We start from the raw sequence: 70080 nt of genomic DNA on the forward strand, positions 1-70080 counted from the left end.
CATCCATTTCTTGGCCTCCCTGGGTGTCTGGGCTGTGCCAGATTGTGTGCCAGGCCCTGGGGGGGCCATATGAGTTCAACCCATGGTCCTTGTTTGGAAGGTGAGATGATTCGGGTGCAGCATGACAGATGCAGAACAGAGAGGCCTGTGCTGCACTGGTCACATCAAGGGGCATGACTGAGTCAAACCCATGGGTAGGGGTGGGGGTGTAAGCTGAGCTGCAGAGTCCAGCAAGAGCTGGTGATTCAGAAAGGGCAGGAAATGCTAGGGAGAGGGTGCTCCTGAGATACAGGTGTCTGAGGCTGCTGCAAGGCACAGATGGGCAGACAGAGTGAGGATGCGACTCTTGGAGATGCAACGGTGGGAAGGCATTGAAGGAAAGGAGTTGGAGCTAGGGTCCTGGAGGGCTGGCTCTGAGAAGACCTTCCAGGGGGCCTCTGGCTGCAACAGGTAAAGTGGGCTGGAGAAGCGAAGATGTACCTCCTGAACCATTTCCTCTCCATCTGGAAGGAAGAAGCAGGGTTCCCTAGAAGCACCAAGGAAGCACTCCCGTTTCTACAGAGAGGCTTGGAGCCCAGGAGCCCTGCAGGCTGAGTCCCTTTGGAAACTGCATGGAGCTAGAATTTGCCCACAGGGAGGTTCTGCCCAGAAGGAGACTGAAGCTTTGGGGAGTCTCCCTCCCCTACTGTCCCATGCGGGGCAGGGAAGGCCACCTCATGTGGTTGGAACCTTAGACTCCACATCACACAGCAACGTACATTATGTCATTTAATTTGCATGATATGCCCTGGAGATAGACACTTAATTCCCATTTTACAGCAGAAGAAACTGAACTCCAAGAGGCCAGCTGATTTTCCTAAGACTATGGCTTCTGGAGAAGCAGTGTGAGAATAAGAACCCAGACTGCTCCACTCGTGCTCACATCCTTCCCAGCCTGCCACGTGTCTGCTTGGCCCAGCTGGGCTGTGTGGCATTGTGCCCAGTTGAAAAACTGGGACTTAGGACCAGGCATCGACTCCCTGCCTAAAAATTCAACTTGCACCCTGCCCTCCCCAACATTTTCTGTTGCCTTCTCTTGAGGATTTTCATTCTCTTGCATACTGTTTTTTTTTTTTTTTTACTGAATTATCTGGTTTATTGTATCTCCCATCACTAGAATGTAAGGAATTTTTGCTGTGTTGTTCACTGCTCTGTCCCCAGCAACTAGAACAATGGAGGCCAAAGCAAGTGTTCAACAGACCTCTGTAGAAGGAATGAGTAAGATGCCTGGTCTGGCCTCACCCCTGATAAACCAGCTTCTCACAAGGGTTTTGACATCTGTTAAACTGCATGCACAGCTGTCTTCCTCTGGCTTGTTGGATTATTCCATAATTTCTTTGAAATCAGTTTGACAGGTATAAGTACACTGAAATAAAAAAAAATTATAAATAGAAATTTAGAATTGTAAGGGATTCTGCGTTTCTGGTCCATCCCCTCACTTTATAGCAGTGAGGTCCACCAAGAGCTGACGTGCAAAGCGATGCAGGGACAGGAGGTGGTGCGGTCAAGGCTAGGACCCTGTAGATGTCTAGACCAGTGTGTCTTCCCTGGCCCACCCATACTCCTCTGGCTTGGTTGCAAACAGAATGCTTACTAATAATGACCGCATCACTTGTAAGCAAGAGAAACATTTTGAAAACAATTTAATAAAGTTAATTTAATCAAGAAGCACAAGAAAACATCTCCCAACTTAACTTTTTAAGACAGAGTTCATTGTGGTAAAAACTGATGCAGATGCAGGTCGTTTTGCTGACATTCAGATCGACAGACTCCAAGATGACTCACGGAGGTGATGTCTTACAGTTTATTAATGTGGCATTTCCTCCTTGTCCCTAGGCTGGGTTCCCAAAGTCCCCATTGCGGTTGAAGACTGTCTCACCCCTTTTCTCTCCCCCCCTCCTGTATCTGCCGGAGAGCAGTCACTTTTAATCACAACTTTGCTCACACTCTCTCTGCCACCTTCCATCCCGGTTAAGAGTTGGCGGGTGAAGTTGCCACAAAACATCACATCAGCAGGTATGAATTTTACTTGACAATTCTGGAGTAAGAATTGCCACATTCCTTAAATTCTCTTTATATAATTTAATCTGTTCTTCACCCCAATCCTGTTCTGGTAGTGTAGGCTGGCTGTCTTTTTAAAATCCCTGCCCTGTCTCTCCAGTTTACAGAAGTTTCCCCAGCACCTCACACCTGAGAATACCCTCTCAGCATCAAACAGCCCCCCCGAGCTGTGCTGGCATCTTTGCCTCTGTGGACCTTCTCCCTGGATCTCAGCCCTGGTGGCTTTCTGGCAATGCCAGCATTAGGCAGGTAACACAGGAACCACTGAGCCGATAAACAAAGTCTTGGCTTCTTTTCTGGACAATGGAAAGGAAAATACCTATAGTGGCTGGAAAAAATAGCAAATTATATTTTAATATGTGATCTCCCAAGTAGCAGCCATTCAGATAGGGTTTTTAAAAGTCCCCCAAGTGTGCTAATAAGGCTAAAATAAGACATTCCACATTCACATCCATTTTAGTTTTCAATTTTGACCAAGATCTGGTTTTCTTTCTGCTTTTTCTGGAAGAGAAGTAAAACCTTAACAAGGTCAGGGTCCCAGATTTCTACTTCTGGCCAGTTCCTGAATCCTAGACCAGGGAGTCTAGTCAAATGGCTATAAAATTAGGTTCAAGAAAGTGAGTGAAGCCCACTGGGCTTGGGGGAGGGTGGCCCTGAAACCTAGAGTGATCTCTGGGTGAGGGCTCCTTAGGGCCAGGATGAACACAGGCCTCAGGCGAGGCCAGCAATCGGGGCTGTATGTGACATTATTACCATTTATCCAGATGTCCTTTAAAAACTGATGGTCAAAATGGCACGGGGCGAAGGAAGCACTTTAGTGGTGGCGGCAATGGGGAGGGGCAGGAGCCACCAGATGGAGACCTTTACCTCTACTGCGATCCCAGTCTTTGAATCGACTGGGTGCTGGCCTAGCCTTGTAACCTTGCAGTACCGCCCTGTTCCTCTGGCCAGAGGGAGAGACCCCTACAGAGGGGTGAAAGTCAGCAGGGGTTGTCCCAAGGGGAAGCCTGTAGTCTTTCTTTCCTTGGGAGGTGCTGGTGCCCCCTGGTGGCAGCAGGCCTCCCCTGCAGGTCACTTCTCTTAAGAGCCTATTTGTATAATTTTTTTTTTTTTCTAGTAGAAGTCATGTGCGCGGTCTAAAGATCATATAGTAAGATATGAAAGTAATAGAATGAAGCTTCTATTTAAAAAACAGATTATTCTCCAATGTGTTTTGATTTGTGCCACGTCCTAGAAAAGAATTTTGGAAGGCAATTTTGAATAGGGGTTGGGGAGTCAGTGCTTTCTGAAAGGAGGGTTGCCATTCTTTACGTTTAACCTTTTGTTCCCCAGCCATCTCATGTTTTCCTGGAACTGGAGACAGGAAGCCAGTGGCCTCTGATACCCTTATTCTAAGCTGCTTGGATTATGCAGCTATTTTCACTGCCAGCCACCCTGATCTGCAAGGTAGTAAGGAGATCCTTAGGCCAGGTGGCAGCTAATCCTAGAGAAACCAGGGGGTGGGAGATGGGTGCCCTCCAGCGGGGACCTTGGAGGCAGGTTTCCTTGCTCATGACTGTTTCCGGCTGCATCCTTTTACTTTCTGAACTGTATCCTCTCATTGCATTAAAGCTGTGTGGGTGGTCATGACCCTCTCTGAAACACAGACGTGTCTATCTGCTTCGTGTTGGGCTGCTTGGCAGAGGCAGGCACACAGGAAGCAGGGGGGTGAGATGGGAGAGAAGCTGGCATCCTCTCCTCTGGTGCTTCAGCGTGGTGCCTGGGAGCTGGGCCCAGCAGCAATCCTGATGATGCAGGTCCAGCACGTCTGTGACTGGGTATATCTTGGGAGAGGGGATACTCAGCCTCGTCTAAACCCTCTCACGGCACATCAGTGGGTGCCTTGAGGGGTTCTCAAGCAGCAGGAGATGTGAGAAGACTGCATGGCAAAACAGCGGCCCTGGCTGCAGGCCGGGATACAGAAATGGAGCAGAAGGCTGGTGGGGACTCAGGCACTGAGCCAGGACCTCAAGACAAGGGAGGGGGAGGGATGGTGCAGTTCATTGTACAAAAACAAAGTCTGTGAATGGTTGAAGCAGAAAAGTTTGTCTTGAGAGGGCTTCACCCGGTGTTGGGTGGGCAAGCTGGGGGCCCAGGATGAATAGTGAGCAGAAGCAAGGAGCTACTCAGCAAGACCTCAGCTGTGGCCAGGCACAGGAACTGCCTCTGGAGGGTGCTGCTGCTGCCCCTGATAAGTTGGGGCGTGGTGGTGCTGCCCTGCACACTCGCCATCTGGACATTGCTGCTACTCAGCTTCCCTGGGTCATTTGCTGCAGAAATTAAAACAAAACAAAACATCCGGTACAGGGGCCTCTGATTGGCCCAGGCAGGAACACGTGTCCCACAGAGAGCTGGAAAGTGCACTCCAGGGTATCTGGTTTCATGGTGGAGGAATGGTTATAGTGGACATTGGCCAAGCATGAGATTAACTCATGCATGTACACAGCCCCAAAGGTGCTAATATCTTGCCCATGGCGTGGAAGAGGAAACTGAGGCACAGAGATATGAATTAAGTTGCCCAGAGTCACACAGCTGGCCTTCCCGCCTGGACAGGCTCAAGCTGGAACCTGGGATCTCAACCACCTCTCTGCTTCTGAGTGAGCCTGTTTCCCACAAGTTCATATGGAGCAATTCTCTGAACACCCAAAGTGGTGCAAATGCTGGTGGCCTAAACGAAGGCAAACAGCACTGTGCTAGACGTATGGCTGCCAGTGAATAACCGCTGATGTCTATGGCTCTGAGGCAGAGTCGACTCTGCGGAGATGGTAATAATGGGTGTCCAGGTGGTGTGACACTTGGAAGGGAGATCTGTGTATGTCACCCACCCCAAGAACTGCTCCACCCCTTCCCCTACTTAAGACATTTAAGACCCACCAGGATCTTCTCCATCTGTGGACCCCACAACACATACAAGACACCTTAAACAAAATAAGCTATAGTAAATGTCAGTGGTGCATATCAAGGAAATCCAAATGATGTAAAAGGAAAACTCATAAAAGATAAACAACTGCTAATGATCACTATGATAGTGACTCAGTTATATAATTTATTTTATCTTATTATATTTTTGGAATAATGACTGCTGCATCCTGAAATAATGACATATGCTAATCATAAGAATTTAAGAAAAAGAAAGTATAAAGAAGAAAGTTAAAATATCAGCCTAAATACTACCATCTAGAAGATACTATTGTTTGCTTTAGATAATCATCAGATAGCTATATATATAATATATATGCATGTATATATGTGTGTGTGTGTGTGTGTGTGTGTGTGTGTGTATGTATGTGAGAGAGAGAGAAGAGGGAGGAGAGTCCTAGAGTGGAAGCATAGAAGGTGATCATACATTTGTCTGTATAGCAATAGGTCTAATGAAGAAAAAGGTTAGATCACAGGATATATGATACTACTAAATTCAATCATGCCCTGAATCTTTCTTGAATTTAGCAGGAGGAAAAGGAGCTGGAGTAAAATCTTGCCTTTCATGGGGGCTTTCCAGGGCTGGTTTGAGGTCTTCTAGCAGAGAAAACCCCTAGGGATGGGTGGTGGCCCAGATTCTCCAGACCTCTGAGGTCTGGGAAGGGGACTGATGAAGTCCAGGCTGTTCCTAGCCCCCTGGGGAAGTCACTGTGGCGACCACAGCCTGCACTCACCAGAGGGCAAGGCAGAACTTCACCCTCAGCGTGCAGTCCTGGAGCCTGGGCCTCCAGGGGCAGGGATGGGCAGTGGGGGCCCCCTGTCCTCCTGGCCTCGCCCCACCACGACTTTGGTCCCCGTGACTCTAGCAGAGCAGGGTTGCATGGTCCCAGGACATCAGCTAGAGGTGTCTCACTTCCCCAGGCCACCCCTGGGCTCCAGGTCTCCTCCCAGGGCTGGCCCAGATCCAGGGGAGTTCTTGGGCTCTGCCTGCCTCAAACTTCTCACCCTGTTAGGAGTCAGCTTGGTTGTCAGAGCGGGCACAGTGACAGGCTGCACTTGGACGAGCTGGGCAGGTTCCCAGACTGCCGCCCAGGGCCACTCTCTCCTCTGACAGCAACACTGCATGGTGGGAAGCTTCGTGGCATCAGAGCTCATTTTTGGGTCCGTGGCAGAAGCAGGAGAAGCGGTCATGGGAGAAACATGCAGGAAAGATAGACTTATCGTGTACAATTGGATTGGGAGGGTTTGGGGCAGAGAAGAGAGGATTACTAAGGGACCTGAACTCGTGTTCGCGTGTCTGAGAGCAGCTACCTGGAGGAACACGTAGCTTTTCAGCTTGATAGGTGTGTGTTCACTGTGTATCCACTGCCTGTGTCAGGCGCCATGCCAGCTGGCAGCAGTAGGAGACGAGCTGAGCAGGACATCCCTGTCCCTGAGAGAAACATCGCGTGATGGGGACAGACGTGGGCCCAGGCAGAGGGAGAGAGGCGCTCTAATGGGGAAGATGCAGGCCCAGGGAGGACAGAATGGGGACAGTGTGGAGAGGGAGTGGGCGCTCCGCACCCCTGGGCCTGCACTGTGCCACACGGGAGCCGCCCGCTGCAGGTGGCTGCTGTGAGCTGGACCAACGTGACATGTGCTGATGGAAAGGTACAAGCAGGGGCCACATACGCGATCTCAAAGACTTGGTGCAAAAGCATCCCAATTCATAGCAATTTTTGTGTTGAGTATACACTGAAATGATACTACTGTGAATATAGTGAGTTAAAGTACATCATTCAAATTAATCTTACCTGCTTCTTTGTACTTTTCTTAAATGTGTCTACCAGAAAATGTACATGTGCCTAGCATCTGTGGCTCAAATTATCATGCGATTAGACCGAGATGCTCTAGTTGACAGCGTGAGGACCAGGGGCTGGTGATTAAGAAGCATGGGTGGGGATAGATTTGGACTTCACTTCCCTGCAGGGGATTGACTTTGAAGGGGATGAGCTTCCTGTCCCTAGGTGTTCCAACAGAAAGGATGCTGGCAGTTGGGAAGAGACCAAATGTATGAGCTCCAAGGGCAGCTGCGATTCTAACCCTAACCAGACTGCAGCAGGCCCCTTTTCTGCCCACTGGGGGCCTCAGTCAGGACCTCAGGCCTGACCACCCCTTGGTTGCGGCCCAGAGATCCCGCCCTTCCCTGGCTCTGCCTGTGGTGGCCCTTGCGGCGGCCATGCAGGCGTGGGCTGCGCCTCGCCCTTAGCGGAGTGTGCTGGAGCATCTCCTGGGCTCTGGTAAGGGCCGCCTCTGCAGGAACAGCCACGTCAGGTACCACGCCCACCCCTTCCCATGAGCTGCCGTCTGCAGCCCCCACTGAGCGGGCGGTGGGGATGGTGAGGTACAGGTCAGTGTCATCCACGTGGTAGGTTTGCGGTGGCTGGCAGCCCCCACTGGTCACCTCTCCGATGACCAGTGCTCGGCCCAGCCTCTTCATGATGTAGGTGAATTCCTCTGCGGCGCCAGCAGTCAAAGTGCTGGTCAGAATGACCATACTCTTCTTGGAGCCATAGCGTTCACCTGCAAGATACAAGACCTTTCAAAATAGGGAGTCAAATCCCCACGCTGGGTACTGGTCTTCTCCAGACTGCCTCAACTCAGAGAGAGGAGGGTTGGTTCTGTATCCTCATGTCTGCGTGCGATTCACTCCACCTTTCTAAGCCCCAGTTTCTGCATCTATAAAATGAGGATAAGGATGTGTGCCTGATCCTGAGCATGCAAGTGCTTGAGAGTGTTTTTCACCAAGTGATGGGAAAAGGCTTGACTGATTTACCTGAGAGAAGGGCTAACCTGACCAGACTCTTTTCACTCTGGACGCCCAGAAGAGCCAAGTTTGTGATTTAATGGTGACAACCTCTAGGACAGTGATGTCCAATAGGAATGCAACATGAGCTTAAATGCAAGCCACCAATGTCATTTCAAGTTTTCTAGCAACCATGTTAAACAAGTGTAAGGGAATTGATAAAATGAAGTTTAATACTGTTTATTAATTATTTATTAATACTAACTCCATGGATCCAAAATATGCTCCTCTCAAAATTTTTAAACAATAAAATTATTGAGATATTTTACATCCTTTTTTTCATAAAATCTTCAAAATCTCGTGTGCACTTAACACTTTACACATTCCAATGCATGCGGGGCATGTGGCTCCCATATTGGACGTGGCAATTCCTGGGCTCCATGGTCTGCAGATCTGGTTTTAACTTCCAGTCTTGAACATCTATTTAAATTGAGAATTCATCTGGTCCTGATTTTTATTTACATTTTATAATATTATTGAATGTGTATCTTGGAAGATTGCCCCCAAATGCTTGTGTGATAAGAAAATGCGCAAATGAAAATTGCAGAGCGCTTTTCTGATTAGATGCACAACCTCCGTGGGTTTCCCAGCACCTTCCTGTCAGATGGGCATCCAGGTTCCTTGGTTTTGCAAGCTAAGCAAGGGAGACAGAGGCAGGCTATCCCCTGGGATGTGAATGGGAGACCCGTGGTTCTGTAAAGCAGAGGGGCTGTACTGCCTCCTCCAGCCTCTGCTCTGGGCCCAGCGCAGGTAACAGAAGGTTCATTAGAGTTATGAACTTTCTTCAGGCAGATGTGCTGGGCAGCTGCTGAGAGTTCAGATAAGGTGGAAAACCACTGGAAACCCATTGGGATTTGGTTATGGGCAGGGGATCCTTCTGGCTCTACATTTGTCTTTCAGACTGATGGTTGTCATGGCAAGAATGGCAGGCATTTTGGTTTTAGACAAACCAGTGTTCAAATTTTGGAACAATCATTAGCTGAGTGACCTTAGACAAGGTAGCTGACTTAGAACTCATTTTTCTCGTCTGGAAAATGGGCATAATGGTAAATGTTTTGCAGGGATTGAAGGTCTCATACACAGAGTGCATGGAATAGGACAGGGGTTTTATATTCTGGCTACGATTACTTTTACCTGAACCCAAACTGTCTTTCCTTGATTTCTCAGGAGGTTCTAGAATAATAGGAAGGAAAGCCTTCTGCACGCACCTTCAAGCTGAGAAAGGGTCCAGAGCTCACTGACAGAGTCGTTGGGCCGGTTGTAGATTTTGTCCAGCAGAATAGGTGGGCCTTCGTCGAAAAAGTAGGAGCACAGGGCAGAGATGGAGGAGGTGGGGCCACCGATGTTGAACCTGAAGGAAGGGAAAAGTTGCCCACTAAGGGGCAGAACCCACAGGGAAGCCCTCGATGCCCCCAGGGGGCCCAAATCCTCGCCCTGTGGACTGTTCTTAATTCCAGGCAGCCTAAGTATGGTGCCCTTTCCTTATCTTACAGAATTCTTTGGTTGGCATTTCCCAGAGTACAAGATTCTTGAGAACAAGGGACTTTGTGGTCAAATTCGTTAAAAAAAATAGTACATAACAGACCCATTCTTTCTGTTCATGTATTAATATGTTATGTGATACATATTGTATGTTATATTAAAGGCTCTGCAAGTCCTGCAGCTTGGAACTTGTGGATAAATTTCCTCAGCTTGCTGACCATGGACTGCTCCCCTGAACTCATGCTGCCTGTGAGTGGAGCACATTTTGAGAACACCATCTTCCCAGGTTCATGCTTACTAATTTCACAGTCCCCACTGGGCATCTTAGCTGAGATGTCCTAACGGCATTTGGTGTGGTGGAGTCTGTCCTTGAGTGGTGGAGTGTTCAGAGCTGTGGGACTGCACCGCGGAGCCTGTGGTCATTCCAGGCCATTTGTATATGTCCCACTGTGTGACTTCTCTGGCCCCCGTCTCCTTATCGTGAAACAAGGAGTCCAGCAAGGAATGCCAACAGCTGCGTTGGCAGTGTATTAGCAATCTCTTCTGGTTGATGGTCTAGGATGGCCTGGATGGGCTCAGGGCCCATGACTTCAGCATCTGAACCTCCAAACTGTGGCTTGGAAGGATCTTTAAGCAAAGCACACCTGTGGGATGGGTCTCCTCTGTAAAAAAAAAAAAATGTGGACTATACTGTTAAGCTGGTGAAGGACGGGAGGCTTGGCATGCTGCAGTCTATGGGGTGGCAAAGAGTCAGATACGACTGAGCGACTGAACAACAAGTACAGTTAAGCAGAAAGAGATTTGGCATGAGGGTCATTTGGATGTTCAATAGAGCGTTTGAAGAATAAAGTCATTAGAGACGCCACAAGTTCTGACATACCCAAACCCAAGCCCTGGGAGTTTCTCTTCCAGGGAGGAGAACCCACCTCTGTGATCCAGCGCCACCTAGTGACAATTAAGAATCACAACAGTATTGCAAGCCAGCAACCAGAGTTCTCTCTCAGTCAATCCAGCAGCTGGGGGTGGAGGCAGTGTCCATTTCCCCGGGGAGCAGGCTTCCCTCCTCCCAGTGCACGTGGAAGATGCCTGATGGTCCTTGGAGTGAGGAGAGGGCTGGCCACTACACACAGGCATTCTTCTGCCCATTACCCTCCTAACTCCCCTCCCCCAGCTCTGGGAAGGAAACTCACCTTGCATGAGGCATACCTTCACAGAAGCAGATGGGAGGTCTAGCTGAAAGCATCCCCTCAGCAATAATTTTGTGATGTAAAGAGTTCTTTTTGCAACAATAGTGGCTGAACTGTAATATTCTGACTGGGCCATTGGCTTTATGATTCTCATGACCAGGGTTGTCCTGCGCTGATTTTGTAAGATATGAGACCCAAGCATAGGAAGAGGCCTAGCTTTCCCAAACATGGCTGATCATCAGAGTCACTTGGATGATGCTTTTCAAATATACTAGTCACTGGGTCTCACCCCTGGGGCTTTGGATTCGCAGGGATTTGGATTCAGAAGGACCTGGACTCAGTGTTTTTAAGGTCACCCTTCCCCTCTCTCCTCACTTAATCCTATGACCAGGGACATTTGGGGACCACCAGACTGGCCCAGCGCTTCTCAGCCTAGAATGCACATTGAGGCCATGTGAGCTTAAAACCTACCAGTGGTGGAGCCCCATCCGGCCAATTACACCAGAACCCCGGGCTAGCAGGCCAGAGCCCCGACAGCCGGGTGCTCCCCTTAGTCCCGTCCTGTGTCTCAGAGTCCTTTCTTCCCTACCATGCGCATGGCTTTGACTGTCTACAGCAGCTGCTCAGGCCCACTGACCTCATGTCGACAATCAGAGCATCCGTGTGTACAATCTTCTTCCAGACGTGCTCCACCAGCAGCTCGGAGACCTGGGTGAGCAGCTCACAGTCCCCAAACATGTCAAACCTCAGGTAGCCAACATTGCCCTCCAGCACGTTAGTGTGGAAGGAGAACTTGATCAGGTCTTCAAAGACTTCAGGGGAAGGGATCTGAAAGAGTGGGAGGTCAGCTCCATGTCAGGAAAGGAAAGATTTGAAAGCTCACTTGTTTTTTAGGGGTTTGATTACTTTATTTCTTTATTTCATTACTGATCATGGTACTTAAATGGACAACCACCTCTGCTAAAGAAGAAAGTCCACATCCAGCTCTTCCACAGCTGTGGTTCCCTGTTCTGCCAAGCCCCGCCCGGCATCTACTCCCTGTCACTTCTGCAGATACAGTGAAAGCTCAGATTTGAAAGTGGGTGCCATGGAATTCCTTTACATCGTGAAAAATGTTGATGGCACGGGAAGGGAGCTAACATTTTGTAAGGAAGGAGTGGGTGCCAGGGCCTTTCCTGATGGTACCTGGAAAGTTAAATGGGTAGTGGGCCTGGGGCGTGAATCCCATGTGTGATCAGCAGCCTCCTTACAGGGAATGCTCACGGGTGCCAACTCCTCAACCTGGCATCTGAGTTGAGAGGCCCAGGCGCAGTCTCCACTCTGACTTCCCTGAGCTCCCCAGATACTTTTTGTCTCTGAGTTCATCACTCCCTCCCTATCTGAGGCAGGAAGGGAAGGCATGAGCTACAGGGCTCCTGAGTCTTTACCGGGGATGTGGACCTGGGCTGAGCGCAGTGTGGAAGTTGCTGTAGAGAAGACACTATTATCCTCATCTTTTAAATTAAAAAAAAAAAAAACCGAAGCACAGAGTGATTAAGGAACTTGCTCGGGCTCATATAGCCAGCCAGTGGTAGAGCCAGGACCCGAATCCATACAAGGTGACTCCAGCCCAGGAGCACCCCTGCTGACTTCAGGACCCCTGCCTTCCAGACCTTGAGCTGACCTCAGTCACAAGTTCTCTGGCTGCAGGCCACTGTCTCGTGTGCTCCTCCAGGCCTCAGTGCCCCGTTTGGTAAAATGAGATGACAATTTGGTCGTAGACGCTTTTGGTGCCTCAGCCCTCTGATTTCAGCCACAGCCGACAGGGCCCTGCCTCTGGGCACCCTTGTCTTTTTCTACTTCAAGATCTTCTCCAAGCTGCTCCAGAGCCTGAGCGAGTTCTTGTTTGGGGGTGACTTTCAGCTAACAGAGGATGGAACTACTGAGTTCTATCTGCAGAGGGACAGCTCCAGGAGGCACTCTTCACACTTGTCAGGGTGCTATTGGACTCTTCAGAAACAACAGCCTCAATAATGGACTCACCAATTGGGCTCCATCCAATTCACCCTGCTCCCTCACTCCAGCTTCAGCAAACATCTCCCACACCAACTGCCCGCACGCAAGCCCCTGTCTCAGGTCCTGCCTTCAAAGGAACCAGGACAAATGCTCCCTGCTTAAGTGTTGTGGCCATGCAGTGAAATAGTAGATGATAAAGGCCGTGGAGAGGTGTTGTAAAGCTGTTTTGATGGAGCTCTTTGTTGACAGGAGAGCTTGCTGAGGCTTGCGGCGAACTTTGGCCCCTAATCTGCAGAATTTTTCTCTCATCCACCCTGCAGCAAACCTCCTTAGCCTTGATTCACCCAGATCTGCAATGCTGACATCAAATATTTTGACCACACAGCTTCACTCAGAATTTCCCATTCTGTTGGCCCTTGTATCTAGGCGCACACTCACCCAGCATGACACCTTTGGGAGACAGTACTTGGCATTGGGGGAGGGCAGAAGGCAGTCAGTGCCCCACCAAGGCAGCCTCACCTCGGGAGTTGTCTAGGCTGGGCACCAGCACCCCTGGGCCTGTCCCCAGGCTCCTTGTTCTAGCTCCAAGGCAAATGTGAGGCCAGGGCCACTCCCCGATTCCCTGTCTCCATCCCCCCGGCTCATTCACAAAAACTGCAATTCCCCCGAGGCAGACAGGTGACGTAGATGGACACAAACCCCACATTTCTAGGAGAGGAACTCATGGGGACCTCATGTGACTTAGCAACCTCTTTCTCTAACACCAACAAAGAGAAATTCTGCAAACTCTTGCTTTCTACCCGGACAAGAATGAAGTTCCTTCTGTACTAGCATTTTTCAACCTGAGCTTCTGTGGGTACTGATGTTCTCCAGAGGTGGTCAGGGACCTCATGGGCATGAGGAGTGGAGGACAGGGTCAGAGAGAGGAAAAGATTTGACTGGTGAAACTTTAACATGAAAACAAGTCTGGAAGCCATTGCCTTGAACCCTGCACAGAGCCCTGGATGTGTGGACAGTCGATTGACTTCCTCATGGGACCATGTGGGACCAACTTTCCCTTGTGACTCACCTGCATGGGTACAATGCCAGGAATGCGGTCTTTGGCATCCTCAGGTATATGAGCTGTCTTCAGGTGTGGGTCCCCGGACAGCACCTGCAGGTCGGCTTGCAGCAGCTCAGCGAGGGCGGCTTCTGAGGTCACCCTGGCATAGCGGCTCTGCAGACCACTCAGTTCGGCTGCCATCTTGACTCCCAGCTCAGGGGAGGCGTAGTTATCCGCTACGAGCTTCCCAGCTGTCTGCAGCACAGTGGGCACCTTGGCACGCAGGGTCACTATGTCCCGGGCTGTGGAGAGGGCCACGCTCATGGGCACAGTGATGTCCGGCTCCACCCCAGCCAGATCCCAGGCCTCGCCGGTGCTGGCACTCATGGCCATCTGCGTGGGCATGGAGGCGTATAAGGCGCTGCTGCCCACCTGGTAGATTCCCACGGAGAGTGCCCCTCCGGCCGTGGGCTCCCCGATGATGGTGGCTCGCTGCAGATCCTGCATGGTGTGAGCGAAAGCCTCAGCTGCTGAACCGCTGGTGTGGCTCACCAGAACGTAGAGGTCCTTGTGGGAGCCATAGCGCTGGCCTGTAACGTGGGGCAGGGTCCATACCTCTGTGACCCTTGACGTGGCCCTGTCAAAGACAGAGTAGAGGTGCCGGCGGGGCTCTGCCTCGAAGAAGTAGGAGCAGAGTAGAGGCACGGCTGTGGAGTAGCTGCCGGGGTTGTAGCGCAGGTCGACCACCAGCGCGGCCGTGTCCACCAGCTTCTGCCACACCAGCTGCACCAGCTGTGGCCCGACGGCCTTCACCGTCTCCAGCTCAGCCATGGCGTCGAAACGCAGGTAGCCCAGCTGGCCGGGCAGCACCTCAGTCTTGAACAGGGCCTCGATGAGATAGGACAGCTCCTCCGGGGAGGGGACGACGGGAGGCGGTGGGGGCGCCTCCTCAGCCACCATTTCACCGGGGCTGTGGAACACCAGCAGACGGTGGTCCCCAGACATCTCCTGCAGGTCGGCCGTAAGCTGGGAAGCCAGCGACTCCAGGTCCACCGCGGTGCGGTAGGCCCCCTGGGCCAGCTTGGCTCGCAGCAGGGCACCCATCTGCCCCACGACCTCTGGCCGAGCGTAGTGGGCCTCCAGCAGGCGCCCCGTGCCTTCCACCAACTCCCCCAAGCTTCGGTGGAACTCCAGCACCTCCTGGGCTCTGTCTAGGGCTTCCTCGGCCAGCACGATGGCATCGGGGACCACACCGCCCCCCAGCCAGCACTCGCCATGGTTGTCGATGAAGGTGAGCACAGGCACCGTGAGCGCCAGGCCGCCCTCGGGCGTCTCCAGCAGGGATACTGTGTGTGTGTGCAGCAGGCTGCCCGCGGTGATCTCGCCCACCAGCGTGGCCCAGCCCAGTGACTGCATGAGGAAGGCCAGCTCCTCGGCCGCGGTGGCGGTGCGGTGGCTAGTGAGCAGGTACACGCCACGCTGGGTGCCGTAGGGCCGGCCCAGCAGCTCCGTCTGGCTGAAGTGCTCGCGTGTGACGTTGGTGCGCCGGTCGTAGGTGGAGAAGAGGCGCACGGGGCTGGCGTCAGGGCTCTGGAAGTAGGAGAGCAGCAGGGGCACCGCGGAGGACGGCCCCCCGGGGTTCTGCCGCAGGTCCATGATGAGGTGCTCGGTGTCCTGCAGGGGCTCCCACACCTGGTGCAGGATGTACGGGCCCAGCACCTCCAGGACAGAGGCATCAGCGAAACTGTCGAAGCGCAGGTAGCCCACGTTGCCCGGCAGCACAGAAACCTGGAACACGGAGTCCACCAGAGCCCGCCGAACAGCCTCGTCCTCGGGCACTTCCGGGACCGCCTCTGGAGGTTCTTCAGCTTCTTCCTCAGGCCCAGAAGAGGCTTCTTTGGGTCTGACCACCTGCACCTGGAGCCTGGGGTCCTCAGACACAGCCTGCAGGCCAGCATTGAGCTTAGTGACCAGATCGTCCTCGGAGACCACCGAGGACAGGTCCATGGCGGCCAGGTGGCTCAGCAGGGCGGGCACACGGTCCACCAGCGTGTAGTACTCGCGCAGCGCCTCCTGAAGGCGCTGAATGACTCCTGGCAGGGCCCTGCGCAGCATGAGAACGGCCAGGGCTTTCTCCAGGGCCTGCTCGGCCGGTGTCCCCACACAGGGCAGCACCCCACTGCCCTCCCACGTCTGGCTGCCCTCACCCAGGGGCCCCAGGGATCTGGACACAGGCACAGTGAGAAAGAAGTCGGACTGGCCTACCCTCAGCTTCTGGAGGTTCAGAGCCCCCCCAACAGTCCGCTCACCCACCACAATGGCCCTGCGCATCTGTTTGAGGATGTAAGCGATGTCCTCAGCCACGCCCCCCGTGCGGCTGCTGGTGAGGACCACCACATCCTTGTCCGCACTGTACTTCTCTCCCAGGGCTTCAGGCAGGGTCCAGATCTCAGTGGTTGTGTTGGAGGGGCGGTCGTAGACGGTGTCCACGTGCGAGACTGTGCTCCCCGGGTGCAGGTAGGAGATGACATAGGGGATGCCAGACACGTGTCCCCCAGTGCAGTGCCGGAGGTCCAGCACCAAGGCAGATGTGTTCACGAGCTTCCTCCAGACGTTGGCCACCAGGAAGCTCCTCAGCTTGCTCATCACCTCCTGGCCCGGGATGTCGTCCACCCGCAGGTAGCCCACATTGCCTTCCAGAATCTCATGGCGAAGGCCATCCTGCAGCCCTGCGATGATTTCCTCTAGTGTGAGGTTCGTGACTGCTGGAGCTCGCGGAGGGGCCTCGAGGGTGCTGGGCTCATAGGAGATGACCAGGCGAGGGTCATTCAAGGAGCTCTGCACCCCAGCTGTCAACACATGGGCCAGAGTCTGAGGGTCTGAGATAGACAGAATCTCCTGACTTTTGATGGCCTGCTCGATGGCTCCCTGCATCCCCATCAGGTTCTCTGGGAAGCAGTAGTTATCCAAGAGGACCTGGGCCATCTCCAGCACCAGGCTTGGCTGGAAGAGGTGTGCGGGACCAGTCAGGCCGCAGAGCAGCATGGGCAGGAGCAGGGCCCATTTTCTCACCATGGGGATCCGGAAGGAGGGCTGGCTCCTGCACAGAAGCTCTCTTGACACCGTGCGAAGGCAACAGCCACTCCCCTGCGCAGCTGCCTTTCTCGCTCGTCCTTCTCAGCTGGCGGACAGAAGGTCTGGGGCTAAACTCAGGAGTTGGGGTGTAGCTCCCAGCCCCGATAAGCCTTTAATCCTATTTAATTCAAGCTCATAAGCCCTGGGGACTGGGGAGAAGGGGCGGAAGTGGCTTGACCCAGAAGGTATGTTGGGGTCTCATCTGGCTGCACCACCTCTGGTAGAATGACATGAATAACTTCCATTTGAATTCCTGCCACGTGCCAGGCTCTGTGCTCCATACTTTATATGCAGATGGTTTTCATCCTGCAAAGGAAAGTTATTAACGTGCAAGTAAATAGCATTTCCCCTCTACACTGGATGACCTGCACCACTGGAATTAGGGAGAACTCACTGGAGATCTGGTTCTGCCACCCTCTGTGGCCTTAGGGAAGTGTCTTACTTATTGTATAGACTAAGTGAGAAAATATGGGTAAGGTGCTTAGCATCAGGCAAGAAGAAAGCACTAAATTACTGATAAGGTTTCCGTGTTAGATAGTCTATTTTGTAGCTGAATAAACAAGAGTTCAGTAGCTACCAGAAGCCCACCGTCCTAGGTGTGAGGGGGATGTGACAGCCAGAAGAAACCAGTGGGGCCATAGTCACTCAGATCATGCCGAGGTTGAGTCTAAGCTTCCATCTGCCTCACAGCTTGAAGTTACTCCCTTCCATAGGGAACTGAAATGGTGCCCATGGCAGCTTTCATGTGACGGGAATGAAATGTCCGGACTTCACCACGGGGCATGGGGAATGGGATTGGTGATTCCAGGGCAGGAGAAGTTAGCTCTGAGATATAACAAGTATCCATTCTCCTGACTAGAGAAGACTCCCCTCCTGGTTGAGTGCCCAGCCCACAACCCTCTGCTTGCAAGGAGAATTGAGTTGGAGGACTTGGGTCTCTGAGGTCCAGGCCCCACAGGTATCCAAATCATTAGTCCCCAGTAAACAGCTGGACTTCTGCTCCTTTGCATAGACGTGACATGGGTCCATCTTCTGACTGACTTATCACAGATTTCCCAGAATACGTACTACAGAGCCTAGACCCTGGAACCCCTGCTTTATGTCCCCATCCCTCTGGGCGTGGGCATTTCCTTCACGTAACAGTCTGGATGATTATGGCTCAGAGTGTGGGCCACATAGCCAAGGAGAGTTGCCAGGCTCCACTCTCTTCCCTTAGCCCCGTTACCACCAGGGTACCCTCCTGAGACCAGGCACGTATGTGCTTCAGCAGGCAGCCGGAGGAGGTGGTCTTGGGGCTGGGGGCCCTTCTCAGCACACTTGAAAGCCACAATCCGCTCTCTGGAAATCATTATCTGAGGATGTTTACCCAGTGGTTGATGAAGGCCAAAGAGGTCAATTAGCTAAACAAACATATTCTTAGCTCATGAGGATTTGTTTAATGCCCAAGTGACATATGGTCACATCACTCCACCATTTGCAGCCAATCAAGTGAGACTGATTTATTATAATAATAAGGCCTCCTTAGTCCCCACTGGGGAGGCTGAGCCCTCTGCTCCACCTCCACCTGGGGAATCACAACTCAGCCTCCTCCTCTGAGGACACTTTTCTATCATTGCTTGAGCCCAGGCAGAGCCTCTGGACTAGGAAAGGTGGGGATGGTGAGCAGAAATAAGAACCTCTTTGGAGAAAATGTTTCCCCTTAGTTCTTATTAAAATGAAGTCTTAGAATGGGATACCTGGAGCTGGTGCTGGGCTTTGATTCGTGCAGATGGCCCAGAGCCTCAGGGAGGATGTAGAAGCAGGGCAGGGTCTGTGGCAAGTCCCTGAAGTGCTGAGTCAGTGCCTGCGAGGGGACATGATGTGTCGTCCGTGGATGTGGCCTGAAGCCAGTGGGATAATTCTGTCCCCAGAACTCTCCAAGAGGAAGGGATGTCCCGGCCCCCAGATAAGGGGGATACAAGGAGGTGGCAGTGGGCTAAGGTGAGCATGTGGGAGCCAGGAGGATCTTCCCATCCAGCCCCTGCCAGCGTTTGGCCCCAGGGCTACAGAGAGTCCTGGAGGTGATCTCCGGGGCTGTGTTTGGAATTAGGATGGTTATAAGCCTCTGCCTCCCCCTCACTTGTACAGCACCCATGTGAGCAGAAGGGTCAGGAGTTATCCCCAAACCCTACTGCTTTCTAAAGTATAGACCCCGATTAGGTGACCTGACTGGTTTTTGCCCTAGTTTCCTCGAAAGGGAAATAAGATAAGAAAAGACTCACAGCATTGTTGAGCGCTGACAGTGTCAGCATGTGTAACAAAGGAGTCCAGGGGGCTGTTCTTTGTCTTGTTATTGATCAAGTAAGAATTATTTTGGCGATTCTAAATGTCTTTGCCTGATGTATGTGTTGCAAATTTTCCTCCTAGTCTGTGGCTTGCCTTTTCATGACCTTAACGGTGCCTTTTGAAGATTAAAAGATTTTTGATAGATCCCAATTTATCGATTTTTTCTTTTATGATTCCTACCCTTGGTGCCATATTTAAGAAATCCTTGCTTATTCCAAGGTCACCAGTTTTTCTTCAGTATTTTCTAGAAGTTTTAACCTTTATAATCCTTTTTGAATTAATATTTAGGTAGAGTATGTTAATTTTATTGTATGAGGAAGGGGTCAAGATTTATTTTTTTTCCATGTTGATATCCAGTTGATCCAACACTAGTTGTTGAAAAACCTTTCCTGTTCCACTGAATTCCCTTGGCATTAGGTCAAAAAGTGATTAACCACGTGTGTGCGGGTCTATTTCTGTCCTCTCTGCTCTGTGGCATTCAGTTGCTTGTCTTTTTCACCAGTGCCCACTGTCTTGGTTACTATATGTCTTGAAATCACGTGCTGTAAACCCTGTAACTTTGTTATTGTTCATCAAAATTATTTTGGTTATTCTAGTTCCACTGATTACCCATATAAATTTTAGATTCTGATTTTTTTTTTTAAAGAATCAGACAGTTGATCTGAATTGAATTGAAGCTATAAATCAGTAGGGGGAACAATTGACATCTTATCAAAACTGAGACTTCCCGTCTATGAAAATGGTATATATCCATTTAGGAGAACCGAGATTAGGAAAACTCTCTTATATTCCTAGTATTTCAAGAATTAAAAAAATAATGAACAGATGTTAAATATTGTCAGATGCATCTGTTAAGATGACCGTGTTTTTCCTTTTTTAGTTTGTTAACACTGAACAAACCAGTGGTTTGCTGAGGACACTGATTGGTTTTCTAGTATTTAACCAACCTTGTGTTTGTGAGATAAGCCTCCGTTGGTCATGATGTGTTATTGTGTTATATGCTGTTGAATTCAATTCTGGAGGATTTTTGCACGTTCATGAAGAATCTCCGTATGTAGCCCTTTTTATTTGGCTTTGGTTTCTAGGCAAAGCTGACCTTATTAAATGAGTTGAAAAACATGTCTATTTCCTAATTTTTCTACTTTATGGAACAGTTCATGTAGTATTGGTATTATTTTAAGTAATTAAGGCTCTAAGAAGTACTTCTCTAGATAAGGAAGGAGGGCTGGTTCTGTTTATTCCTTATCCCTACTTCCCAACAGAGCATTCTCACAGTTTTGTGCCATGACAGGAAAACTATAACTGAAGTCCCAGAATAAATAATCACTCCAGCTGTTAATCACTCGCATAAGAAGTGTTCACTGCCCCCAAACAACATTGTTTGCCTGATGGGAAGGCAGAAGAGAACTAAGTAACTATGGGCGCAGCTCCCATTGTCACCTCCAGGGGGTGCTGTGTGTCAGGCTATGAGCCTGGCGGCGCCAGGTGCGGTGGGGGAGGTGATTTGAACTGGAATTAGTTCGGAGGTGTGTGTAGGGGGGGTGGGAGGGGAAGCTTCTCAGAGTGACCAAGGTCCTAAGAGCAGTGGGAATATCACCCACATGCTTTCTCTGCAGGCAGGGAAGCTCTATGAAGCAAGGCTGTCTAGCCTCTTCCCTGCATAAATATTTTCTGCGCAGTGCAGGCAGAAATTCAAGTTTATAGACAGTGAGAGTAAGTTGTGGCCAGAACCCGCCTAGAAACTGTGCAGGGCCTAAAGAGGTTCTGGGAATGAATGCTTTTCTTTCTTTCTTGTTTTTCACAAATAAATAAGATTTATTTTAAATTAAATCCGGAGAGAGTTTGTGCCTAAGCAGTCATTGTTACCAGAGAGATAAAACCGTAAGAGTAGTAACCAAGGGTCAAGTGGATTTCTTGCTGCCCTCAGTCGGCGAGGCCTTGTGCAGTATTTGTTCATGATGATGCCTTGACTCATAGGTCTTACTCACATCCTGCTTCTAAGACAAATTCTCCTAAACCACTCTTTCTGCTGTTTTATGGGTGAGGATGCTGGGGCTTGGCGGGATAATAGGACTTGCCCAGAATTACAAAGCTGAGGAGCAGTGGATTGACTGAAGGCAGGGAGGATACTGTCATTCTCTGAAGATTCTGCACACACCTACCTGGGCTTTGGTCCCTGACTATGTGTCATAATCCTAGGCGTGGACTTGTGGTGGGAGGTGGGGGGTAGGAACATGATCAAGGCCTAGATTCCCTCTGGCTTTAGTAACTCCAACAACGCCACGTCTCCATAACTCCAGGGCAGTCTGCTGGATGCTTGGGTGAAGCTTGGACCCAGCAGGGGGATCACCATCCCCTATTCCATGGGAATCCACAGGATAAGATGGGATGACATAGATGAATGGGGACGATGAATGGAACATAGCCTTGGAAATCTAAGAGCAGATACACCTGGCAGGCCTGGGAACAGGTTGCAGGGCACACCTTGGAGGGCTTGGGGATCTGCTCAGGTTACTAGGCTCAGCTGTTCCCTGAGCATATCTGTTCCCAAAGAGGGCTGCCTCCTGCCCTCTCCTGTTCATTCCCCTCTCTCTCTCTCTCTCCTCCTATCACCCTCCCAAGCCACTTAGCAAAGACTTCCCTTTCAGCTCTCTCCGGGAAGGCTTGGGAGCTTGCACCTGTCATCTCACAGCCTTAGCAGCTTTCGCTCTCGACGGAGCTCTTTGGCCTGGTCTACCTGTAGTCTGTCCTTCCCAGGACATCTTGCCCGGGGGGGCCTCACCTTGTGTCTGGAGTCATCAGTACATTGCTGGTGAGCAGGGCCTGCCCTCCAGATGCTGACCTCACTTTCCCTCCATGACTTAACCATTCTTGCATTTTTCTCCTAGGCTCACCAGACATGTCATTACATGCATAAACCCCAATAATGAACAGGTTTCAGGATTTTCTCCATGAGACCCCTGGGTCCAGGCAAATCAAGGAAGAAGAGAGTTGTCTTTGCAGTTCCCAAATATATGGTTACCTTTCAGGTTTGTGTGCCCAGGACCAGAGGACCTCTGGTGTGTGTGCCTGGGAAGGGGACATGCTGGCAGAGGTGACTCTTGCTTCCAACCCAGGTACAGGTAGGAAGGCCAAAGATATTGGCAGAGCATGGGGAAAAATGAAGAGGGGGGATCAAAAAGATAATGAGGAAAGAAATGAATATTTCAGGGTGAAAGAGAATAATAGAAGGTAACAGAGTAGCTCTAATATTTTTCTAAGCATTATTCAGAAAGAGAAGCAAGACCTCAATAAACTTCTTCTAAGCACTGGGAAGCATTTGCACTTTGGGGGTTGTAAGCAAGGACATAAAGACTCAGTGACCATTGATGTGACTGTGAACCAGTGAGTGACCTGGTCAGGACGTGAGCCCAGGGTAGGCAATGCCACACCTGGTGTGCTTCCAGCCAACCTGCTGCTCCTAACTGTCCTCCGTTATTGGGCCCTGAGATGTCCCTGACTGTGGATATCATGTGACCTTTCATCCAAACAGGAGCCCTAGTTATATGTGGACTACATGGATTAACCAGGACCATCCCAGGCAAACCAGGGTGATGGTCACTGAGCCAGAGGAAGAGGCTAGTTAAGCAGCATCTGGCAGGAGCATTTCCAGGCAAAGGAAGGACAGTCTGGGCACCAACCTGGATGATCCCTAAGGCACTGGAGGTGGGGCCCTGCATGGCCCCCAGAATGCAAGCGTGATACTGGGGTCTTGAGAGGACCATGGAGCTGACACACTCACTGTCCGGCAGAGACTTCATTCACACACGCCCACCACTCTCTGTGCCCCTCCATTCCACCTCCCTTCAGGGAAAGAAGGGCCTGGAGGGAGGAATGGGCAGGGTGTGGGGCTAGGGGACCACCAGGCCCAGGTCTCACACATAAGAAAGGCCACATATTAGACATCTGACTTTATTTCCAAGTGAAATTTTGATGCAGGCACAGAAACACCCTACAGGGACTAAAAGATGTCTGTCATCCATCCTTATGATTGAGCAACACTGTCATACCACAAATTAGTATTTTCTGTAACTCCAGTAATTAAACAATAATGTTTTATTGTGTTTTGGTATTAAAGCTGTTCATTGGTTCCATGTAAACATTTAACACAAGCCATTAAAAAAATAATCTGGGAACTTCAACCAATCGGAACGACCTGGGTCTCTCCAGGCCTTCTTTGGGATCTGCTCTGGCTGGTGATCAGAAGGGCCGTGGAGTGGAATCTTCGCCACTTCCAGACTCTTCCTACTCGACCCCCTTCCATGTGTGACTCTGAGAGTCAGAGGTCCTCTCTTGCGGTCAGTGGGGATGAAGTCTGGTCCCAAGGCCCAAGCCCAGGACCGGGACTGGATGCACATTACTCAAAACAGTCGTGCATGCAGCCAGAGTCAAATGTGGCCAATAAAGACCTGAGTTCATCAATGGCGGGAGCCCTCACCCAGGAAGACTGGATGTTGTCACCTGAGTACTGGAGTAAAAACAAGGATATTGCAAATACCAAAGCAAGAATGCATTTATTTCAACAAATTCAAATCCAGGTCTCATCATCCATGGAGTCCTTGTGGGACGGGAGCCCATGGGTGTGTGATGGTGGTGAGCTGGTCATGCTAAGTAACTGCGACACAGGCCATGGGCTGCCCATCCCTCAGGGTAAACTCAGTGCACCCCCGCCAACCATCTTGCAGTCTGAGTCCACGGCAGCGAGTGGCCCTGTATGAACCACTGGTCACACAGTCTCTGTGCCAGTGGGTCAAAGTTCCTCTGGCCACAGCGTACACTGCAGCCTGAGGGCATTCGTCCTGTATTTGCTCCATCCTGCAGCTGGTTTAAGGGATAGTTCTGTGACTCAGGAGTATCTTAAAAAGCACTTGGACACTGAATCGACACAGGCACAGAGCAGTCAGAATGTACCCTAGATGCGACAAGTAGCCCAGTCATCCTGCTGGGCACTGGTCGGACTTAGTCCAGTTTGTCCCCCAGTCTCCATTTCCCAAAGTCTAATTGTCTTCAGTTACCAGATGACCTGCTAAACTGTAGCAGGGTACTTGGGGAGTCCTTGGCTTTGGTGACTGACGGACCTGTAGAGATCCCTGGATTGGAATCATGCCATTGACTGTTGCTATTTGGGCTACTTGAGCCCAAGTTTTGGCTCCCATATGTGTGAATTGGGAGTCATGACGCCCATCTCATGAGTTGTGGGAATAATGTGCAGTGGGTGTGGCACACGGCCCATTCCTTTCCCCTTTATTCACTGTGGTTATTGGAGTCAATCCTGTCCCTCTCACTTGCTTTAATTTCCATTAATCTGTGTGCATCTCCCGTTTAGACTTCTCGGCCTCTTTTTTGCTCAGTTTTCTGCTGACTCTGGATTATTCTTTCTCTTGTCCCCATTTCTTCATCTCCCCTCCCACCCCAGCAACCCTTCCAGGCTTCCCTCTTCTCCCCAAACCCTACTGCCCATTGGCATCCCCTCCCCTGTAGTTTACCCAGTGGCGTGTGCTTGGGGTGGGCCCTGAGAGGGAGAGCAGGTCTTTACCTCCGGGACCTGGTGGCTCCCCTTCCTTCTCCAGATTGGCATGCAGGTGGGCTTGGTCCCTGTCATGCCCAGCGGGACACAGGGCCTGTCACTAAGAGCCCATCCACCCTGCCTCCCCGCCCGCAGGCCAGCACTACCTACACCCACACTCTGCCACGCTCATCCCTTCATAGTGGTACTTGAGGGTGGGGACCCCCATGTCATCCTTGTAGAGGATGGAGATGGGGCTCAGTTTGGTGGGCACACAGCAGGCCTTGCCCACCTTCATGGGGAACTTGAGATGCACCAGGGTCTTCACAATGGCATGTTTCGTTGGGGTCACATCGTCGGCCAGGGGGAAGAAGCAGCCACCTTTACATTCAAAGGCATCATACTCCTTGGGCGCAATGATCCAGCTGTCCCAGCCGATGTCCTCGAAGTTCACCCGCAGGGAGGTCTTCTGACAGTGGTTGTTGGCCCCAGTACTCCTCTTCCGTCTGACCAAAGACGATTCCGTGGGCGTGTGGCTTCGCACATCCTCCTCCTCCTCGTCTTTGTTCTCACCTGCCTCCACCACGGTGTTCTTGGACAACTTCCTGAGCACACTCTCCTGCTCGTGGCCGATCATCTCTCTGAGCTCCAGCCTGGTCTCCTTAGTCCCATTGCTGCGGTCATTGGAGAAGACGACAAAGAAGGGCAGGTTTTTGGATCCCGGGGGGACACTGATATCCAGCTTGTCACAGCCCTTCCTGTGACTCTCCACCGTCACTTCCAGTTTATTTTTGCTCTTGGTAGAGTCTGCCCGGATCCACCGCTTCACGGCACTGGACACCTCAAAGGTCTCCCAGCCCTCGTCCCGGATGTCCTGAGACACCAGGAAGGTCTTGGTTCCCGCAGGAGTGTCCCAGACCTCAGCTCCATCCAGAACGTCATAAATGACCATGTTTCCTTTCAGCTCGTGAGGGGAGTCCATGTGACTCTGACAGGAGAGGTAGAGTCTGAGCTCGGCCCTGGTGATCTGCTCATGCCTGGGAATGGAGATATTGAAGAGCAAGATGTGCTTCTGGAAAGGGAAGTCTTCTGTGGTGGCTATAGAGACAGCATCTGAAATGCAAATATACAGCCGTCTGCCGGGAGGGTCTGTTTTCACAATACCAAACCTGAGACTCATGGTTTATATGAAAGGGCACTGGGCGTGACACTGTCTATCTCTAACAAGTCTCCCTTTGGTTTCACTCAAGACCTTAATGTAGTAGGGTATTTAAAAGATACATTTGACATCTTCCAAAGAAAAACAAAGGCAGGAGATGTCTTGCATTGAAGCTGACAGCTCCAGCTGTTTACTGAGCGTCTACTATGTGCCCACCTTTGCATACTATATTTTACTTTTCTCTTCACATTGACCCAAGGAACATGTAAGTATTATTACACTTTTACAGATGTGGAGACTTGGATTTAGCGTGTGCAGCTGCCAAAGTGCACATATCCTGTAAAGATCCTCATTTAAAAAAAAAAAAAGAACCAAGTAAACAAAACGGCAAAGCACGCTATCAGCCTCAGAGTGCAAATCCTGAGCGTCCAGTATTAAAGGAGAGACCCTGGGAGGGGATGGTGGAATTTTGTTACTACAGTGTTAAAAATATCACCTAAATCACATAGAAAATCATTCAGAATGGTAACTTATGAGCAAAATGAAGGTGGTTTTTCTTTTTTTTTTTCAGTGTGTGAGGAAAAAATAGATGAATCTCAATGGCTTGGTCATGTTAGACATATGGAGACAGGTATATGTTAGACAGATATTTAGCCACACAACTGTCTCTCTTCCCACTTCCCTGGCTGACTCTCACTAGCACATCTCTATTATACCATGGCTTGGTCACAGGAGGGAAGACAAGTTGTGTTTCCTGAGCATCTACTATATGCCAACATGAGGGGAGACTGTGTGCTTCATGGAACCTGGCAGCATCTGGCAGCCTAAAATTCCAATCCTTCCTCTCCCTCTTCTAGGCATATGAACTGGGAGAAGTCCTGAGTCTCTCTGGTCCTCGGTTTCCTCATCTGTAGAATGGGGCTCCATCCTACTACCTTCCCAGGGTTGGCGTGAAGCTTTGACAAGGAGGCACATGAAGCCTACCCAAGAGTGTCCCTGGTTCACAACAGGTGTTCAATCAGTACTTCTATGTCCTCCCCAGAAACTGTGCATCTCCACTTTACCTGTGCCTGCTCCCCTACCCCAAGCTCATGGCCTTTCACACAGCTCTCTGCGCGTCCTCACCCAGCCTGGATGAGCTGTTCAGGTTTCCGTACCATTTGTTAAGCCCACTGTGTCATATGTGGGTAGTCAATGGGATCCATAAACAGTGCATTAGCTACTGGCTGTGCTCTGCGGCATGCCTTGAAAATTGCCAAGGGACTCTAGATCCATCAGGTATCTAGAGAACAAGTGCTCTCTCTGCCTGAGCCACACTCAGGCTGTTTGTGATAATGATCACTGCCTCCACAGCAGTACTGGCCACAGGCAGAGCTGGGATCAGATCAGAGCACTTGCTTCTGGGACACAGAATATGCTGGGGGTAGGGGAGCAGGGAGGGGTCTCTGAGATGGCTCCCAACATTGGACTCCCAGACTACAGGATTTGGTGATTAGGGCCAGCCAAAGAAGCTCAGCCTTTCCCTAAAGCAGGGGTTACACACATGTCCCATGGGCGTAGTGTGATGCTGGCAGTATCTATATTACCTGCAGACTGCATGTAAAAAAAATTAAACCCATCTTTTAGAAATAATACAGGTCCACATTAAATCTAGATTTTTGTTTTCCTTTGGGGCCATCAGGGGCCTCCCTGGTGGCTCAGATGATAAAGAATCTGCCTGCGATGCAGGAGTCCTGGGTTCGATCCTTGGGTTGGGAAGATCCTCAGGAGAAGGGCATGGCAACCCACTCCAGTATTCTTGCCTGGAGAAAGCCCATGGACAGAGGAGTCTGGCAGGCTATAGTCCATGGGGTCACAAAGAGTCAGACATGAGTGAGCAAATAAGCACAGCACAGGGGCCACTGGAAATACAGCTTTGCCAGGCACACAGCATGACCACAGCATGTTTTAGCTAGGGCATATGGTCAGGAGTCTGCAGGCCTCAAGCTCAGGAGGGAAGAAGTCCTGTGTGCCTGGTTGGTTAGAGGCTGCAACTGCAGAAAAAGCCTGAGCTGAGCAAACAGGTGGGACTGGGTCAGAATCCAGCTGCTTAATTAATATGTGAACTGGGAAAGTTCCCTCAGGGTCTGCAAGCCTCCGCTCACTGCTCACAAGACCATGTCACCTACGTGGTGTGAATTAGAGGACATAAGCCCTAAGTTGACATTCGTTCTCTTCTAGTCCTACTAAATCAGGGAAATTATTTTATACTTAGAAAATAATTACGTTGTCTTCCAGTGTTTCTCAGAGGAATTTGTCTGAATTTTAAACACCTTTTGATGAGTGACAAAGGCAGTCTTTCAGTGTTTAAAAAGACGCCTGTTAGAGGCTAAATAAGTTGTCTGTGTCTAAGTAGGAAGGAGACAGGATGGGAAGGGAGGGGTAGGGAAGGGATGGAAGAAAGCGAACAGGCATTCCTTCAGCACCTACTGTGTTAATGTGGTGCTGGGCCCAGAGAGGGAGAATTTTCTAGAGCAGAGCTGTCTGGTAGAACTTTATGCAATGATGGAATTGTTCTACAGTCTCCATTTCCTATAGGGTAGCTAGGCGTGATTGCTGAGCACTTGCACCCAAGCTACTGAAACTAAATTATTAATTTTATTTCATTTAGATTAACCTAAATTGAAACAAAGAGTCCCACGTCTCCAGTGGCCACCATATTGGGCAGCGCAGCCGTGGACCGACCACTGAGCCCCCCGCCCCCGCCCGGGGCGCCCCGTGGAGCCGACTCTACCTTCCACGCTGAAGCTGCGCACAATGTTTGACGCAGGGGTGGACGTCTTGTCGGTGGTATATCTGTTGTATAGATCGATCATGTACTGCGGTGGCTCGGCTCGGGTTCTGTCCTGAGAAGGGACCCCACTCAGGTTGAGGTTGCGCAGAAAATCCACTTTCATGTTCTCCAGGAACATCCTCAGGTCGAAGGTGACCCCCTCCTGCTCACCGCCGGGCCCCCCTAGCAGGCGGTGGGCATCTGCCCCAGTGGACGGCCGCCCCCGGTTCTCCAGTGGCTTCCCTAGGGCGGAGCAGGCCAGCAGGCAGAGCACAGGCAGGGCCACCCAGAGCGCCCCACGGCCCATCTTGGTATGCTCTCGCCCGGGTCTAGAAACTGCGGCAGCCGCGGTGTGTTAGCGGGTGCTGGGAGGAGCCCGGAAGGAGCCGGCCTGCATTGTCCTGCCCACAGCTCCGTACAGCGCACCCGGGCCAGTTCACAGGCTCACCCTTCTGCTGTCCCCGAAGTGCCCTCCACTTGTTCTTATCTGGCCCTTGATGCTGTTCAGGCCTCTTATCTAAGGGGGCTCTCTGTTAATGAAGGCTCTATAAACATCTGACAAACGCACAGGGCTAATGGGAAGGACACGGACTGCTGCAAAGAATCCGAGTTTCTCCTTGGGGTTATCGCCCCCTAATTAGGATGGATCCTCTCTCATTTCCTTGCCAGCTCTCAAAAGAATCTTGAGGCAGGGTGACATATGCTCCATCTCCTGGGCCACAGAAACAAAGAATCCAGGAAAGAAATAAGACCCAGAAGTCCTCCAAATATGGGAACAACAGCACAAAACTCCCAGAAGCCCCTGGGCTGACCACTGGGGTGGGGATGGGGGGTTAGTAAGAAGCCTGGTTCCCGTGGAACTGGAATGTGCGTCTGTGGCTCAAGTACTTGGTGCCTCGGCTTCTCATCTGTCAAGTGAATTCCTGAGTCTTAGAGATCATGGGTAAAGGTGGCACATATAATTTAGTGAGGTGGTAGAGACTTTGGAGTCAGACCAGATGTGGGTTCAAATCCCAGCTCACTCAGCTGTTCTTACATGCGTGACCCGGAGCAAGTCATTTACCTTTCTGGGCCTCCACTTCAGAAGAGCGCAGTAAGGACTTAAGGTAATAAGTGCTAACCATCATGGCAGTCACTGCAAGGCGCAGTCGGTTGGGTGGTTGCATTCTGGCTACAGCTTCTCTACCCTGGGTCTGACTGAATGGGAGCTTGGGGGGAATCCCCAGAGGCCCTGCGCCTGCCTGGCCTGCTCTCTAGAAACATCACTTACACACCAAGGCCTCCTGGCCCTGGCACCCAAGTACAGCTCTGTCAGTGGTCTGGGGGTGATGGCGAGGTCTTGATTCATGTCATCCGGGCGGTTGCCTGGGCCACGCTTGTCAGTCAGGAGAACCATGTAATCTGGGAGACAACGGAGCAGGGAAGCACTGAGTCCAGGGCATGCCCAGGAGATGTTTCCCCTGCCGGAAGAAGCTGAGAGACTGTGGCCCAGCTGAGCCCTGCTGGGCTTCAAGGTCTGCGTTAAGAACGGCAGGCCCACACTTAGATCTGAACATTTCCATTGCATGTGGGTTTGACTGTAGCAAAGAATAAGCATAAAATATTCTGGGAGTCTACTGTGAGGAGGATTTAAATGTGAGGTTTTTCCAAGCTGGTGAGGCTTCTGGGGGTGGGGGGTGCAGTGAGCTAAGCAGATTCAGGAAGATGAACAAGGGGCCAGGGCAGGCAGGGTCAGAGGTCCTGGGTGTGCATCCAGCTTTTCCCCACCCCTAGTGAGGGTGGGCTGGAACCAGGAATCCCCAGTGGCCAGGCCTGGACAGAACTTGCTGTCCCTGTCCTCTGGGGACTCTGCCAAGGAGGATGGATGGGAAGGGTGCCGTTTCAGAAGGGCTGCTTGCAGAGCGGATGGGAAGCATACTGGGCTTTGAGCCAAGTCAACTCAAGAACTCCGAGGCAGGGGAAAGATGAATGGGTGCATGGCCCCCAGAAGTGGGGCTGCAACTTCCCAGCAGGGAGCGGGCTGGGAGGAGCTGGGGAACTAGGCAGGCACCCCCCCAGGGTGCTCTAGTCCCTGGAGGCAGCCCAGAAGCCTGTCATGTTCAAGAGGTGGAGCCAGGGGACTCAGGGGGCGGGGGTGGGCTGAATGTGCTCTTGAAGCGGGAGGAGCTGCTCTTCGATGTTTTCTTAAAAACATGACAGATTGCTATTCTGATGATAAGAGTATATAGTGCAGATAATTTTGGAAATGCAAAGCATTAGAAAGAATGTAAAAATAACCTGCAGTCTCACCATTTTGAGATATATGCAGCTCCACAATCCCCTATTTAAAACTCTTGTGGCCAGGAGGGTTTCGAAGTTCAGGAAGCTTCAGATTTGGGGAAGGATCTTTCTGTGTTGTTGGGTGTTGTCATTATAGACATGCCTGAACCAGCTAAGTCTGCTCCTGCCCCTAAAAAGGGCTCTAAAAAAGCTGTGACCAAGGCCCAGAAGAAGGATGGCAAGAAGCACAAGCGCAGCCGCAAGGAGAGCTACTCCATGTACGTGTACAAGGTGCTGAAGCAAGTCCATCCGGACACCGGCATCTCGTCCAAGGCCACGGGCATCATGAACTCCTTCATCAACGACATTTTCGAGCGCATCGCTGGTGAGGCATCGCACATGGTGCATTACAACAAGCGCTCGACTGTCACATCCAGGGAAATACAGACTGCCGTGCGCTTGCTGCTACCTGGGGAGCTGGCCAAGCACGCCGTGCCGAGGGCACTAAGGCTGTCACCAAGTATACCAGCTCCAAGTAAATATAATATGCCTAGCCGCTGTTAACGGAGAAGGCAATGGCACCCCACTCCAGTACTCTTGCCTGGAAAATCCCATGGACGGAGGGCCTGGTGGGCTGTAGTCCATGGGGTCGCTAAGAGTCGGACACGACTGAGTGACTTCCCTATACAGTATATGGAGTGTATACTGTCATATCCCCAGTGGGGACAACATATTGGTATTTCTGCAGTGAAACAAATAAAAACACAAATCTCCTTTCAGGTCAGGTTTTGTCTTGAAAGGAATTGAAATAAACTTCAGGTTTTCTAATAGTTTTGGATATGGTCATCTCGGATATCGGACTGTAGACCTGTTTACATAGGGGGTCATCGTATCCGGTCATGGAGGCTGCACTGTCTGGAGGTCCTGGCCACATAGACTGTGATGAGGATGGCGCCTGCAAACCTGTGCCTCTGTGTGCAATGATCTGCCCCACAAACTCAGGATATCAATATGTCCATATCTCCTTTATTTTTCTTAAGTAATTGTATGAGACCTCCTGATCCATATTATTGGAAGGTCTGCTTTTCTTTCTTAGAGCATCTCTTTCCTGAATTGTCCAAGAGCTCTATAGGTTTATTTATTCCAAAAGAGATGGAGGTGGGATGGTATCACTCCAAACTTTAAGGCTGGAAAGGGAAATAAGGTTGGGATAGAGGTCCTGGAAGGTCCCACACGCCGTTGCTTCTCACTGACACACAGCTTTGCTGTTTGGGTGGGTCCCACAGCTGCTGGGATGGCCTGGCAGATCCACGTTTCTGCTCAGGTCCCCACGATGTTTCCGATTGGGCACCAAGGTGACAGTTTTCTTAAACATCCTCCCAGGCTTACCCTTTCTCCAGAAGGCACTGGGGGGGCAGGTGGCTGGGTGGAGAGAAGAGACCAGCTGTGCTCACACTCTGATGCCATCCTACCCTCTCCCACAGATTTCTAGGTTCTTATGGGGAATTTCAGTTACCAGCCTGCTGCTGCTAAGTCGCTTCAGTCATGTCCGACTCTATGCAACCCCATAGACGGCAGCCCACCAGGCTCCCCTGTCCCTGGGATGCTCCATTGCCTTCTCCGAGTTACCAGCCTGGACTCCCATTTTCCTCAAGGTGACTTAGAGCCCTTACTACCTCTCTGAATGAACAGGCCTTGGTTCCTCTGGACAGATTCCCTTGACTCTGGGTCTTAGAAAACAAGGTTTGGGTCTTGTTCTGTCTTTCCCAGATGACAATCTGGGATTGTAAATCATATCCTCTCTTCCTGTGTCAAAAGGATTCCCTCTCTTCCTGCCACCTGCTTGCCTCAGGGAAGGGCTGCCTTAACTGCACCACAATGATCTTATTTCCTACTCCTCTCTCCTTTTTCTCTTCCCCCAAGCAGTTTACTCTGTGATCTAGCAATTCTATTTCTGTATATATAGCCAAAAGAATTGAAAGTAGGGTCTCAAAAAGATATTTGTAAACACATGTTCATAGCAGTATTACTCACAATAGCCAAAGGGCAGAAACAACCCTAGTGTCTATTGATCCATGAATGGATAAACAAAATGTAGTACATCCACCCAATGGAATATTATTCAGCCTTAAAAAGGAAGGGAATTCTGACACATGCCATGACATGGAGGAATCTTGAAGATTTGCTAAATAAAATAAGCCAGTCACAAAAAGATAAACATTGTATGATCCCACTTATATGAAGTACTTAAAAGTAGTGAAATGTATAGAGATTAGAGAGTAGAATGGTGGTTGCCAGGGGCTGGGGGTGGTTGACTGTGATACAGCTGCCTCCACGGGTCAGGAGCCCCTTCCATCACAAGAGGCTTGACCTCTCAAGTTCCGCACTCACTCACTTATTGCTCAGAGGAGTGAAACAGCCCCACTTTGAGGTTCTAAGGAGAGAGCATGAACCAGGCAGAGCAGCAGATCTGTCACTTCCCAGCTCTGTGCCTCAACTTCTTGAGATCCTGCTTACTCCTGGCACTTTGTCTCTGAACTGTGCCCAAGTGGTCAGCAGATTTGTCAGAACAGTGTTTCTTATAATGTGGTCCCTGGACCATTGCAGTAGCAGCACCTGGGAACTGGTTTAAAAATGTGAAGTCTTTCCCCAAATCAAAAACTCTGACTCAGCCCAGCAAGCTAGTCAAGCTCTCCAGGTGATTCTGATCGTTCAAATTTGCACATTGGCTTTGATAAAACAGGAAATTCATATGAGCCTTCCAAGAGGTCAAGTATGCGTATACTGCCTGGTATGGCATTTGGCATGTAGCAGATGCTAAACAACCAAATGAATGAACAGTTCATTCATTCCTCTGCTCGCCCACCCTCTACATATACAAACAAGACTGCCAGGAGAGATTGGACCAATCTAGGATTGGATTAGACTTGAGTAAGAAGGAAAAGTGGTACAAAGCTTGAAAGAGCACCATCATCTTAGGGAGTAGAAGACGGGAGGAGATTTGGAAATCTCAGAAGCACCAGTTTATCAGTGAATGAGATTTTATGTTTCCCGATTTTGGTAAAAGGAAATAGCCTTTGGCTCTAACTTCAATATTTTGGTGCACAGCTTGGAGTCAGAGCTGCCAAAGTGGTTCTGCCCTGCTCATTTTCCCACAGAAACCCACTCCAGCCTTCCTTGGCACATGCTGCCATCAAACACATTTTGCGCAAGGTGGGGCTTCAGCGGCTTTATGCCACTAGCTCAGTCCCGCTCTTCCATCCTGGGGGAGCCATCTCTGCTTCTCTCCACTTCTCTTCCCCTGGAGGCTCTTCCTCACACCCTCACCCCGGACTTCTTCAGCCTCTTTCATCATGGTCCCATCTCTACCTTGGCCACAGAAGGAGCCTGAGTTACAGGCTACAGCTCTGATGACATTTTAAGAGTGATTTAGACATACAGAGGCACCTATTGGGATGCCTCAAGCAAGACATCTGGTAGTATCCAGACTCAGTTCCCCTCTTTTTGAATAAAAGGGTTGCACCAGAAGTTTTCCAAAGGTTTCTTCCAGCCTTACTATTTTCAGCTCACAGCTGCACTGTCGTCCAGTTGCACGTGAACTAAGGCTCTACTCTTTCAGAGGAAGCATAACTTCAGGACTAGGGCTCAGTGGCTGGCCGGCCACCACCCTGCTCCCTCCACACAGACCCAGGTGTGGTTAAGCGAATTCAAGGACTGTGCGCATCTGGGCTGTGTGCTAGGACCTCTTGCTCCTGTGATCATGTGATGTTGATATATATATAGAGAGAGGGGGGAAAAGTTGTTTCATATTTACGTTTCTTTTTAAACCTTGCTTTATTGTAAGGGCACTGAGTACCATTGAGACAACCCTAGTAGGCTGGAGGGGGCGGGGAAGGGCATCACTGGCTGGGAAGCTGGGAAGCAGCACCAACCACATTGGCCTTGCACCTGTCAGCCTTGCATGCTGCTAAGTCACCTCAGTCGTGTTCGACTCTGTGCAACCCCATAGACGGCTCCCCCGTCCCTGGGATTCTCCAGGCAAGAACACTGGAATGGGTTGCCATTTCCTTCTCCAATGCATGAAAGTGAAAAGTGAAAGTGAAGTCGCTCAGTCGTGTCCGACTCTTAGTGGCCCCATGGACTGCAGCCTTCCAGGCTCCTCCATCCATGGGATTTTCCAGGCAAGAGTACTGGAGTGGGGTGCCATTGCCTTCTCCGGTCAGCCTTGCATATCAAAGCCTTTATTACCTGTGGTCTTGGTAGACATTGGTGGCCATATTACTTACCTGTTTTGAGCCGGTTTTTCTGGAGCACCAACTGGGGAGTCAGTTGCAACGTTGCTATGTGGCTAAAGGAGATACCCTATCCAAGCTGCATGGCACTCTGTAAACATGAGGGGTCCCTGCTGACACTAGTTCCTTTCATCCCACAGCAAAATCATCAGCACTGGGTACCATCCATCCCAGCTCAAGCACAACGCCCCTGTCCATGGCTGAGCCTTCTCCCTCCACCCCTGTAATCCAGAATTGAGGGCACAGGGAAGTTGCAGGCTTTCACAGTGACCTCAGAGATCTCCCAGAAACAGCAAATGCCAGAGAGAATAAGATAGAAGTATTACAGGACACCCCAACTTTCCTAAGAAATGGTATAAAACACCCTATCTTTCCTAAGAAATGGAAAGGGAGCAGTTGGATGAGAAAAAAAAATGAGGGAGAGAAAGGAAAAGGAAGACTCTAATATTGAGGGGAAAAAAGGCATTTGGAACTTTATCAAGGCCTAATGTTTTTACTTATTTTGCTAGTAATTTATATCCTGTCATATTTCAAAAAGGATTAGACATGGCAAACCAAGCCATAACCAATTTGCAGACCAATTTGAGACATCCCAGCCATCCAATGAATGAATCATTTAGTCCCAGTACAAGTCCTTCAGGAATAAGGCAGTGTGTGCCTTAAGGACCACCCCCCTTGCCTCACCTGATCTCTGCCAAGAGGTAGGGCCATGTGCCCAGGGCAGCTGTTCACACACATGTCCCACGGCCATTCGGAGCACCTCGGAGGGGATGCTCAGCAGATGCTGCTGGGCTCCAGCCAGGTGTGTCCAGTATTTTCACTAGTAAACATCTTTGCCGCGAGCAGCTTTGCAGCACAACTAATTGGCCGTAAGGCCATTTTGCCTTAAAAAAAAAATAACTGCTTGACAGTTATATTACACTAGAAAATGATAACATCGGTTTTTGCAAACTCTTGGTTGAATTAATCTAAGCCAGATTCCGTTAAAAATTTTCACCATTTTCCAAAAACTTCTACTCATCAGGAATCACATAAAAATCTCTTTTGTGAGGAGGGATAGGAGGAGCATCATTCTTCTTTCACCTCCAACTTCTAACGCTGCGTGATAAATTTGGTAAAGATGGCCTGAGAGAACAAGCTGCCATATCTAAATTAGCTAAAGAATCCATCATTAATGTTCTTGAAGACTGTTGTGAATTAGTAGCTGCCTCTTCTATATTTTTGAAAGCTTAGCAAACTTTTGTTTGCGGTGTGTGTGTGTGTGTTTGCAGGCTTTTTAAAATTTATTTTGTTGGAGTACAGTTGCTTTAAACATTGTGTTAGTTTCTGCTGTACAGCAAACTGAGTCAGCTGCATGTATACCTATGTCCACTCTTTTTTTAAGATTTCCCTCCATTTAGGTGAACACAGAGCACTGAATAGAGTTCTCTGTGCTGTGCAATAAGTTCTCATTAGTTGCCTATTTTATACATAGCAGTGTCCACACATTTAGTGTATATATGTCAATACTAATCTGCTAATTCAGCCCACTCCCTTCCCCACTTGTAACCATAGGTTTGAGCTATGTATCTATGACTCTATTTCTGTTTTGCAAATAAGTTCATCTGTACCATTTCCCTAGATTCCACAGAGTAAACTTTTGGTTTTGATGGGTGAGAGGTATGACTGCTCACAGAAGACTCTGTACAAACTGATCTACTATTTACTGTAATGGAACTGCCCCCAGCTATTTTATCTTCTATGGCAAAATGGCCTCATGGCCAACTGGTTGTGCGACAAAAATGTTGAAGAAACTGCTTGCAGCAAAGGTATTTATGAGGAAAATACTTAGACCCCAACCCAGGTACCCTCAGCTCCGCTTACTTACCTGTTCTGTATTCTCTTCGGTGCAGGTCGATTTGTCTCCAGTGGCTGTGGTTGCAGCCTTCTTAAGAGGCTCCCCGGGCTTCCTAAGCCACTGTGGCTGATTCTGCAGAGGGCCAGAGAACTGGGAATTTCCGCCTCTCCACCGGCAGGGTGGGGGTCTGAACGTCCAGCCTCCTGGCCTCAAAGCTGGACTAACATGGAGGTATAGCCTAAATGCAAGAGCTCCCACGGGATCCAGCAGTGTTCAGATGCTTGGCTGCTTGGCCTCCTGTCCTGCTCTACCCACGCCTCACTTGTTTCACAAGGAGTACATCCCTCGCCCAGGAACCCTGACCTCCGGAGCCTGGGCTCCTTTCTCCTTCCAAGTTCCCTCTTGGAGAACTGCTCATAGTTTTTCAACCTTCTCCAAGCAAGACTGGGGACCATGGCATCCTTTTAGTTTCCCGCCAAGGGACTGTTACACACCTGCCCCCAACCGGACCCAGTTTCATTCCATGGACTACAGTCCTTGGGGTCTCAAACAGTTGGACACGACTGAGCGACTTTCACTTTCACTTTTTCTTTCACTCAGAAATGCCAGTCAGTCAGCTTCAGGCTCTACAACTGTAAGGCAATGTCAACTCAGGGACAAGGGAGTCGCTTGGGGGAGGCTGTTTGGGATAGAGATGCTGACAAGGCGGCAGGGAGGAGCAGACATTTTAGTCCCTCAGGAGCAGTCCCTGAATCTCTGGAAAGATCCCCGACTCCTGTTGAGTCTCTTGCTTGAACTACTCCGAGAAGACCTCTGACCAGGCGTCCATAGATGTTCCTTTAAGTATCTCAAGCAGCTCCCCATCAACTGATATCCCCACTGAAGCTAGGATGTGAGACCCCTAAACATGCCTGGGTTGTGTTCTACCTGGACAAGCCCAGGGTGGGGACCTGAGGTGCAGTATAAGTGAGTAGGACCCTGGAAGGCATAGGAGTGGCCAGTGTCTGGAGCTTAGGCTAAAGATGAGAGAGTGTGGAGATGACTTACAGGGGCCTCAGCTCCTAAAGAAGGCTGTGACCCCCGATGTCATACTTACGCATGGGGATCCATCCATATTTTGGAACGGGTGACATTCAGTTTTTCAAGATACCATTGTCCCTTTAATTTATTAGCTTTCCATAAAAACACATACCATACACAATCTACAGTATAGAAAGTATAATTTACAAAAATATAAAATCTTGGTTATGTTTTAGTATCCCAACATATTGCTGTGTGGGTTATTTCAATAAGCATGTTTAAACAATGCGCACGCAACCAGCATGACTACCTCTGTGGGGGAACAGTGTCAACTCCCTTCTTTTTGTTTTAAAATAAAATATATATTAAGAAAAAGAAACCAAAATTGGTTATATGTGCATACTGTATGTATAAAAGCATCTGGAGTGGGTTTTGAGAGAAAACATCCATTTATACCATATTCTATATCCATTTTCCAGCATCACTCTGTGGCCCAAAGTGTTTTAAACCGATTATTTAAACAGAGGTTCTTTCCATATGAAGGGAGTGAGCACCTTCAAGTTCGTAGTCTTCTTTCCAGGTTATGAGATGATAGTCACAAAACCCAACATATGGATATGTCTGGTTTTCAGGCCTTCAGAGCAGAGGGGATGGGCTGTGAGCAGCCATCAGGTCAGGTTTAATTCCCAGATCCCTTTAAAGGATTCGAACTGGCATTGAGGAGGCTGAATCACCAGCAATGAAAGACCCCAACCCCAGAGCGATGCCCTGGGGTGACAGATGGCTGTCTGCGGGCTCTGCCCTATTTTTGCAGCTGCACCCTGAGTCAAGCGCTCACTCCAGAAGGTTCCCAGAATACTACCCTGCTGTGTGTGGGCAGGGCAGGCTCCTTCCACTCCAGAGCAGCTGGTCTTACCGGCAGGCACAGGTCTCCACAGACATGTTGGGGTACACCTTCAGAACCACATTCCGGTTCTCATCCAGGAAAAGGACCCCAAGAGAGCTCATCTTGTCGGGAACGCAGCACGGCTCTGGGATGCCCGGGACGATGCCCACGGCCCTGACGATGCTCTGGATGGTGGCGTGGTTGGATGGGCGGACCATCTACAAGGGGGAAGGGAGCGTGGTCACCTCCGAGCTCTGCCCACCCTGCAGTCCTCACCACCCACCATGCTGCCACATGTCCTTGACTGAGGACACAGAAAAGGCGAAGAAGAAAAAGTGAGAAAGAAGACAAGATGAGATCCCAGGGCTGGGTATACATTTCCTCTGAAGTCACTTACAGGCTGAGTCCTAGAGACCTTTGCAAAAGGCGTCCTCCCACCCGCTTCCCCCGAAACCTTGGGCTCCTAGAGGGAAGGTGCATCCGGGAAGGCACTGGCCACTTGAGGGCAGCTGCACGTCACACATCCCCAGGGAGCACCTGGAACTGGCCAGGGAAAAGGCTGGAGAAGGCGCCTCGGGCCACAGCCACCCAGCCTTTAGAGTCCAGCGAGCACTGACATGTGCTGTCCACGCAGGAGGGGAAGGCCAGCAGGCACAGGTGCACCACCGCGACGGGGCTGAAAACCCCGTTCCTGGGCAGGTCTGCCTGTGAGGCGGCGGGTGCCGCTTCACTGGCATCGCCCCATCTTGTCCTCATATCCGTCTTATGGGGTGGGCATGATTCTAATTCTATTGGTGAAACTGAGGCTTAAAATGACTAAATAACTTGACCGAGAGCCCTCGGTTAGAAAGTAGTTTGGCCTGGAAACCACACTCGCTGGGCCCACTCCAGCTCTCTCCCCCTCCCTCTCCAGGCAGCCTCTCATATCCAGGAGTGTCTGGGTCCCAGCTGCAGACACGGAGAATGCCATTTTTCAAACACCTCCCCTAAGAGGAACAGGACCACGTTACAGATGCTTCAGCTCATTGTCGGCCAGAGTTTTATATGTCGTGTGCCTCTGGTGGGGAGGTGGGAGGTGGGAAGCGAAGCCAGGACACCGGCATCTGGGGAGTTCAGACTGATGTCAGGGAAGGTGGGAAGACAGTGAGACAGACTGATAAGGTAAGTGCTGGGTCAGCCAGCGGGGTCGGGGAGGGGGGCGGGGGGCTGCCGCATACTCACTCTGCATCCGCTGGGGCTGCATCCTTCCAGCAGACGCCTGTCTCTCTATCAGGCACCTCCCTTCCTCTCTCCTGCACATGCACAGCTTTGAAGCCTCTTAATTCCCAAACAGGTTAATACGGCCCTAGGTCTGGGTCTGGGATTTCCCCAGCTGACTGATTTATTTACATTCACAGTGAATTTACGCACTGACTTCCTCTCTTGGAGGGGAAGGCATGACCTGGAACTCAGAGGAAGAGCTAAGTAGGAGGAAAGCGTGTGCTCTGTGCCGAGGTTGACATTTCTGGCAGCCATCCCACGACAGTGCAGGCTGTGGGGAGATGGATGGACAGAGCCATGGCCCAGCCCAGAGGGAAGGTGAGCATCTGAAAACCCAGGTCAGTGCAATGGAGCAAACAGTCCCACGTGTGTCCTGCAGACTTGCGAACAATGAGAGCTAGTTGCCACGTGAGCCTCTGCCCTGAGAGGGGAGGGGAGGGTGGGGACAGGGGAGTCACACTGGGAAGCCACTTAGGCCAGCACCGTTGGTTACAGACACCATGCCCTGAAATCCAAACCAGATTTCTAGAAGAGCCTTGGCAAAGAAGGGGTTTAAGAGACCGGACCTGTGTGCGGGCGTGGGGTGGGGGTGGGGGGGCGCGTGGGGGAACGGCCAGTGTCCACGCAATCTCTGTGATTTTGCTGTGTGGAAACACATGCCTAAAAGGATGGATCTCCTGCTCTGCAAAAGCAGAAAGGTTCTGATTTAAAATTCAAACGCTATGAAGGCAACACTTTCAAAAGGACAGCCAGACAGCATCCATCTGTGGGCTGTATCCACCCAACAGGCTGCCATTTGGGCATCTCTGTCTAGCTACTCCCTGGCTTGAATGGATGAGAGGTGTTATCATCTCTGTTTACAGACAGGGAACAGAGTCAGGAGACAGAAGGACTTGCCTGCAAGGGCACAGCTGGAGTGACAGTGAGCAGAGCACAGCAGGGTGACCCTGATGCCCCCTACCTTGGGCATCGGGAACTCACAGGCTCCCGAGCAGTAGTAGGCGTCGAAGGACTTGGGTGAGATGATCCATTCATTCCACCCTATGTCCGCGAAGTCCACCTTCAGATACCTCCGGGAACAGACCCGTGGCTCATCCCATTGCTTCTTCCGGGCTTTCTGCATCGTCTTCTCATCGAAGTCCAGCACCTGTGAGGAGGCCATGAACACATCCTGGCCCTTCTTCCTGCGGTCCTTGCGGCCCGGCCGTGGCTTCAGCGCACGGAGGGGGTTGGGCCACAGCTCGTGCTTGTGGTAGTGCTGGGCGTGGGGGGCCTGTGCCGGCCTCTCGTCCAGCCCAGGCAGCTCGTTATTCTGGAGGGGCCCGGTGGCCTGCGTGGCCCGGCGCACTCGGGGGTCTGCTGAGCTGTTGGGGGCTGCACCAGGCTCTGGGTCCCCAGCCTGGAAGGGATCATATCTTTGCAGCGTCACTGCCACGCTGTTGGGCTCTGAGATGGCCAGGTCATTGGCATAGATGAGAATGTAGGGTGCGTGAGGGCCGAGCCTGGGTACTCCCGTGTCCTTCTCCCCAGAATCCAGTTGAGCAGACAGGAGCAGCTCGCCATCCCGGCGGGCTGCCTTGACAATGAGGGAGATGTCCTTGGCCTGCCACAGGCCTCGCGGCGGGGGTGGCAGGGCCATGGCCCCACGGAGCAGCCCCTGAGTGGCCGTGTTCTGCGAGAGGCTGCGGAAGAGCAAGTGCTGGCGTGCGGGTGGGCCAGGGGGCAGCAGGCGGCAGGATGCATTCTTGGCCCGCTGTTTGCAGGGTACCTCACGTGCAGGGGGCCACTGTGGCTCTGAGTAGAAGTGGAATGTGGCTGTCAGGATCATTTCTGAATCTTGCATGGAAGTCAGGTTGAAGAAATACACGGCCTTCTGGTTGACCACTTCTGTGAGGGAAGGACAGATCACAGCCTGTTAGGCTGTCTCCTGGATAAGCCCCATGTTTACAAGGTCTTCCTCCTCAAGTTACAGAGGAGGAACGCCTGTCGATGGGAGCACTTCCAGGCCAGCCAGGCTTTCCGCATCCCCTGTAATTCTCACATTGAACTGATGAGGGCACCCTTTGCTATTTTCAGTGACCAGATGAGTACCAGGGATTAAGGTCAGAGAGGTTAGGGAGATTGTCCACATCCCATTACAAAGAAAGGAAGAAAAAAAAGCCGGCTGACAGGGTAAATGCTCCAGGTTGCTGCACGCTGAAGCTCCCATTCCCACCCCTGCACTCTGATGCGCCTCAATGAACAAGTGTTCCCACCACCTTCATTCACGAGACAAGCTGGAATGAGGTCTCTGGGATAGCCTGGGTTGGATCCAAGCCCTGCTGACAGTGGTGCCCCCTGACCCCGCCTCTGCTGCCTCTTGTATTTGCACAGCCTTCTATTTTATAGACATTAAATGCAGTCCTTTGTCCAAATGAGGTAAATTAAGTAGCATGCCTCACACTGTACCTGCATTCTGAGTGGCTTCTGAGAAAAACTGAACTTAAGAACACAGCTAACCGAGTGTCTGCTATTTATTCTGCCCAAGGCCTTTTAAACTTGTTTTACAAAGAAAGAACACTATCAGGGTTGTAGCAGGTCACTCAATAGAACCTCCAACATCAGGTTGCTCTCCAGAGGCCAGAACCATGATAAGGACCAGGATCCCTCAAACACATCTGGGGTTGACCTGCACAAGTTCACCAACAAGGCAGCCCCACCCTTCAAGCTGGGAAAGACCCTAGGAACCAGGCTTCCAGGCCCTAGTGGGACAACACCTTGCTCATCTGCCTCAGGGGGACCTAGAATCTCTGTCTCGCCTGAATGCTTGGAGGATTAAATAAAGAACATATAGAAGGTGCCAGGCACAGAGGAGGAATCCCCCAAATGTGCTTCCTCACCACTTTTACCCAAATGACCCAGGCTGGCAGAGCAAGTGCCTCCTACACCCGCACAGGCCCCTCTCACTCAGTGGTCCAGCTAACACAGCTGAGGAAGAACTTTTCTTTTATCCAATTCAACTCTGTCGTTCTGCTAACAGGTTCTTTGCTGGAGAACGCTTAAGAGGCTTGAGGGCAGACATTTCTGACTCTTTCCAAAGAGCTGGCTCTTCACAGCAGGATGTAAGCATCTCTGGCCTAGAAATCTGCAGTGCGTGATGAGAAGGAAAACAGCAGACTGGGGGCAACCAAGATGGGACTTTCTAGAGGAAAGCACCTTGGCTCCCCTTCCCGTGACAAAGTAGAGGGCGAGAGAGGGACTAAAGAAGTATAACTGGGACCACCAAGGTCAGGACAGCAACCTTGACTTGAGGTGGGTATGACCAGACGAAGGTGCTGGGAGGACTGTCCCCTGGGTGGCAAGATGTGATGTAGAGGAGGAGAGTGTGGCCTGCCCTGGAGGTTATTTCTGCATGGGGTACGGGAGGGGAATGGTGCATGCGGCCCCTCCCTTAGGATGGAGATCCAGGGAAAGCATGCTCAGGAACTCAGAGAGGGAGGAATCTTAGCAGTCAGGCAGCCTGATCAATTGCACTCAGGGCAGGCAGGAGTCTTCCCTCCATTTGGCTTGAATGCCTTTGGCCATAGGCAGCTTGGCCTTCACTAGGCAGCCTGCTACATGAAGACCCTCCCTGCTGGGAACCGTGTGGGTGGGTAACCCCCAAGCCTCCGGTGGCCTGAGGGGCCAAAGACTGGCCCAGCTCTGACTGTGCCTGCATCCCTACATTGCAGGGAACTGAGAGAAAGGCCACCCACCTGAAGTCTCCTAGCTTGGATTAGCCCCGGCTAGAGAGGAGAATCCCCGAAAAGAAGTCCCAGTTTCCTGTGAACCATGCTGGCGCCCGTGACTCCCGTCTCATGGTAGCTAGAAAAGAGCCTTCCTTCCTCCTTCCTATGATTCCCGTTTCCATTCCTGCACACTCCCCCGCCTCCCTCTCTTTTCCAGATAAATATTTGGGATACTTCTACTTTGGGCTAAGTGCTGGGCAATCAGGGTCCTGGCAGAGGCGGACAGAGGTGCTCAGAGGAGCTCACTGCCGGGATGAGACAGATGGCAATGACCGGGAGCGGCTGCGGTGCCCGTCACAGCTTCACAGGACACTGTCCACGGGAGGCCCCCCGTGGGCTGGGTGACAGCATCAGGTCACCGTCCTGCTCAGAGCCCTCCATAGCGCCCCCTCAAAAAAAACTCAACCTCTTACCAAGGCCCTATGATCTGGCCTGCCTACATCCCCAGCTCCATCTGCCCTCCGCACCCCTATCTCTGCCCCCATCGCCCTGGCATCCTCTCCTTCCACACGTGAAGCTCCCATCTCAGGGCTTTGTCCCAGCTATTCTTTCTGCCATTATCACTTCTCCTGCAGGAATCACAGTGCCTCTCTCCTTCAGGGCTCCGCTCAAGCAGCATCCCTAACAGAGGGCACCACTGGTCTCTCTGGCTGGAGGAGCTGCCCCATCACTCTGTTTGTCCTGGGCTTCATATGTCTTCACATCACTTTGGGACACGCTGATATATATTTCATTGTAACTTTTTCTCTTTCCCCCTAGAACACAACATTCCAGAGGGCAGGGCTTTGCAGCTGAGTACACTGCTGTATCTTGAGATCCTAGTGCAAAGCCTAAGGGATTGTCACTGCTCGGAAATGCATGCTGAATGGTAGCGTAGGAAGGGGTCTTTGCTAGACCAATCTGCTTCACTGAACAAAGACGGTTCCTGGCCTGCTGCCCTGGGGCTCAGCAAACATCCTAAAAGAAGTCCAGAAAGTCTCTTTCTTTGGAAAAACACAGCCAATTATGCAAATTCAGCTGGAGGCACTGCATGGGAGGACATTTGTCCAGTTACTTCCCTTTGAGCCTTAGTTTTCTCATCTTTAAAATGGGAATAATATTGTTTACCAGTCAGGAAACTGAAAGTTCCAAGCATATATGCAGGCTTGATTCCTTGTGTTCATAATCAGGGCAGCAGAGGTGGCAAGTGGACAAAAGCATGCAGCTTCAGGGAGGGCACATGACCACACAACTTGCCTCAAGTCCCCCACTTGGCAAGGGGCAGAGTCAGAGCATGCTTCCAGGCCTGTTTGAGCCCACACGCTCCCCATCCTCCCCAACCAGTTACCTTAGATAGAATCTGGATCTGCCTAACAGCTAATTAACAAAGGTCATGTGCTGTGAAATCTTAAAATATTTTGCAAACACAAGTCATTACTTGGATGAGGTTGCATTCTGACTCTCCAGGAAAGAAAGGACCTGATTTAGACAAGTTGATCTCTCTATGGATCTTTGGAAGTCTTAGAAGCGTAATCAGGTCCACTCTACTGGGCACTCAACCTCCTCCTGATTTCCTAGGGACGGGATTGGAGGGGAAAGAGGTAGGGAAAGGGCTCTAGCCCAGTGGTTGCTCCAGGCTCCCTGCTGGCCAGGACCCTCAGACTGCTCTGCTCAATAGAAACAGAATCCACTTGGTGATCTGTCCCCTCACCTACTGCCCCTGAAACAGCCATCAGGGAGACCAGCATGCAAACACCAGACTGAAGACGCAAGCACCAACATAATAAGCTGGAAGCAGGCAGCGGCGGCCAGTCAGTGGAGTGCAGAGAAGCAGAGAGGACTACTGCGTACTGAGCGGCTATTTTTAGGCAGGCTCCAGAGTCAGGGTGTAAACCCTGCTTCATCACTGACTAGCTGTGGGGCCTTAGGCGAGTCACACAGCCTCTCTGTGCCTCAGTCAACTAGGCAGAATGTGTGCATGCTTCCTGCACACTCTCCACAAGGTGGCTGGCACACAGCAGGTGCTTGGAACACAAGGTCATTTGGTTTCACACGCTTCTGTTACACTTAGGACCCCACACCCCTGACCACTGTCCTTCTGCCCGACAGGAGGCACTGCCACCTGTCCACTCTGTCCACCTGGAGCCTGAGGATCTTCACAGCCTCTTTTCCTTCCTGCATCCAACCAGTCCCAGCTGCTGCATCTTGTTTCTCCACAACCACCCTGAACTCTGCATCTTTCCACCACCGTCTTTGCCTACAACCTGATGACTGCCTGTGTGACCCCAGGACCAGTCACCCTCACACCCACACCCACCCTTCACAGGGAAATCCTCTGTCACAGATGAAGAGTCAACATCCTTCACAAGCTCTACATATCACTAAGAAAAAGATAAGAACCCCAAGTGGATGAAGTGGTTTCCACAGGAAAATTTGCAAATGGCCAAAAAAGCATAAGAAAACAATTCAGGATGCCCAGTAATGAAAAAGCACCCTAGTAACTTCAAATAAGAATGAAAATATGGCAGGTTTTACATACATGTTGAAAATATAATCCCATTAGGGTAAAAACTATATGTAATATTCCACAAAATATTATTAACCCTGGTTATATCTGGGTTGTGATTGGGGATAATTTCTTTTCCTTACTGGGATTTTCCATGATTTTTGCATAGTATGCATCACTCTCATGATCCCTCCCGTCTCCTCTTCTCTTCTCCACCCCCCACCCCGCACACACGCTCTACACGCCCTGCTTCCTATAGGCATCATCACACTCAAAGCTCTTGATGGCCGCGATGGACCGCTGGTCCACTTCCATCTGCCAACTCTCTCCTCCTGTTATTTCCTCATGGAGCCCAAACTCCTCAGAGGTCCTGGTGCGCGGGGGTATGCTTCACTCCCATACCTGGCTGACACCCTCTGCCCTTCAGAATCTGTCTGGCGCTCCCCCTGCTCTGTGGAGGCTTCCCCAGCCCCTCCCCATCAGCCCTTCCCCTGCCGGGTGAGTGCTGTCCCTTGGGGCTCCTGAAGCCCAGTCCCAACCCGCTCTTACTCCATTGCTCTACTTGTCCTGCTGCTCATATGATTCTGTTTACTTCCTCCTTCTCGACCAGCTTGTGAGCTTTTCTGGAAAGGGCCAATAGTCTTTGTTTCTTCGTGTCCTTTGGGCTTACAGCATCTGCCACTGAATGAGGTGCTCAGGAAGGACTTCGGCAACTGAATGTGACTTTTCACATTATTGATAGATGGGTATGTATCATTACTCGCATTTTAGAGATGACACCAACCTCAGAGAAGTTAAGTAACTTGCCCAGTATCCTATGGGAAGGTGGAAAGGCCTAGACTCAAATGCAGATTGTGTGGGGCTGGAGGTGTCTAACCTTTAACCTTTATGGTCAGGTTCAGAAGCTCTCTCCATTGACGTGGACTTGTAGGGAACAAGACATACTTCAGGGAGCAATGGAAGGGAGGGAAGGAGCCAGGTGGCTGGAGTATTAATAGTAGAGCTAATACATTACTGAACTTACACGTGCCAGGCAGTGTTAAGCACGGGACTTACTGCAATTCATTTGAAAAGCCCTATAAGGAAGAGAACATGATTAGCTCCATTTTAGAAGTGACAAAACTGAGTCATGGACAAGTTCAGTCCCTGGCCCAGGTCACAGATTCAGGATTTGGTCCAGCTCCCAGCCTGCACTTGGAATCTGAGCTGTGCTGCCTGTTGGCAGGCAGAGGCCATGATTCCACTGCAACATGGGCTGCAGGGACCACCCCATTGAGACAGCAGAGGCCACCGTCCTGGAGCAGGCTGGCACTGCCATGATCCAGAGCTGAAACCCTTACATCTGTGCCTCATTCATAAAATAAGGAGTCCTGCCCAGGCTCACACCTCCTCACAGCAGGGTCACTGAGCATGAAGCAGGCACCTCTGAGGGCTGTAGCTGGGTACGAACCAACTTAAGGCAATCAAGGGAGGGGACGAGAAACCAAGCTTCCTGAGTCAGACACAAAATTTAGTTCGTCCCACTGAATCTTCACCTTGCCTCTATGTGCAAAGAAATCAGTGCTCAGAGAGGTACAGTAATGCGTGCTGCGGCACACAGCCAGTAGCTGGCGGAGCTGGGACTTCTACCCATGGCTGCCAGATGGTTTAAACAAGAGTGCTGGGTTTATCAGAAAATCTGAGACTGGCCCAGAATAACTCTCATCTGCCTAACAGAGTAACTGTCTGTTCCACCCTCCGTCTCCCAAATCCTGGGCTCAGTTTTGATGGAAGTTTGCAGAGGGGCCAGCAGAGAAAACAGCCTGATCCTGACAAACGGACAGTGCCAGTCATTGCTGCTGTGAAGAGTTCTGCCTGCCCTGGCCTGGGTTTCTCTATCTGTAAAATCAGAGGGCTGGATCTGAAGTACTGCCACCACGTTCTTCTCAGAACAGAAGCAAGGCTAACTGTCGCTTCACTGTTACTTGTACCCCCAGTCTATGAGAAGAGAAAAACAGATTGTGCACCTTCACGCCTGGGCCTGTAGGAGCCAGGTGGGCTCAGCGGTCATATTCACCCCTTATTGCAGCAGTAACCTTGCCAGCCTTGCTTTCCTCAGCTGCAAGGCTTCGGGGACTGAATTAATGGATGCAAGGTCAAGTCTACACTGCTGTGAACACAAATGTTTTATATATGGGGAAATACAATGTACCAACACCTAACCCAGACAGTGCTGGGCTCAGGGCTTACACATATCATTTCATGTCATCATCTTTCCTGCAACTCCACAGGGAAGATACTGCCATGACCTGCCAGTTTTGGAGATGAGTACACTCAAGTCCACAGAGCTTCATTTCAGCCATTTGCCCAAGGTTACAGTCATGCTAGATGAATCTTGAGTGGCTTAATAATAATAATACTGCAGAAATGTGCCCTGAGATGTAACTAAAGGCACCAGGGAGGATGGAGTTAGATCTGGGTGGCTTGGAACCCAGGAACACTGACCTAGTGAGTCTGTCCAGTAGGGGATGGGAATGGGGTGGGGGAAGGGCCTCTCTGTGGCAGGAGTTCCCAGTATACATTTATGGGAGACCAAGCTTCTGGAATTTGGGTCTGTGGTCATGGCTGTGTTACCCCAAGTCACACAGCCAGTGATCAACAGGGAGATGGCAGATCTGACCCCAGGCTGTCTGGCTGCCCAGTGTTGGGCTTGTTCCCCTCTACCTCAAAAGGGGGCCTTACAGATCAATGATCTTTCTCCTGATGAATGGCCTCCTCCTTCACAAGGGCTGCAGGGAACCCCTACCCACATTTTCTGCAATGGCATTCTGAGACCATGAGTAATCTCCACGACAACGAGGGTCTTCCCTCAGCCCCTGCCACCAGGCTGCACCTCTCCCCTCTGCTCACTCAGGGCCTGCAGAGGTAGCCCAGGCTGGGCGGGCAGTCAGCGGAAGCTGGATTCTGAAGGGTTCTTGGAAGTAGGGCGGGTAGGGGTCTGCAAATGATCTCTGTCCAGTTTCATCCAGGGTGTGGGGAGAGGGGAAAGGATCAACCCAAGAGGGGCAAGGGCAGGAAAGAAAAGGGGAACCCCCACTGCCCAAGCTTCTAGAACTTTCCTCAAGCCACCATGGTTGAAACTTCATGCTAGTGCTCAGCAGACTTCAGTCCCATGTACCCAAGGCTGGGCACTCAAGCCCATTCTCAGTCCACCCTGCTTCCCCAACCCCATACCCACTAAATGCCCCAACTGTATGTGCCTGGGCCCAGTGCCTGCTCTTCCGTCAGGGCTGCATTATACCCACCTGGTGGGCACTCCTCCGCGCCCGCCTCATCTGTCAAGAGTCCACACAACTAAACCCTGCTACATGGATCCCCTAACCCCCACCCTCACGCTCTACCCACACACAGAGACCCTGAGCTCTGCCAGCCCAGTGCCATCTTCATCCTGTGCTTACAGCCTGGGGGTGGGGGGGGGGCGGGTGGTGGTGGTGGTCTGTGTCCAGCAAGGTTTCCACCTTCGCAGGCTTAGCGGCACCCCAGGGGCAGGAAATCTGTCACTCTGTGTCACTCTGGCTTCCCACTGGAGGCTCAGGGCCTGGCGTAGAGTGCTGCAGGCACGGAGGGGCGAGGAGGGGGAAGGCGGAATAGTTGGTGAAAGAATGAATGAACTAGTCAATGAGTAGAAGGAAGAGGAAAAGAAAGGTGCAGGGATGTGAGAGGATGGACAAGCGAGGAGGGCCGGAGGATGAGGAGCAGGGGGGCGGGGGTCCCCTCTACTTACCCAGCCGGGCACGGAAACTGCGGACCGTGTTGCCCCCTCCCGGCCTCGCACCCCTTCGGCTGTATTTCTCATAAAGCCGGAGCATGTGGACAGCGACCATGTCCTGCGCGCCTGGGCTCTGTGCAGCGGCCACGTCTCCAGGAGACCGCTGGGGGTTCTTGTCCCCTGCAAGGCCGTCGGCGGCCGCAGGCGGGGGAGGCCGAGCGGCGGCCGTGTGGCTGCCGTCTGCGTCCCGGAGCAGCAGCAGCAGCAGTAGCGACAGCAGCGGCAGCTGTTGGGACCCGGGTCCCAGGCTGGTCCGAGCGGGGCCTCGAGCCATGATGGGTGGCGGAGGCGAAGGGGCCGGAGCCGCCGGGGAGGAGGAGAAAGGAGATCGAGGACGCACAGGAGGCTGAGAACAGACCCTGCGGCAGGAGGGCACGCAGACTGCACACGCAGGCGGGGGCTCGGGATGCCGAGATCCGCGCGGGGCGCGGGGCAGAGCGGGGCGCACAGCCGGGCGCACGGTAAGGCACGGTCACGGCAATCCGGAGCCACGCAGAGCCGAGCCGAGCCCAAGCCTGCGCGCTGCCTTGGCGGACTGAAGGCAAAACTTTGCAGCCCCAGGCGCGCTCGGCTCGGCGGGTTCGAGGGGCGGGGCGGGGCGGGGCGGCCGGCGGAGCCCTAGAGGGAGACCCGGCTGAGCGCCCCGGACCACTCCGGGCCGCCGCCCACACGGCAATCCCTGGCCCGACAGCGGTGTGCGTACGCCCGAGTGTGGCGGCGCGCGCGCGCAGGGGTGTGCGCCCGAGTGTGCGCCCAAAATGTAGGGGGCGTGGGCGTAGGCAGGCGCGCTCGTCGCTCCCCTGCGGAGAGCCGGAGACCCGGAGACCCGGGGACCCAGCCCGGCTCCTGTGTGTCGGCGCCTTGGCCTGGCCTGGACTGCGCGAGGGCTGGGAGGCATTTAGAGGGGGGCCCTCCTGCCGGGTTGCCCCTGCAATGGCATGCGATGATTGTGGTTGCAAGATGACAGCTCCCCCGTGAGCAACCGAGGCGGGCTGGGGAGGGCGAAGGGGGATGTGTGTGCGCCCGGTTGTCTCTGAGCCAGTGTGCGTCCAAAATGCAAAAGTGAGGGGAGCACAAACCCTCCCTGGGCATCCTTTGAAAAGAAAAACCTTGACGCTAAAGCTCAACCAACCTAGGGTAACTGAAACAAGATCCTGATTAACATTCATAATTAGTCGATTAACTGACCCTTTTTTGGCAACAATAATTCCTGTTGAAGAAACACATCAAAGGTGCTTATTAATCTTTGGACATCAGGCTTGTCCTGAAAAAAGGACATGGTTTTAAATTGTTTTACAAAACGTTTCCAGAGCTTCAGGACAGGAGAAGAAAAAAAGAAGAAAAGTCAAGTGACTTTCCCAAGAAAGTTCCACAGTGAAGGTACAGTGAATCCTGGACCACTGCCTCTCAGTTTAGCCCTAGGGCAGGAGGTCCTGAACTTCATCTTGCCTTTAGCTGGATTTCTTGTCCAGAGATAAAATTTTAGGGCATCTGTGAACTTGGATGGAAAAAGCTTCCGTCTGTATTTTCACTAACCTATACCTGAAACTTGTGTATGTGTTAGACCCTCAGTCATGTCTGACTCTTTGCAACCCCGTGAACAGTAGTCCACCAGGCTCCTCTGTTGGTGGAATTCTCCAGGCAAGAATACTGGAGTGGGTTGCCAGGCCCTTCTCCAGGGGACCTTCCTGACCCAGGGATCAAACCTGGGTCTCCTGCATTTCAGGCAGATTCTTCACCAACTGAGCCACCAGAGAAGCTTGAAACTTGCTGCTGCTGCTACTGCTAAGTCGCTTCAGTCGTGTCCGACTCTGTGCGACCCCATAGACAGCAAGCTCCCCCATCCCTGGGATTCACCAGGCAAGAACACTGGAGTGGGTTGCCATTTCCTTCTTCAAATCATGAAAGTGAAAAATGAAAGTGAAGTTGCTCAGTCGTGTCCGATTCTTCACGACCCCATGGACTGCAGCCTACCAGGCTCCTCCGTCCATGGGATTTTCCAGGCAAGAGTACTGGAGTGGGGTGCCATTGCCTTCTCCGTGAAACTTACATTCTGTAATGTAAAAAACTCAGGTAAACACAACCAAAATGGTATTAACCCTCCCTGTGACTTTGTCACCAATGGCCACCAACCACAGATATTTTCATATCACATTTTCTTATCATGTTTTCAGATTTCTCAAAATTATCACTCTTGCTCATCACTATTCTGAAATTAAAGTAATTAATTCTGCTGCTATTTACTTAATGAATTCATTAAAAGACGTGTATACTATGTCGCAAAGTTGTTTTAAAAAACATTTTGATAGCTCTATTTGAACGTCATTGGCTTCCTCTGTAACCCTGCATAGTAAGAACAGTCTTTTGAGAAAGGGTCTATAGGCTTCTTTGGACCGAGCTAGGAGTCACAGAAGGTTTAGGAACCCTTCTGAGGGAAGGAAAGGACCTCTTCAAACTCATATTCTTCCAGCAAGGTCCAGGATGCTAACCATACTACATTGTAAAGGACTATCTGCAAACTTGCAAACATGCTTTTCCCATTCCTTGATAACTCTGGGTTGCGTGAGCCAAAATAGTTACTTTTCTTGGAGGGTTCACAATTCAATAATTGAAAAATTGCTGGAGAAAGCTTCCATTTGGTGCGTAAAGCACAACCCACTTGTAATTTTTCAAAATCTTGTAGTGTCAAATTAGAGGCCATCCCATTGAAAGCCTCAGAACCTTAGGCCTATAGATTTTGGAAGAATGATAGAGAAGCATTTTATTTCTTTTGATAATTCACACACTTCACGTTCAACTTCCCATTAGTATAGCTCCCATTCGTCCAGTGAAACAGTTTTCGAAATCGATTTGCTTGAAGGTGAGGTGACCAGTCACAGTCTTGAACTTGATGAATCTCTCCTCATAAATGATCCACACCAACTTTTACTACTCCGTTCTCCCACCCCCATCCTCACTTCCCTCTTTCTTCGTGTGCCCCTTACTTCCCCTCCGCCCCCCTCTCCTCTTCTCCCCCAGAATGCCTCTGACCTGTACCGGCTGGGGGTAACCTCTGCTCATGGGTAGTTTTGTCTCTGCTGGGGCCATAGACAATCGAGGCCTGTGAAAAGGAGGGTGAGTCTGCAGGAGGCCGGGACAAGCTGGGCTATTCGGGGTCTGTGTCCATTAAAGCCTCCTTGCTCTCCTTAACTCATTCCCGCTCCATTCAAGCCAGCCTGAGGGTCAGGCTTTAGACGGCACTAAAACCTGGAGGGTACAGATTCTCTGACATTGTTGGGGAAGAATTAAGGCATCAGCCAGGGACGGCTAATATTTCTTGCCTCATTTTATTGCCAAACAGCGGGACTGTAAAGTCTTGAACACTGGAGCACTATGGCCCCCTTTCATGTAGCCGAGATGATGGGATAAAAATGTGTTTGGTGAAGCAATTCAGATTACCACCGGGTCACATCCTCGCTGGCTCCCAGCATCGCCTGCAAACAGCATCGCTGAGACAAGAAACAATCACTGTGCAACTTCAGTTAAAGCACAACAGTGTTCCGAGCGTGGAAATGAGGCTAATTGTGGAGCTTGCCAATGAGAATGTTTGGTTTTTAATAGCTCAGGCTGCAGCTCAAAATAAGAGTTGAGATGGCGGATGGTAGATACAAGTCCCCAGAGCTGTGATTTTTTGCAGCTTGTTACCAAAATGGTCCCAGTCCTGGGAGCATCCGACACTATTTTTATCAAGGGCTCTGAAGTCTTGAACTTACTGTTGGGGGTAGAAAATGTTCTCTCTTGGGTGGTGAGAGATTGTTTGAGGCCCCTGTGTCTCCCAGGTCTATCTGCCCCATATTCTGGGATAGCAGACTTTTCTTGGGCTCAGATAACCCTGAGGCTCCACAGTTATAAAGCTCTACACTTGATAAAGGAGAAATCAAACTCTGGACAGTTGGGGAAGTAGGCTTGTTTGGTTTCATGTGCAACCTCACCCCAAGTAAACCCGAAGGAAATGTGCCTGAGAAGTTGTTTCATGATGTTGTCCAGTTACCTTGTGGGAGAATCAGTTTGTGGCTCTAATTATCTCTGTCACCTAGGGACAGCCCCATCATCTCTTTGGAACCCCTGGGTGCCTCCTGTTTAAACGAGAAGGCCCCAACACGCTATGCCTGAGTCTATATGCCTGAGTCCATGTCAACTCACTCTTGGAAATGAGAGCATCTCCATGAGCTTTTAGAGTCTATTGAGATAAGATTCGTAGCCCTATTTTTAATCCTTTCTTGTTGTATGGCCTTAAGCAAGTTACTTGTCTTCTCTGGGTCTTGGTTTCTTCAACTCTAAAATGGGGACAAAAGTAGGCTATGAGGATTATCATCGTTAAGGTTTTAACATGAGGTGGTACTGAATAGCATTGATCCTTATTAACTACTCTTTTTGTTTATCATGTGTTTCAAAGAGGTTGTAGCCTGTTTAAAATGGCTCCAGATTCTGGGAGATCTGATGAGAAGTTCAGCCTGCTCATTCCTTGTTCTGCAGAGGAAATGTATTTCTTAGTGCACAGTGCCAAGAGCTGAAAAGATAAAGAAAAAGAGAGAATGTTTCCTTATTTAAGAAGTCATAGACTTCAACTAACGTGCCTTTATCATCAGTATCTGTGGGTCTCCATCCAAGGATAGGGTGAATGATTCATGCCTCTTCATCTAGATTTGCTAAGCTCTTGGCCCTTAGGACAAAAGAAATGCGAGCAAATCCCTCTTCCCATTTGGGGCATGAGCTGTGAAAAGGCGGCTGAAGGGTTTGCTGGGACGCTAGAGACAAGAATCCCAGGGCCTCCCCCAGGCCGCCAGGGCCGAGTGTAATAAATCTGTGAAATAACAAGCACAAAAGACTTTATAATCAATGACAGATTTTATTTTTGCTCTGGCAAAATCCATCCATGGAGTTAACATTTTATAGGGAAATAACTACCCACTTTGTGACTCCTCCTCAGCCCATTTTCTCTTTCTGAAAGTTGGGAAAAACTCAGAGAATCAAAGTCAGCTCCTCGGAGAACCGTGGCAGGAGAAAGCATGACTTTCCCTGGGCGGGAACCCAACTCTCCCGTTACTTCCTAGGGTGGCTCAGGCCATTCATTTCTGTTTTGCTAAAATACCCGTGACATGTGAATAAACCAGGATTACAGAACATTGTCTCGGCCAGTAATCTGAGCCGGCATGGGCTCTGGTTTGATGAAATATGGTGCTCTCTGAGCAAACATGGGAATTGGTATTACTTCTCGTTAAAGCTGAACAGTGGGACTATTTAGAGCCGATGCATGAATGCTGCACTGTGGGGAGTGACAATTTGAAGGGAGCCGACTTGAGGGAAGGGGGGGTGGTGTGTGTGAGTTGGCCAGAGCAAGCCAGTTACAAGTCGGTGGGGGAGGCAGCCATAGGGACACTTTAGAAATGTGTACCCCTTAGGGGCTGCACCATGTCTTTACAATCCCAAATAGTCTTCCTCAAAACCTTTGAGGGAGGGACCAAGCCTGAAGTTCTTGTGCTGGCATCCAAGCTCTCATCCTCTGGCTCAGCCATTTCATCCGTCTTGGTAGAGCCTTTCTCTAGTCTCTCTCTTCCTGCCAGTCCTCTTGTGCCCCAGAATTAGAAGTCTCCACATGCTCTCAGGACACATCCCAGCCTCCCCTTGCAATGCTTCCCTACACACAGGCTATGGTGCATTACCAGTACCCCTTCCAGGACTCAAGCCCTCGTCATCCCCGGCAGCCAGGACAGTAATCTGCTGATTGCTCACAGCTGAATCCCCACCCCCCCCCCCAACATCCTCCTATCCCAAGCATTACCTCACCCAAAGCTGTCCCTCTCCCTGGGACAGTCTGAGTGCTGTGTTGAATGCCCTGAAGGATCCCTTGTCCCCAAGGCAGGGCCATCTACAAGGACCATCTGGCTCCAGGACTCCCTGTGGACCAGAGAACTACAAGCCTGTATATTCCATGGAAGGGTTCAGAGGACTCTTCATTTACAGGTGACAAGGAATTTGGTGGTGAGTAGGGCATCAACACCATAAAGAGCTCACTGATGGCTGTTCCCTGTGGACTGGGGCTTGGGATAGGAGATGGTACTACTGAATTGGGATCCTTGGTAGAAATGGGATAAAAGGATCCCCAGATAATGGAGTAGTTGCCTGTTCGGGGTAAAACAGTTATCAGAAGAAGGCATAATTGGAGTGCAGCCAGGATGCCTGACTCACATGAAGCTATGGAGATGCTCAGTAGAACCCAGAATCCCTAGAGGAACCCAGAATCCCTAGATGGGCAGCCCAATGGGAGTACTGCTTAATTTGAACATCAAAATGAGATCAAGGGTAGATGAGCGAGGCTTGGGGCAGCCACCCCAATAAAAATCACAGTCTTGCCCAATTTCTGGTCCTGAGACAGTTTTTAGGCCCAGGACACATTGACTAGAGAGGCTGGGTCCCCAAGAGGATGGAGACTGCAAAAGCACAGCAAACAGTGTCGATTCCCCATCCTTCCCCAGAGGACCCACGGCATTCAGTCAGAGAACAACTACACCTGGGAGAAGGGGAGCATCCAGAACTTCAGGGATGGATGGACACAAGATCCAAGTTAACATTGGTATGGGGTACTCAGAGCATCACTAACTTCCTGTTAGAGGAGACATTTATGGGACTAGGTCATTAATGGATCCCGGTCATAAAGCTCAGCTTTTGTGAAATCAGTCTTGATTATTACTACAGCACGATTAAAAAAAAAAAAAATGTTCTCATGTCTCACTATTGTTACCCACTCAGAGTTTAGTTGGTGCCAGATCCATTCCCATCCTTGTAAATGCACTCCAGGCTTTGGCATGTGTCTCCTAACTGGTATTTTTACACCCAGAGAGACTCAGAATATTGGCCTCCTGGGACCTACCTGGTTTCTTATTAATGTGTCCTCCTTCCCCACAGCCCTTCTCCATTCCATCTCCTGCCATGAATAGGTCAGACTCTAGAGGCTGTTGACAGGCTTCTGTCTGGTCAGATCCCCTTATGGCCAAAACTATGCCCTGACCTCCTACTTTTGATGCTGATGGTTGAGCCCCTCATTCCCTACCTGTGAACCCAGCTCAACCTGTCATGAACTCAGGCATCTATCCCAGCTCAGACAAGCTACAGATTCAGACTAGTGACTGAGTCGCTTTGCACCTTAGAGACCATGGAGGAGATCCTACCCTCTACCTCCTTCCCTGGCTGCCCGAAGTCCCCATGCCCAGCTCACCTCTGGGATCAGCCCACCTGTCTCCAATTTCCTTTTGGACCTGCCTGAATGGTCTGACTGAATGCTCTTCCCTTCTCTGGTTTCCATTCACCTCTGGCTTTAGCTTAGACTTCAGTATGCACTATTTAAATGTCTGGTCCGCTGGAAAGCACCATGATCCTGTGAAAAGAGATCACAATGGGATCTGTGGATCAAGGTCTGGCCCAAGGCTTCATCCTTGAGCTGGTGTGAGACTTTGGCAAGCTCTACTTTCTAAACTTTTGTAAAATGCAGATAATAGTGAACGGACCTCATGGGTTGCTTGTGAAAAGTAAAACGACTGAGGTGAGCCCTATTCTTGACTCACTCTAAGGTGAGGGTGACAGTGATGTCTGCTGACCCAGGACCTTCCTGGTTTTAGTGCTGAAAGTCCTGCATCCCAGGAAACTCTCAGACCTGGGCAAATGAATACTGCAGCAAATGCTGTAGGAAACATCACTTTTGCTTTCCTCCTCTCCCAGTGGGGCCCTCTCACAGGGGATGATGTCCTCATACACCTTCATTTCCAGCTTTGGAATTCCCTAAGCTGTTGCATGGAGAATACTCCTTCTCCTGCTGTGCTCAGACCCCAGGATGATACCCCACTCCAGGTGTCCTCTCTACTCTGGGCTCAGCCTCAGCTTTCCCTACTGTTCCATCCTAGGAGGACTCAGGCCCTGTTGCAAGCCTGGGACATGCCCTGCTGTCCATCACACCCAAGTCCCAGCTCCACCGTGTGTGCTGATACTCATTCAGGCCTGCCTGACGAAGGACAAATGTGCCAGTGAAAACTGCCAGCCCGCAGAGGGTCCTCTGCTCTCGCCTCCCTTCTGCTGTGGCATTGGGCACCCCTCCTGGCTTTCCAAGCTCTGTGCAACCTCCTCCTCCTCTGCAAGCCAGGCACTACCTCCTGGGGGCTCCTGTTCATGATACCATTTAGGCTCTTTCCCAAAGTTTAGCTATTTTTGGGAAAATGTAATGGTTTGGTGGACTTGCTGTGAGGAATATGAAATGAAACAGGACGAGGAGGGCTGGACTGAGAAGGCAGCTGGACTGCTAGGCTGCAGGTGTATGTCTTCTGTGGCCCTGGGAGCCCTGGGGAGGCTTGCCAGCAGGGACAGGCTACATGGGGAGGGGTTCAGAAGAGTGGGAGGCTGGGCCTGGAGAGTATGCCAAGAGGCCACGAGGACTGCCGCATCCCCACCTGCTTCCTGAGGACTCGGGCATGGTGCTTCCGTCCTGTGTTCGTGGTGCCCGCTGAGGGGCACAGGAGCGTCACATGACACCAGGGTGCGAGGTCCTTGGCCTGTATGTGTTCTCCTACGACCAAGGCTGAGCTGATGAAGGGACTTAAAGCCAAGTCCCCTGAAAGCAAGCTAGACTATAGTCCATTCTTCTAGAGCCAGTGTGCAGTGGTGCTCTTGTCTCAGATTTAGGTTAATCAGGTTAACATTTCACCTGGGATAATTTTGCCCTGTATGAGACAGTTGGTAATCTATTGAGTTTTTCCTGCTTTTTTTCTTTATGAGCATTTTTTTTTTTTACCCAATCCAGAATTCTAGTATGTCTTAAATTTGCCTGCTTCAGGTAAAGTCGTAAGATGCGGTGCTTCTCAGTATGTGTTCCTTTGTGTGGCTTACTGCTTCCGTTTGCCCATCTCTGGGCACAGTGAATACTGCAGAGTTCAGCCCTGCTGCCGGGGGTGCTGTCTCTGACCAGGGACCCTGAGCCCACGGCCAGTGTGTTAGGCCCTCACACCCAAGTCAGCACAGTGTCAGAGCATAAAGCAGAAGCATTTTAGCTTTGCTTCAGAAGGATATTTGCTTTCTTATTATAAATATACTTCAACCTCATTAAAGAATATATGGAAAATATGAAAAGCAGAGATGAAAAGAATTCTCTATTTTTGTACCATCCAAACTCAGTGTCAATAGATTATTCAGTTCTCTCCCATTCTAACTCTGTGACTGTCTTTTGTTTTCACATGGCTGACATCATTCTGGATTCACAGCCTTCAATTTTTCACTTGTCACTAAACTTTGGAGCATAAACATTTCTTTATAATGCAAAAAATTTTTACAAAAGCGTATTTTAATTGCATATTTCATTGAGTAGCTTTACCATGGTTCAATTAACCAATATTCTCTTATTGATTACTCTCATTTTTCCTATGATAAACAATACCAAAAGATACATCTTTGTGCAATAAATATTTTTTCCACATTTAAAATTATTGACTTTTGCAAATAATAGCAAAAACAGATTTTCAGAAATGAAATTATTTGATCAATGAGTATGAATATTTATAGGACTTATGTGCCTATCTTAAACTTCCATCCAGTAAGCTTATTACTAAACTTAATTTTTTTAATGTATCAAGTTTTACATGTTTTATAAAATCGAGTCTGGTTCTTCTTATATCATTTATACTTCTAAGCCTTGTTACAGCCTCTTCTACAGATTAAATATGCAATTGTAGTTTGTCCTGTGCTGTTTATTTATTCCGTTTTATTATTATACATTGTTACATTTGCCATTTGGTCTGTGTCCAATTTCTTTGACCTGCCATGTGAGGTAAGGTAGTTGGGCTCTGATTGCTGGCTTCTAATTTGCTTGGGCATAAAAGCTAGGAATACACTCACCTCCCAAGCCACCTTCCCTCCTCTGAACTCATCAGTCAGTTTTTGTGCACCCTTCGTGGTGGAGCAGAGGGATTATAAGGAAAAGTGAAATGCTGTAATATTCCAGGAGCCTACTGGCAGGGCTGAGGTGTGGAAGGGGCAACCCTTACGCCGCACATCCTCCCTTCGTGGTCTTCTTTGCATCCCTGCACCCCAGCCTCATTCTGGAACACTGATGGGCCCCTGAACAGCCCCCACTGCCATTATCCAGGGCCGTCAGCCGCCAGCACGGGGCCTGGCCCCACACGCAAATGAGAGGAGACTGGAGCAGGTACCAGGACGCCCCTCAAGAGCAGCTCAGGGAGGTGCTGGCCCTCATCCCAGTCTACTTACAAGGCTCTTTGGAGTCTTGTTTCTGGACTCTCACTGCATCCGTAGGATATGGAAATTTTTTTCCGGTTCAGAATCCATTTAACAATGTTTCTTGAGGATCTATGATGAGCTGAGTGCTGGGGCAGGTAGTCCTGGGAATGCAGAAAAAGCAGGTGGGTTCAAGGCTTCCAAGACCTGAGAGTAAGGTGGGGTGGGTCACAAGATACGGTTAGAGAGGTAGGTGTGGAGTGAAAGCCATGGTAGAGATGTCACTGGGAGACCTAGTTGAGCCTGGGTGGAGAGGTCCAGGAAGGCTTCCTGGAGGAGGTGGTGAACTAGCATAAGGAGAGAGAAAAGAGGGATGTTCCAGCCAAGGGAGTATACAGAGTAAGAGGGAGAGGAAGAGGCATGGTCTTTCCAAAAACTGCAAGTAGAGTGGAAGGTAACCCCTGGCCCTTGTAGACTCTGCACAGTCAGCCACCAGCACAACAGAGGTGAGTCTTTAGGAGAGAAGGAGAAGCATGTGGTGTCCACTGAATAAGAGATGTGGCTTTTCAAGGCAGTTTAAGAAACTCAGAGACTGTTCATGGGCAGATGCCTGGGGCCTGGGGCCTCCCTCCAGGTGAGACAATTAAGACAGTCACGAAGCAGGATCAGGTCTAGGGTTGATAAGCACACATCTCCTGGAGCCATAACCCGCCCTGGATCTGGGATTCTGGAAACAGTGGCTCTCTGCTCTCCCTGAGGACAGGGTCTAACTTCCTGCCAACCCAAAAGTGGCCCTCTAAAGCCTGGTCCGTGAAGGAGAACAGTAACGGAGAGTGGCTATCCCCAGCAGACAGCAGGGGGTAGAAGACTAGCCTGGCCTCTGACTGTATGACCTTGGATGACCTTTAACTTTCCAAGCATAGTGTCTGCATCTCGTGTAATATTTACCTTGCCTGGTGGATCCCAAGGCTTAAACTTCATTCTTTAAACCACTTTGGTGATGCCAAGTCTCTTCTACTCCCGAGAGAGGGGGCAGCCAGGTGATTCTCCAAACTGGCCACCACAGCCTTGCTGTGGCTACAATCTGTGCCGAGGTGTCAGGCATCTGGGGACCCTGTGTACCCTGATGCCACTGTGTCCAGACCCTTTCCGTCTGTCTTGGCTGGTTTGGGAGGCTCTGTGGAGCCAGCAGAGGCACCGGAGGGCTGGCAGGCAGCTTTTATGTGCCTAGTTAGGGTTTTATGGTGCAGCCTGGCAGATATGTGTCTGACTAGGTGTGTGGGTGGCTGGGGGGTGTCCGTGCTCCTGACTGGGCCCCAAGAATAGAAGCCATTGGCCACCCCAGTTGGCCCACCCTGGGGACTGCCCCACCCCACTCCCTCAGGCCCAGACACAGAGCAGGGGGGCTGGGCTTTCCTGGCTACAGCTTTCCTCTCCTGAGATGAGTGTTTCCATTAGTTCACAGAAGGGCTGGGTTGAGCCAGGTGAAGGGGGATAGAGCCAGATGTAAGGTGGGTAGGCAGAGACAGGCTCCTGGGAGCCTGGGGTTGCTGGGAGCTCCAGGGCTGCAGGTGTTTTAGAGCAAGGAAGCATCATGGCCCTTTCAGCCACATTCCTCCAGTTCCTGCCGGGGCTCGTGCTAGGCTCGTGTCCCCTGGGAACTCAGGGGACAGGCAGCAGGGTCCTGCCCATGAGCTCCTGAGCCCATTTTACGTTATCTTCCTTCTCTAAGGAATGCGTAACTGGGGACTCTCAACACAATCACAGAGAGACATGTTCTAGCTCTCAGTCATGTCTGTGATCCAGATGAGTGTCCACAGCAGTCTAGTGACGTTTCACCCAGGTGGGGTCTCTGCCAGCCGTTCCACCCCCTTGCTCAGGGGCAGAAACAAGAGACTTCATGTTGATCCAATGGGAGATTTTTGTAGTTAATCACTTTGTTGATAGTCCTTAATCCCTTCAGGGACAGATGCTCTTGTTAAGACCATAATACTATTTTTGCGCAAGTCTGTGGGGTCCGGAAGCACACCCAACTGAAGGGCAAAAACATCCTGATTTGGTGGGGATAACAGGAAAACAGCAGTGGTGATGGAGAAACATAAAGGCATGTGCCAGTTCCTGCCGCGTGTGAGTCATCACATCACTCCTCTGGCACAGTGAGTGTCAGAGCCTCTGAGGCCGGTAAATGGGACACGTGTGACAATCGTATCCCTCTGTCCTGGGGCCAGACTCGTGGGGAGGGTGAGGAGATAGTTCACTTTGTGACCATCAGCATGGGAAAAGGAGACAGAATTGTGTCAGGAGACTAAGAACACATAGTCAGTCCATACCTGGATCTGACCATCCCTGGGCTGCGTCGGGGACACCGGGAAGGTAGACATCTACTCCCCTGCAGCCTCGTGGGGGACCAAGAATCTCCCCTGAAAAATGGTCAGGTTTCCTGGGGCTTGTGGAGATCTGTGGGGGAGGGCAAGATGAAAGCCCTGACCAGCCAGTGACTGCTTGGTGGAACTCGCACCTTCATCCTCAGGCAACTTTCTATGACATGAGCCTTCAGATTTCTTTGAATTCCATCAATACAGAAACCTCTTGCATAAAGAAACTTATTCTCTGTTACCATACATGGGACCATTGTGGAGGCGTGGAAGGGCTACTGACTTGCTTTAAGCCTGAAGTTACTTTGAAAAACATCAAAATAATGATCAAACATATCCACTCATCAGAGGCAGTTTGGAAGATATTAAAGAAAGAAGAAATATAATCCTCATTCCTATTACATATGATGCTTTTGAACTGTGGTATTGGAGAAGACTCTTGAGAGTCCCTTAGACTGCAAGGAGATCCAACCAGTCCATTCTGAAGGAGATCAGCCCTGGGATTTCTTTGGAAGGAATGATGCTGAAGCTGAAACTCCAGTACTTTGGCCACCTCATGCGAAGAGTTGACTCATTGGAAAAGACTCTGATGCTGGGAGGGATTGGAGGCAGGAGGAAAAGGGGATGATGGAGGATGAGATGGCTGGATGGCATCACTGACTCAATGGATGTGAGTCTGAGTGAACTCTGGGAGTTGGTGATGGACAGGGAGGCCTGGCGTGCTGCGATTCATGGGGTCACAAAGAATCGGACACGACTGAGCAACTGAACTGAACTGAACTACCATTTTGGTATCTTCCATCTTTGACTTTTCCTGTGTCTGTTTTTGCTTTTTCACACAGCTGGGGCTATACAATTATATACATTCGTATGGTGATTTTATGTTTTTTACTGAAAGACACAAACATATTCCCATGTAATTACAAAATTTTCCTAAATACCACAAGTAGTGACTGAGAACATAAAGTAGGTTAATTTAGTCAAATTATTGGTTAATTAGTCCATTTTAAGCATTGACTGTGATAAATAATAGTGCAGTGGCCATCTGGTAGTTTTTTTTTTTTTTTTTCAAATCTGGAATTAATTATTTACAGTCAGTTCTCAGAGTGGAAGAGCTACTTGAAGCAGTGTGAATACACTTTCAGGTTCTTGATCTCCCGTGTGGAAGGCCAACCTGAGGATCCAGCTTCCGTGTGCCCAGAGGGAGCAGCAGCAGTCCCCTGTCCACTTGTTCTTGACCAGCCAACTGGCCTCAGTCTGACCACGAGGAGCTCTGTGCGCCCTTCTTGGCTGGCCTTTCCCCACCCCCCACCTCTCATCTCTTGTCCAGAGCTGTGGGGAGCTGTGGTCTTCAGAGGCCTTGAAGAGCATTCCAGGCTGGGGTGCTTGGCTGGCCCTGGGCAATGCCATGGAAGCCCTTGCTCCCAAGCATCCTGTCCCACCCATGGAAAGGCTGGTGATGGCAAAACACGTGAGCAGGCCCCAACCCCGACATGGCCCACAGCAACTCGGTGACGAAACCATGCGCCTTCCTGTCTCCTCAGAGTGCGGGCCGGGGGTCCTAGGTTCAAATAACTGTGTCTGACTCACTCTTTCCCATCCCCAAAGGCAACTGCAATTGGAAAACACTGAAAGCACCTCCCACCCCGCCCAGCAGCAGCCTGTCCCCAGGGCTGGCTCATCCTGGGGCGTAGGCAGGGCCGGCGAAAACAAGAGCCAGGCCAAGGTGGGCACACACGGCAACCCCCGCCCGGGGGCTCCTCCTCAGCCCTGGAGACGCTTCCTTCTACCTGCCTCAGCCCTCCTCCACCCATGCCAGCTGTGTGCTGGCCACTCTTGGCTTGGATTTTCCTTTGTATGTGGGCATTAGATAAAAGGCTGGTCTAGGAGTCTCTTTAACCCTGATGATGGGGTCAGGAGCCTGAGGTTACCAGAACCTGGAGAAGGGGTACAAAAAAGTGAAATTTACAAATAGCAGGTGTATTTTTCAGGAGGTAAGAAGGTTCCAAGCCAAACGCATAACCTCACAAGCATGCACATGGCCCTGAGAGTGCCCAGCATTTGTGATGCTGAGGAGTAGGGAGCAGGTGGGCCCTCTGCACCTCATGGGAACACCCCGCTGCTCTCAGGAGCTCTGTCTGCACTTCCAGGTCCAGGACTGGAGGTTCTCGCTCAACCAAGGCCTCTGCTTGGGAGCACAGGCAGCAAACACTCAGATGTCTCCAGGGACGCAGAGCCCACAGCCTCACAAGACACCTTGCTGAACTGGGGCTCCATCTGTTTGTTTCAGTTATTTTAAATCTTTTTAGGAATAAGGGGAGGCATCAATCATTAAATGCACTCTCTTCCATGGAAGGCAATCACCTCTCTCTCAGAGAGTTTACCCACTGGTCTCTGTCACACCCAAAGGGGCCAGCAGAGTGAGACAAGAACTTTCTTCACACGCAAGGAACCCAACTCTTATAGACTTCCCCTATCTCCACTTTTTAGAGTAAACCTTCCCATTCTGCCAATGGTTTCCATGTGACCTGGTTCCTACTTGCTTATCTTCCTTAGGACAAGCCCCACTAATCAGTTTCCCCTCTTAGAATGTGGTCTGTAGAACTGACCAATTCTTCAGATGAACCCATGCACATGCAGCCATTGGGACCAGTGTTCTGGATTCCCTGTGCCTCCAGACTCTATCTGATGCATCGAGCAGCCCACCATGGCCTTTGACTCAATGCACAGCTAATAAACACACCGTCCCCCTCACCCTAACCCCCATACACCCATCCTTTAACATGAACATCTAGGCAACCAAACCAAGATAAGACCCTTCTGTCCATGACAGGATATCTGGCTTCTCTCAATTGCAGTTTCTCTTGAGAAACCTGTATGCAGGTCAGGAAGCAACAGTTAGAACTGGACATGGAACAACAGACTGGTTCCAAATAGGAAAAGGAGTACGTCAAGGCTGTATATTGTCACCCTGCTTATTTAACTTATATGCAGAGTACATCATGAGAAATGCTGGACTGGAAGAAGCACAGTTGGAACCAAGATTGCCAGGAGAAATATCAATAACCCAGATATGCAGATGACACCATCCTTATGGCAGAAAGTGAAGAGGAACTAAAAAGCCTCTTGATGAAAGTGAAAGAGGAGAGTGAAAAAGTTGGCTTAAAACTCAGTGTTCAGAAAACTAAGATCATGGCATCTGGTCCCATCACTTCATGGGAAATAAATGGGGAAACAGTGGAAACAGTGTCAGACTTTATTTTGGGGGGGCTCCAAAATCACTGCAGATGATGATTGCACCAACCTAGACAGCATATTAAAAAGCAGAGACATTACTTTGTCAACAAAGGTCCATCAAGTCAAGGCTATGGTTTTTCCAGTGGTCATGTATGGATGTGAGAGTTGGACTATAAAGAAAGCTGAGCGCCGAAGAATTGATGCTTTTGAACTGTGGTGTTGGAAAAGACTCTTGAGAGTCCCTTGGACTGCAAGGAGATGCAGCCAGTCCATCCTAAAGGAGATCAGTCCTGGGTGTTCATTGGAAGGACTGATGTTGAAGGAGAAACTCCAATACTTTGGCCACATGATGCAAAGAGCTGACTCATTTGAAAAGACCCTGAAGCTGGGAAATATTGAGGGCAGGAGGAAAAGGGGACAACAGAGAATCAGATGGCTGGATGGCATCACCGATTCAATGGACATAGGTTTGGGTGAACTCTGGGAGCTGGTGATGGACAGGGAGGCCTGGCGTGCTGCGGTTCATGGGGTCGCAAAGAGTTGGACATGACTGAACGACTGAACTGAACTGAACTATTATATTTGGGCTGGTTATCTTGGACTGGTTTCTGAGAGTGCTCTGAGGTGTAGTCCCCAGAGTGCTTGGGAGATAGAGGTGGCCTGAAAACCAGGAGATAAGAGCACCCCCCCAGAGTTTCTAAGGTTTGGGTTGGGACAGTGAGAACAGGAGCAAATCACACACCATACAAGCCTGACTTCATCGACATGAAGCACCAGTATTGATGCAGCACAGTTCTCTATTCTGCAGGGACACATTCCACATTTTAGAGCAAGCTGAAAGAAATGCAAGAAGATAAGTTCAAATGAAGACCTTCTCCCCCAAAACCCTGAAAGCTTTGCACACAGAGCGACATGGAGGACTTCGGCTGCATGCTGGAGCTTCCCCTCCCTCTCTGCTTTCTCAGAACTCCATCTTTGCAAAGCCACTAGGTCTGCATCTGGCGTTGATTAAGAGCGCACGGACAGCGTGGCTTTCTCTTCCTCCTAACAAGAGGGTTGGAGACACACATGTACCAAGTTTATTCCAGGTAGCAAACTCCTGCTGGGCATCCCATGTACCTGATCCCACGTAATCCTCCCACAATACCGTGAAATCCATTCTTATCTCCATCTCACGTATGGGGAATCTGAGGGTTATAGAGGTTAAATCATTTGCCCTTGTCGACAAAGCTGCTAACGACGGAGTTTGACTCAAAAGCTCATGCTTTGTCTACTGCTTCAGACTCTAGACCAGCACTGTCCAATGGAAACAGAATCTGAGCCACAGACAGGAGCCAAATATGTAATTTTATATGTTCTCATAGCCACATTAAAAAAGGGAAAGCCAGGTGACGTTAATTCCAGTAATATTTTTTTTTAACTCAACAGTTCCAAAATATTAGTATTTCAATTTGCAATTATTTTATTTATGTTTATTGAAGAGCTATTATATGCCAGTCATTTTACATTATTTCCCTTTGTGGGTTGGATTGTGTCCTTCAGAAATTTAAGCTGAAGTCCTCACCCCTATTACCTCAGAATGTGACTTTACCCGACTGTTGAGTCATTACCAATGTCATTAATTAATATGAGGTCACTAAGGTGGGCTCCTATATACTGGTGACCTTATACAAAAGGGGCCTGGAAAATTCCATGGATGGAGGAGCTTGGTGGGTTAAAGTCCATGGGGTCACAAAGAGTGGGACCTGACTGAGTGACTTCACTTTCACTTCCACAGGGAAAATGCAACTTGAAAATGAAGGCAGAATGTGGAGTTTGTCTTCGCTAAGCCCATAAACATCAAAGATTGCCAGCCAGCCCCCGGAAGGCAGAGGAGAGGTGTGGAGCAGACGCTCACTCACAGACCCCAGAAAGCTTCTCACACCTCAGTCTGGGGCTTGGAGCCTCCGTGCATCAAGCCTCAGGCTTCCCTCAATAGAACTGTGAGACAGTAGATTCCTGTTCTTCAAGCCTCCCAGTTCGTGGTCCTCTGTTAACGGCAGCCCCAGCAAACTAATATATTAGGTCAGTTAATATGAATACCAGTCCTATGAAGGTAACGGTATCATGCCCATTTAATGGAAGGAAAAAACAAGGTTCAAAGAAATGACTTACCCAAAGTTACTCACGAGTATGGTTTGAACCCAGATTCATCTCAAGCCCGCTACCTCCCGTGACTTTCCGTGGGTAATTCCTCTCAGGCTTTGTCCGAAGGTTCAACTTAGGTAAGGAACAGATCATTCATTCATTCATTCATGATTACACTCACTTCTCTGAAGTCTGTTCTCCTCCAGGTTCTTTTGAAAGGAAGGCTGACCACTGGGAACAGTGGCTGTGGATCACGCTTTTCAGGAACCCAACTCCTGGACAACCCTGTTCCTCGGGTCCCCCTGAGGCTGCTCAGTAGGTTCCCAGCAGTGGACAAAATGTTTATCGAGCTCAGGCCTCCCCCAGATGAAGCTATAGTCCTGCCTCGGGACCCGCCCTGGACGGAAGTCCCCTTCTGACAACAGAAATGTCCTTGACATAGATGAACAAATGCCCCATTTGTGGTTCATGAGTTTCACTAAGAAACCCATGCTTATAAGTCCCATTACAAGCATGCACGTCTTTCCACCTCCTCTACAAAATGGAATGGAAAGTAAGCCTGAATCTAAAGAATTTTTATTGGCTCTGCTTGTCATTTACTTTGGCACTATAAATCAAAGAGACTTTAGGCTCAAAAATACAGGCAGCCCCTTAGTAATATTCAATCAGGATGTGCTGTGGTACAGTATATTGTACTTACTGGGTCAAACAAACATCTTTTCATCTGTCTATGATTCCGTCTCTTGCATAGGGGCTCTTCTTCTAGTTAACGTCACTCTTCTGATGGAATACTAAGGTGGCCAGGGTAGTTCTTAAGCAATGTAATGATCATTCTTTTCAGTGTTTCTTTCTTTTGCTTGACCTAGACTCCAGAGGAATTTTTCTGAGGCCATAAGATAAAACCAGATACCCTCTGCCTCTTCATCTACCACTGCAAGAAAGCACAGGACACAGCAGAAGTTCCACCCCTCACCCAGCCTGTTCACAGCAGGCTCACAATGACAATAGTGAAACCCTCCTGGCGATTTACCCCTGAAAGGATATTCCCGTTGATGCCGTTCCTTTCTACTTTTAGTTTTGCCAAGAAATTGCAAAAGTAGAACTTGATAATTGTATAGTATTATTTGTTACGGAGGTGCGTAAGGAAAAAAATGTGATCTAAGCTGACTTTTTGCAATTTTAAGTTTTAAAAGGAGACATGGAATCATACCACATAGACTGTTTTTCGGTGGCTTTTTTCCCCACTAAACAATACACAAAGGGGTCTTCTAAATCAGTAGAGATCATTTGAACTCTTTATTCCTTTTAATTCCTCCTATGTTTTTCCATATTTTGTTTAACCACACTCCTGTTGGTAATGCTTAGGTTATCCACAGTTTTTGAATCTTAAAAAATAATCTAGCTACTAACATTTGTGTGTTTTGTGCAAGTATTTTCATAAGGATACAAACTTTGAAATAACATTTAATTCCTGAATCAAGTATGGGGTGGTACCATTCACTTTCTGCTGCTGCTTGTTGCTGCTAAGTTGCTTCTAGTCGAGGTAATTCTTTGTTTTCCCCATTGCATTGTAAGAGAATTCATTTTTCCCACCTACTTACACCTTGGATGTTAAGTATCATTTATATTTCTGCTGACATGAAGGGCAAAAGTATCTCGTTATTTTAATTTTCAGCTACCTAATTACTAGAAAGAGTGAGTGTTTTATCAGATGTTTATCAATCTTTTCTCTTTGTCTATGATATGTCACCATTTCTGTCTGGATGACCTTTTCACTGTAAGTGGGATGTTAAAATCCCCTACTATTATTGTGTTACTGTTGATTTCCCCTTTTTTGGCTGTTAGCCTTTCCCTTATGTATTGAGGTGCTCATATGTTGATAAATATT

The 70080-nt window shown here is 50.2% G+C and overlaps 3 protein-coding genes and 1 pseudogene across 3 annotated transcripts; 1 reads left to right on the forward strand and 3 right to left on the reverse strand.

The window, feature by feature from the left end:
* Positions 1-7141: 7141 nt before the first annotated feature.
* RBP3 (retinol binding protein 3) lies at positions 7142-16684 on the reverse strand. Its single transcript, XM_019953782.2, has 4 exons — positions 13637-16684; positions 11210-11400; positions 9112-9254; positions 7142-7620 (listed from the first exon to the last, which is right to left on the reverse strand). The coding sequence occupies exons 1-4, from the start codon at positions 16682-16684 to the stop codon at positions 7142-7144; spliced, it is 3861 nt and encodes a 1286-aa protein (XP_019809341.2).
* Positions 16685-23596: 6912 nt separating this feature from the next.
* Positions 23597-29114, reverse strand: GDF2 (growth differentiation factor 2). The gene is made up of 2 exons (XM_019954253.2): positions 28547-29114; positions 23597-25727 (listed from the first exon to the last, which is right to left on the reverse strand). Exons 1-2 carry the CDS (start codon positions 28890-28892, stop codon positions 24778-24780), a joined length of 1296 nt encoding a protein of 431 aa, XP_019809812.2. The 5' UTR covers positions 28893-29114; the 3' UTR covers positions 23597-24777.
* A 1259-nt stretch (positions 29115-30373) lies between these two features.
* Positions 30374-31596, forward strand: LOC109553674 (histone H2B type 1-C/E/F/G/I-like; annotated as a pseudogene).
* A 6524-nt stretch (positions 31597-38120) lies between these two features.
* On the reverse strand, positions 38121-50909 carry GDF10 (growth differentiation factor 10). Its single transcript, XM_019954276.2, has 3 exons — positions 50155-50909; positions 41101-42026; positions 38121-39097 (listed from the first exon to the last, which is right to left on the reverse strand). Exons 1-3 carry the CDS (start codon positions 50471-50473, stop codon positions 38906-38908), a joined length of 1437 nt encoding a protein of 478 aa, XP_019809835.1. The 5' UTR covers positions 50474-50909; the 3' UTR covers positions 38121-38905.
* Between the last annotated feature and the right edge of the window lie 19171 nt (positions 50910-70080).

Source organism: Bos indicus, chromosome 28, assembly GCF_029378745.1.
Source record: "Bos indicus isolate NIAB-ARS_2022 breed Sahiwal x Tharparkar chromosome 28, NIAB-ARS_B.indTharparkar_mat_pri_1.0, whole genome shotgun sequence".
In the NCBI taxonomy this organism is placed as follows: domain Eukaryota; kingdom Metazoa; phylum Chordata; class Mammalia; order Artiodactyla; family Bovidae; genus Bos; species Bos indicus.

Bases quoted from the DNA above. Each gene is read 5' to 3' on its own strand.
- RBP3 (XM_019953782.2), bottom strand. From the start codon at position 16,684: ATGGTGAGAAAATGGGCCCTGCTCCTGCCCATGCTGCTCTGCGGCCTG. The intron at 11,401-13,636 runs GTGAGTCACAAG...CCACTCTTTCAG, and splicing joins CTGGCATTGTACCCATGCAG to ATCCCTTCCCCTGAAGTCTT. The intron at 7,621-9,111 runs GTGCGTGCAGAA...TGTATCTTGCAG, and splicing joins GACCCTTTCTCAGCTTGAAG to GTGAACGCTATGGCTCCAAG.
- GDF2 (XM_019954253.2), bottom strand. From the start codon at position 28,892: ATGGGCCGTGGGGCGCTCTGGGTGGCCCTGCCTGTGCTCTGCCTGCTG. The intron at 25,728-28,546 runs GTAGAGTCGGCT...TTTGCATTTCAG, and splicing joins GCGCAGCTTCAGCGTGGAAG to ATGCTGTCTCTATAGCCACC.
- GDF10 (XM_019954276.2), bottom strand. From the start codon at position 50,473: ATGGCTCGAGGCCCCGCTCGGACCAGCCTGGGACCCGGGTCCCAACAG. The intron at 42,027-50,154 runs GTAAGTAGAGGG...CTTCCCTCACAG, and splicing joins CAGTTTCCGTGCCCGGCTGG to AAGTGGTCAACCAGAAGGCC. The intron at 39,098-41,100 runs GTAGGGGGCATC...TCCCCCTTGTAG, and splicing joins GTGAGTTCCCGATGCCCAAG to ATGGTCCGCCCATCCAACCA.